The following is a 71,774-nucleotide window of genomic DNA, read 5'->3' on the forward strand; positions in this document are numbered from 1 at the left end:
CACATGGGGCTCTGTGCTGACAGCTCAGAGCCTGGAGCCTGCTTGGGATTCTGTGTCTCCCTCTCTCTACCCCTCCACCACTCATTCCTCTCTCTCTCAAAAATAAATAAAAATATTTTTTAAAAATCTCTATTAAAAAAACAACAGAAATTAATCTCTCACATTTCTGGAGCCTGGATAGTCCAGAATCAAGGTCTGTTGAGAACTTACTTCCTAGTTCATAGATGGCTGTCTTCTCACTGTGACTTCATGTGGAGAAAGGGTGAGGGAGCTCTGTGTGGCATCTTTTATAAGGACACTGATCCTATAGGAGTGCTCTGCTTTCATTTCCTAACTGCTTCCCAAAGGCCCTAACTCCAAATACCTTCTCATGGAGGATTAGGTTGCAATATATGAGTTTTGGGATGAGAAAAACACTCAATAAAATACAATAATTTTTTGCTTTCCTGGAGGTTTTTATTTGATAGTTTTTCTTGACAGTCTCACTAATTCATTCCCAAACGACTCAGTAAAGCTATTCATTTCTTCTTAGTGCCTTCAAACACCTTGGGCAATTACTTCCTCCCACTCCTTTGAGGCCTCCAGTTATCTTCTCCAGTCTAGACTGTTTGCTCTGTATACCTGCTGCATAGTTGTTCTGAGTTCTCTCCTCCTCATCTTTCTGAGATTTCTTTTCACATATTTTTGCATTCAGTCCCCAGTTGTCTAGATCCAGTGCTTCCTATTTTTGCTTTATTCTCTTGTTTTGGTGGAGCACGTCATTCAGGAGCCTCCGAAGAAAGGGTATGTAATGTGTAATGGGATGAATGGTGATGCTCAAATTATGTGTCCATATCCCAAGCCTCAAAATCTGTGATTATTTCCTTATCTGGAAAAAAGGATGTTTGCAGATGTAATTAAGTTACAGATCTCAAAATTAGAGCATTCTTGATTATCCACGTGGGTCCCAAATCCAATGACAAGTGTTCTAATAAGAGACAGGAGCCAGGGGTAGGGAAGGTGTCTGGGTGGCTCAGTCAGTTAAACATTAGATATCAGCTCAGGTCATGATGTCATGGTTCGTGAGTTCGAGCCCCATATTGGTCTCTGCACTAGTAGGGGCGCCTGGGTGGCTCAGTCAGTTAAGGTCTCTGCACTGACAGTGCGGAGCCTGCCTGGAATTCTGTCTCTCTCTCTCTCTCTGTCCCTCCCCAACTTGCTCCAGCCCATTTGCTCACTCTATGCTCTCTCGCACGTGGACATGCACTCTCTCTCAAAATAACTAAATAAACTTAAAAAAAATTAAAAAAGACAGAAGAGAAGACAGAAACAGAGAAGAAGACCATGTGAAAATGGGGAGATACTGGAATATTGTAGCCACCAGGTATGCTGATAGCTACCAGAAGCTGGAAGAGACAAGGAAGGTTCTCTCCCAGAGCCTCCAGAGGGAGTATGGCTGTGCGGATACCTTGATTTCATACTTCTGGCCTCTGGAACTGTAAGAGAATACATTTCTGTTGTTTTAAATCCCGAGGACTGTGATAATTTGTTATGGCAGCCCTAGGAAACAAACACAGGGTCCAGGGGTATAAATAGCATTTTTAAAATTCTTTCTTTCTTTCTTTCTTTCTTTCTTTCTTTCTTTCTTTCTTTCTTTCTTTCTTTCCATCCAAGTTAGCATATAGTGCAATAATGATTTCAGGAATAGATTCCAGTGATTCATTCCCTATGTATAATACCCAGTGCTCATCTCAACTGTCTTCCTTAATGCCCCTTACCCATTTAGCCCATCCCCCCACCTACAACCCTTCCAGGAATCCTGTTTGTTCTCTGTATTTAAGAGTCTTTTATGTTTTGTCCCCCTCCCTGTTTTTCTATTATTTTTGCTTCCCTTTCCTTATGTTCATCTGTTTTGTATCTTAAATTCCACATTTGAGTGAAGCCATATGATATTTGTCTTTCTCTGACTGACAAATTTTGCTTAGCATAATACTCTCCAGTTCCATCCACGTAGTTGTGAATGGCAAGATTTCATTCTTTTTGATTGCCGAGTGATACTCCATTGTGTGTGTGTGTGTGTGTGTGTATACACATACATACCACATCTTCTTTATCCATTCATGTGTCAAAGGACATGTGGGCTCTTTCCATACTTCAACTATTGTCGATAGTGCTGCTTATAACATTGGGGTGCATGTGCCCCTTCAAAACAGCACTCCTGTATCCCTTGGATAAATACCTAGTAGTGCAGTTACTGGGTTGTAGAGTAGTTCTATTTTTAATTTTTTGAGGAACCTCCATACTGTTTTCCAGAGTGGCTGCACCAGTTTGCACTCCCACCAGCAGTGCAATAAAGATCCTCTTTCTCTGCATCCTCCCCAACATCTGTTGTTGCCTGAGTTGTTAACTGAGGCATTCTGACTGGTGCAAGGTGGTATCTCATTGTGGTTTTAATTTGTATTTCCATGATGATGGGTGATGTTGAGCATTTTTTTCATGTGTCTGTTAGCCAGCATTTTTGAAAAATGTTTCTTATGCATGCATCCTTGATTTACAGTGGGATGGGTATAGAATTCTAGTTGCAAACTAATGACTTCATATTTCTTTCCTAATACATTTATAAGTTGGCATTCCTCTGTAAATAAGAGCTTCCTTATCCTATCTTTTGTGTATTTTTTTAAACTATCAATTTAGACAATTCAGTGTACTATAATCAGTTCCTATCATTTTTCCATCAGTTCCTGTCATTTGCTCAGATTATCCCAAAATTTAGCGAGGAGAGCCCCTTAAAATTGGCTTTTGTGTCTTTTTGATAAATTTTTTAACACAAAGCTCACCATGTATTTTCTCTGCCCCATTTCTGGAACCAGCCCTTTCTCCTAGCAGAATTGTTTCATTTACTGGAAAATAGTATTTAGAAACCAAGATTTGAATGCTGAGTATAATGCCATTCTTATTTCTTACCCTTCATGTATGACCTTTAAAAATTTCTGGACTCTTTTAGGAATTTCTCCCTGTTTCCATCCAGTGTTCTGAAATTTCATGGTAATGTGCCTTTGTGTGTTAGGCTTATTTTGTTGTTGTTGCTTTTTTGTTTTTTTCTATTTATTGTGACTTTTTCAGTGTAAAATCTCATGGCCATCGGTTCTAGAAAATTGTCTTTATTTCTTGATGATTTTCTTCCCTTTGTTTTACCTATTTATTCTTGCTAGAACGCCTATTATTTGAATGTTAGATTTTACAAATACTCTTTTCCTCTTCTGGCCACATATTCAAATACAAGCCATTATTATGTACTGATTATATGCAGCAGGGCTCAGAGAAATAACAGCTAAATGGTTAGAGAGACTTTAAGCCATGTAACAGAGGACTTGGAGCCAGCCTTTGTGTCACTGAAAAAATGGTGGTATGTGAAAAATATGGTGTAATGGAAAGGCAGAAACATATATTCTAGTCTCAGCTCTGCCACTTACTAGTTTAAGTACTGTGGTAGATTGTTTGCACAAGTGATTGCCAACATTTCCTTCTACCCCTCTCAACACCTGTCACTTCCTTTATGAAGAGGTAGAATCTATTTCCCCTCCCCTTGAATTTGGGTTAAATGACTTGCTTTTTGAACAGTGGGATACAGACAAACTGACAATGTTACCGTCTAGGCCTGGAAGCTTCCACTTTCATTCCTAAAAACTATCAACTACCTTGCTGCAGAGAGGCCCTTTTGGATCTTCCAGACTCATCTGGGTCTCCCTAGCCACTGCTAAATAGACCAGAGATGAGCTGACCCAGTGAATTCTGCCCTTTGCAGAATCATAAGCAAATGGTGGTGGTTGTTTTAAGCCTCTAAGATTTAGAGGTGGTTTATTTCCTAATATCAGTAACTGAAACAAATTAGTACCAGATATGGAGTGTTGCTGTAACAAAAACCTAAAATATGTGGCATTGACCCTACTGCCAGGCAGTAACCAGACAGTAGATGGTTAGTGGATGTTGAAAGAGTAGTGAGGAGGTCGGAGAAAAAGGCTATGTATTGGCAGAATGTTTAACGCTACCATTGCCTATGGTAACATCAATGATAGAAAATGTGCCCAATGAACTCTGAATCTAGCCAAGGAGGTTTCCAGGAAGAATCCTGAGAATGGTCATCTTTTTGCCTCTTAAGATTAAGTATAAGAGGGGGAAAAATCATTAAAGAAAGATGTTTGGTTTCCAAACAGAATTGTTAGCCAGTACAAGGTTTACAAAGTAAGAAATGGCCTCGGGATAAAGATCAAATCATGTGTGGCTACAAAACCTTCTTTTATTTTTAAGATTTCAGAGAGATTTAATGCGGTACTTTGAAGACTATCTCAGGTCTTTTAGGAATCTTAAGTGCTTTGGTCCAGCCTGACAAGCACCAAGTAGAGAGAGAGGTCTGTTTAAAAAAAACTTTTTTTTATGTTTATTTATTTTTGAGAGGACAGAGCGTGAGCAGAGGAGGGACAGAGAGAGGGGGAGACATAGAATCCAAAGCAGGCTCCAGGCTCTGAGCTGTCAGCACAGAACCCTATGTGGGGCTCGAACCCATGAACCGTGAGATCATGACCTGAGCGGAAGTCAGATGCTCAACTGACTGAACCACCCAGACACCCTGAGAGAGGTCTGTTTTTAGCAAGCATAATACATGTGAATTTTGGAGCGTGGAGTTAAACCTCATTACGATTTACAGAAGACCCATAATGTTTTTGAGAAAATTGTATTGGATATAAATTTTGGAGCCTGGAATGAACTTCACTAAGATTTATAGAAAATCCACCGAGTTTTAAAGATAATTTTTATTAATAAAAGAACTGTCAGCTTGGACACAAACAGGACAAAACGAAAAGTTTCTGGACCTTTGAGTTTCTACTGGCATGAAGCATATTGAGAGAGCTACTCAGCCACAAATATGGGCCATTCTTATTTATTTATTTATTTATTTGTTTGTTTATTTATTTATCTATCTATCTTTATTTTTGAGAGAGAGAGAGACAGAGTGTGAGTGGAGGAGGGGCAGAGAGAGAGGGAGACCCAGAATCCGAAGCAGGCTCCAGGCTCTGAGCTGTCAGCACAGAGCCCGATGCAGGGCTCGAACTCACGAACTGTGAGATCATGACCTGAACTGAAGTCGGATGCCCAACTGACTGCACCACCCAGGCACCCTAAATATGGGCCATTCTTAAGGAAAAGGAAAGACATCTCAGACAGTGTAGTCAAGAGGCTGAAAAGCAAAGCCCAACACTGAGAAGACAATGGATTGAAGCAAGGATCAGCAAACTACAGCCCATGAGGCCAATCCAGCCTGTTGCTGTTTTTGTATAGCCTGCAAGCTAAGAGCCCTGGCACCTTCAGCTTTTGCTTCTTGAAAAGCCAGCACCATTACTACCCTGGTGTAGAGATGAGGACCTGGAGGATGAGAGACCAAGAGACAGAGAGACCTAGCCTGCTCTCAGACGTTCTAGCAACCCCTGCTGAGTCACTAGACAAATGGGTAAAGCCACTTTTGATTTTCCAACCTTAGTTGAGCTGCCCCACCCAGCATCATGTGCAACAGAGTCAAGCTGTCCCTACTGAATCCTGTCCAAATTGCAAAATCATGAGTAAATAAGCGGTTATTTATGTTTTAACCACTAAGTTTTGGTGGTAATTTGATACCCTGCAATAAATAACTTGAGTGCATTATTTAATTTCTGGACTGGGTAGGAGATTTTATTTGGGTTTCAGGTTCTTCATCTATAAAAATTAAGGATTGGGCAAGTTGGTCTTGAGATCCCTCTCTGCTCTAACATTCTGTTACTGTGTGAATAATTCTCTTCTATTATTCTATCCTTTTAGTGAGTGCTTATCATTGCTAGGTAGGTATTATTAGCCGTGTTGAGGTACAGCAGACAAAGTGTGAGTAAAATAGAGGCTTTAGGGGTCAGTATGCACAACAGTAGACCTCATCTGAGATCCTTTGTAGTAAACATCCTCCCCAACTATGGGGGGAATAGAAAGGAAAAAGAGAATCTTTGCACTAAGAGATTAAAAAGTTCTTTTATACTGGCAGAATTGGTCCCACGCTTCTCAGAAATAGCAAACCATGGCTTCTAATAGCTTCAGCTTTATGATACTATCAGTGTAAATTTCTGTAGCTTGAAGCAAACTCTGGCTATTGCCCAGATCTTTATGAATTTGCTGAAGTCGTAACTAAGATAAGCAAAAAAAAAAAAAAAAAAAACAAAAACAAAAAAAAACAAAAAAAACCCACAAAAAACAAAAACAAAAAAACATTCTTTTGGATACTCGGTGGCTTTAATGTATTCCATGATTTGAATTTAATCTTATGCTGTGTAGAGGCCCCACCACACACAGGTAGGAACAAGAGGCTATGCACCATGCCCTGAAAGGAATAGAAAAGAGGTAGAATTCTGTCCACCTGTGTAGTCTGTTTCCCTTTCTGTTCCAAAATGTTCTGAGGAGTAGTCAGATAAACACAATTTCTGCCTGTAAGGCTTTCAGCCTAAATTTAAGAGCTGTATATAAATGTAAAGGGTTGGGGGGGGGGTGCCTGGCCGGCAGCCTGAGTTCTTGGTTGTGGGTTCGAGCCCCATGTTGGGTGTAGAGATGACTTAAAAATAAAATCATTTAAAAAAATGTAAATCAGAAATTGTACCAAAAGAATTGGTTTATTTTCTATTTGTCCTTCTGATAGGGCCTATTATGTATAATTACAAGGGAATGAACTGGGTAACAGTGAGCTCAGGGGTGAGTGTCCATAGACCCCCTTTGTGGCTAGCCTGCTAGGTTACCGTGAGCATGGCAACCTGTGTCTCTTTGCTTTCCTATCATTTTCTGATTCCTAACAGTGAAATGAGGCTCAACTGGAAAGTGAAAATAGACATTACAGTAGATGGAAGATTAAAACAGAAGCACGAGAAGCACGAGGAGTAGAGAAGAGTTTGGTAAGTGGTGAGAAAGGAAGTACTTCAAAGGTGCAGGGAGACGTCCTTGGGATTCTTAGTCAAACATTCCTGCTAGTTTGAAGTTTGAATGCAGTATTTGAGTAGTCACACACAAAATCACGTTTGCTTACATGTTTCCACTGTGGCTTGTGGAAAATAGCAGGGGAGAAAAAGCAAGAAACTGAGCAAAACCAAAAAGGCTGTGGAAGAGCGGCAGTTATGAAAGAGGGAAGGGAGGAACTTCTTTGTTGGAACTCGAAGCTCAAAGCCACCGGCCCCACCCAGTCCGTCCGGCCTGCCACGAGGACGCGCAGGGTGCGGAGCGGGGTCGTGCGAGGCGTGGAGAGAAGCTGAGCGGACCGCGCTCTGGAAAACGGGCTCCTCCCGGGCGCGAGCGGGGTGGGATCTTGGCTCCTGGCTTCGGCCTCCCACCCGCTCCTCCCACCCCAACCCTGGCTCCGGGCCCGACTTCCCGCTGCGAGGCCCCGGAGAGCCAGTCTTTGCAGGGCAGAACCCGGCGGATCGCCCGCCCCACTCTCCTCCCGGGAACTGCTGGTCAGAGGTTAAGCTAATATGTTTGCAGACGGTAACGGAGAGCTTGAGCTGGATGCCAACGGCCCCGTTGAGGGGAATCCCGATTTATGTTTCTTGGAACAATTCTTCCTTCCTTCCATTGCACTGATGCCTAAAAAAAAAAAAAAAGAAAAAGAAAGAAAGAAAAAGTGACTTAACCAAGCTCCAAGCCTACTAAAGACTTGCTAATTTATTAACTTAAGCCAGGGCTGGGACTCGACGTGGCGCTAAAAAAGTAAAAGGAGGGAAGAAGAAACGAGCTGATACGTGGGCCTCAAGGAAGCCTCATTGGTGTTTTAATGGAGGGCAGGGCCGTGGGCGCGGGGGCAGCTCCCGCGTGGCGCTGCTCCGGAACGTTCCTGGGCGAGGCCGCCCCAGTGGGCGGGCGGGGTCGGGGAGGGTGAGTCACCCGGACTCCGGGTGGGAGCGGGCCGGGGGAGGCGGGGCGGGGCGGGCCTCGCCTGCACCGCGAGGATGTGGCGGCTATAAAAGCCCCACCCAGGGCAGCCAGCTCTGCTGCACAACTGGGGACGCTCGCTGCTCTCGGCGCCCGGCCCAGGTAAGCGGGGCGCGCCCCGCCCGCCCGCTATGGCCCCGGGGCCGCCGCGCTAGCGGGGCGGGGAGGAGCGGAAAAGGAGGCAGACGGCCTGGCAAAGAGGCTTGGGCCACGGGAACGGCCTCGGGAGGCCGTCCAGGAGAGGGGGCTGGAGGGACGGTCCGCACGAGGTGGAGAGCGGCGCAGTAGCAAGGTGGTCTGGGCAGGGGTGAGGGGGACCAGTTGCGCCCCGGCGTTGGGGGTGCGGGGCAGAGGGAGGGGGTCGGGTATCCCCCCCGCAGTGCTCCCTGGAAGCTTGGAGAGGGGCGCCAGGGAGGGGAGCGGAGGGAGGCCCTACATTCCAGACGCGCCGGGCGCAGGCGGTGGGCAGGGTGTGGCTGCTCGGGTAGCCTCGGCTCCCAGGCGGGGCGGTCTGGGGGGCATTTCCCTCCACGTTTAATAAAAGCTTTACGGCCATCTAGAAAGTAACCCCCAGCAGTTTCAAGTTACTTTACTTGAAAAACAAAACAAAACCTCGCCTTTGTGGAACTTGTACCGACCCGAAGGAGGAAAGCAGCTGGCGGGGGGGGGCGGTTTGGGGTGTGGGAGTTTGTAGTAGCAACCTCTCTACCCGATAACACGAAACAAAGAAGGAAAAAAAAACTCAGCTTATTCTCCTTTGCCTAGATTATCTTGTAGGAGAGCAACTTTTGATTTCATTGTTATCTGGAGAGTATCTTGGTTGACCATTTTTTGCGTCAGGAAGTAAGTGTCCCCCAAGCTTGGGGGAAGGGAAGGAAGAGGGTTGTCCTTGACTGTTACTCCCGGTGATGCAGCAGTGAGTCAGGGACCAGGATACAGAAAAGGGCGTGGCCCCCTGGGCTGCTCCAGGCAGCTGGGAGGCCGGTCTCAGCCCCTGGAGCGGAGGGCTGGATTCCATCAACTGGCTGTTGAGAAGGTAGGGAGGAGGACATCAGTTTCCTTACCCATGAAAGTGGCTTCAGGATGCTCGCTCTTACCTACACAGGGTTATCATTGAAGATTAAAAAAAAAAAAAAAACACACATTCAAAAGTAAATATGTAAAGCATACTGAAAACACGAAGTGCCCCACAATTGCAGATTGTCACTTTTCGGTTAAGATTTGCCATTTTAATGCTGTGGGTATTCTGAATCTAAAAGAGCAGTGGCTTCATGGGTACAAATGGTCTTTACCTAAAGCCATAAGATCCTAGAGTCAAGGAGTCTGGGCCCCTGAGCTTAGACTGACTCTACTGATGGATTCTGTCCAAAAGTGGGTTCTGCTGTGCTGGTCTGGAACTTGGAGATTTAGAATGCAGAATGCACTTTCTCATTGAAACAATGTTAGAGAGGTGCTTAGGTTCCTCATTAACATGGATTGTATCTAAATTCTGTACTGATAGTACATGCTTAATTTGGTGGCGGGTGATGGTGAGGAGGAAAGGTGGGAGGATAAAGGAGGGTATGTGGGTAGGAAGAATAAATCACTGAAATGTCATTCTGGAACTTTCCTTAATTTTAAGGTTGGCCCTGATTAATTATTTTAATTGGAAAATTAGATCTTTGCCCCCTCTCACCCCCCAATTTGTTTTTTTTTCACCTACCTCCTGTGTCCTTAGTGCCCCCCTTCTCTGACATATTGCAGAAGCCATTAGGCTTATCCAGTCCTGTCTTCCCACATCAGTGTACTTACACCCAGCTAGAGACTACCAAATTGAACCAGTATTTATGAAGTTAAGAGTGGTTGGTGATCCTGAAATCCTCAGCAACCCAAAGGAGTTGTATTATTTAAAAACCAAGAAAAGCTTGTTAACCTAAACACATCTATGCTTTATAAAGTTAGAGGCTATGGAATTAAGGAACCGCATAATTACAACATTCAGGCGTTGTGAGGGAAGATCCCAGATGGGGCCAGGTTCAGAGAGGCAACCCTGGAGAGGAGTCCTCTGGCCTGTGACATTAACACATTTCAGTTTAGCACTTCTCTTTCTTCTGAGTCCATCTCTTATCTAGATGCTTCAGGGGTTTCTCCAAAAGTATCCATCACATCTGTAGTAAAAGGGTGTGACCATCAATGTGCATTTTTGTGATTTGGAGACTTCCTGGATTTTGTAATTTCCCACAGAGCCAAACAGCCTATCTGTGGCAAATGCCCAGGAAATACTGCTTGCTCACTGGCTTTGATTAGGTTCTTGGTCTTGGATTGCATCTCAGTATTTAACATTTTGTGTCTTTCAGCTATTAAAGGACTGTATTGATTGACATTATGCTGGCTCTCACGGCCATTAGTTTCCTGACTAATTTCTGATTTAAGTAGTTTTCTGGGCAAGGTAGGTAGCCTTCTATAATTGTTATTGATTTTGAGGGCTGTAGGCTCTTTCTGCACCGTCGGAACTGGAATCTTGCACTAACACACTCTTGCAGGCTGTGGGCCTGCAGAAGCATTTTTTGTTAATGGAGAGTGGGCGGGTCATAAAAAGGAGTCCCAGGGTCTCCTGGGCTGCTTTGAACATCCATTCATTCCACAGCATTTATTATGCATCTATTATGTTCTACTCACAGGTATAGGTACTGGGTATAAAAGACTGAACAAACCAGACAAAAACCAAACAAATAAAACCAAAACAAACTCTGCTCTTAAGACTCCAAGTCTGGCAGGAAGTGAAAGAAAACAGACAAAATAAGTGAATTATATAGATAGTAGTTGGATTTTGAACTTTACATTTTCCCAAATGAATATTTAGTTTCCAAACTTGGTGAAAGCTCATTTCCCCTTTAATCCAGCTGTTCCACAAACCTGAGCATCATATTTAGCTTGCCTGTGGCAGTGACCTTTAAAGTTATAGTGACTTAACCTGCCTTCTGGATTTGATTGTTAGAATTAAATAGAAATGGAATCCTCCTCTTTTTTCTTTTTTTGCACAAAGGACTCCACCTCCCTCATTTTCCCTGGTGCCACACCCAGTTCTAGTTAGAGGCTACATCAGGAAATTCCAGTTCTTTAAAAAAGTTCTTTCCACCCGTTCACTGGTATACTTTTCCTTCTGTTGCCAGAGACAGTCTCCATCTCTTTTGTTGGGAAGCAGGTCATCAGTAGGGGTCAGGAGATGCCCAGGCTTGTTTTGAGTGACTCCACTGAGATTACCTCTGAATCTCCCTTCTGGGGTACACCCTGAAACTTTAAGTCCTCTGCTCTCAGTCTTATGAGAGAGAAGTCAGTAGCATCCAAGTAGTCTGAGTTCTAATCCCAGTTTTGGTGTGGGAAGTTCGACTCAAGGGAGTGGCTGTGATCTAGAGTCCTTGCTCTTTGTCTCCTGGCCACACCCAGTGTGCACACTCTTAACCCAGAGGGAATGGGAGTCCAGAGGCCACTTGCAGGTCCTCGTTTCCACCTCCTTCCTTACATTCCATGCTGTAGGAGATGCAGGTTACATTTCCACATTGTCTAGGGGACAGAGCTAGAGCCCAAGTGACCCTAACAGCACAGAGGTAGGGTGCTGCGGGTTGGAAGGGGCTGTATGTCAAGACAAGAAGGAGGCTGCCCCTGAAGTGATCTGCCAGGCTTTGAGAAGATTTGCACAGAAGCTGGCCGCTTAAGCATCCAGCTCAGAATATATGGAACTGGAACTGCATTTGGGATGTTTAGTCTGAAGGAGAGAAAGAAGACTGAGCAAGAGTGCATTGAAATAGGAGACATAAGTTGGAAAGACCCAGTGTGTGTAAACCATCCGTAAGTGCGATTGAACGCCAACTGTTAGCTAGGCACTGCGCTCAGACCTGTGAGGAAACAGAAGTGAATGTGACAAACCCTATGAGCAGATACAATGGAAGACCACCTTCATATACAGGAGACAGGAGCACAGGGCAGGGAGAGGTGCAGGAGAAAAGTACATGATTTTTTGTATCCTGAAATCTCATGAGGATGTCAGCTGATCAAGATTGGGTGTTCCCAGAGGAGGGAACTTGAAGAACTTGGGCATAGACGTAGTAGAACTGTGCTCAGTGTATTTGGGGAAGGATTACCAGTCCAGTGTGACTGCAGTGCTAGGGGTGTGTGCGTGTGTGTGTGTGTATGTGTATACACACACATATGTATTTGTATGCGTGCATTCGTGTGGGGCTGTGTAGGAGATATTTATGGAAAGGTAGGTAGAGTTCAGAGTCAAGATCTTGAATGCTGAGTTTAGACTCTTTCCTGTAGGCATCAGGACCCCATTAGAAATATAATAAGTGGGTCATAAAACATTGAAATTGAACTGTAGATGTGCAGGCCTTGATTTCCCAACCCTGAAAGTGTTTCATGCCAGCTGACTTCATTCTTCCTGCCAGTTTCTTTCCACCCACTCCAAACCCACGTCAGGGGACTGACAGAGAATCTCTGAGAACAGGAGGCTGCCACGTAGGTCTGTAGGTAGCAAACAGACACATCCTGATACAGGTCTGGCAGCAAACGAGCAAGCCAGAGCAAGTGCTGTTGTGTCCGCCCTGCTCAGTTAGATCAAGGCCACTGGGCAGAATTCCAGGATTTCTGCGGAATGACTTGGCCCTGTGACTCAGGCATTGATCAAGACCGTAAAACCAAGGAGAAAAGTATGTGTTTTCAGGAATGTTCTCTTCAGTAGAGATGCTTTGGGGTGGTGGGGTGAAGAGTGGACGGAGTACAATATGAATTCCACGCCCAGCCCCACTCATGCATTCCTCCTCCCCACTTTTGGTTTAAAATCCCAGTCTGATCCTGTGGACCTGGAACTCTGCACAGGAAAGGTTTTGGTCGGGAAACGCAACTCTCCACACTCCCAACCCCACACATTTTCGCTTTAAAAATCCTCATTTGTATCATCCAGTTCCTGATTGATTCATCATGGTTGCTAGGGCTGTGTTTTGTGGCAACACATCAACATGCCACGTAAAAACTGTAAAGTGGGTGTGTCCACGAAACTGCTGGTTTATACTCAGATTTCAGATTTGTGCAGACCAGCCCTGTTGCAACATGGTTTTGTTTGTTTGTTTGTGTGAATTAGTATTTGGGTTTTCTGGAGCTGGTTCCTAATTCCTTGTAGTAGGACTTGTTTTTGATTTGTAGTGTTGACTCTTGGGTTTGCTTTGTCTGTTTCAACTTTTTTTTGTTTGTTTTTTGCAAATTTTGTTTTAATTTTCTTTTTATGGGAATAGTTAAACCTGTTTCACTTGTACCATTTTTATTACTGCATGTTTGAAGTGAAACAGTAAAATATTTTTAAAAATGTAGGGTTTTTTTAAAAAAACAAATCCTTAAGTATCTTTTTTTAATAATCTTTTTTACTTGTTTTGAGAGAGAGAGAACATGAGCAGCAGAAGGGGGGCAGTGAGAGATGGGGACAGAGTATCTGAAGTGGGCTTAGCCAGAGAACCCAGTGTAGGGCTCCAACTCAAGAACTGTGAGATCACGACCTGAGCCGAAGTTGGAGGAAGTTGGAGGCTTAACCGACTGAGTCACCCAGGCGCCCCCTTAAGTATCTTTAAGACAGTCCTTATGTTAAATGTAAAAGATTGTTTTTCGACAGCTGCACAGATTTCATTTTTTTTTTAAATTTTTTTAACGTTTATTTATTTTTGAGACAGAGAGAGACAGAGCATGAACAGGGGAGGAGCAGAGAGAGAGAGAGACACAGAATCTGGAACAGGCTCCAGGCTCTGAGCCGTCAGCACAGAGCCTGACGCGGGGCTCGAACTCCCGGACCGTGAGATCATGACCTGAGCTGAAGTCGGACGCTTAACCGACCAAGCCACCCAGGCGCCCCTGCACAGATTTCATTAATGTCTGGCTTTGTACTCTAAGAGCTTTTCCAGTCAGGCAGTTAACTGTCTTCTTTCATTAATATTTTCAAGGCCAGAGGAAAAAACTGTTCCCTTTATGGCTGGGGCAGGGAGGGGCACGGTGAGTCTGTGTTCTCACCCCGGTGGTGAATTATTTCAGACTTGTTTGAAGTAGGTGTGGCTCTTTCAGTAAGTCACTCTGTACCTCTCCAGTTATTTTCTTAAACGAAGAAACTTTACCTGATAAAGAGCCATTTTAATGATCTTGTCTCGTCAGCCAGCCCTTCCCTGGGAATGGAAGGTACTGGTGCGTGCAGATCCTAACTCACCAACAGATGGTATTTGCTGACTTTTTTTTCCCTTCTGTTTTACAAGTTGAAACCAGTTGGAGATCTGGGTGAGGTCAAAGTGCTGGAAAGAGTGATGCAGACTGCCATTTTCATGTTCTGTAAGAAGTCTGCCAGGCAAGGAGTGGTTGTTCTGCTTTTAAAACACTTCAGAATTTTTACACCGTGATGTGGAATAGGTGAGAGTGGATTTGTCTCATGGCTTGTAGACTTCATTTTATTCTCAAAGCACTAGGTAAACTAAGGCAGAGCTTAAGTAAGAAAATTCAGCCTCCAGGGGCACCTGGGTGGCTCATTTGGTTAAGCTTAGTCTGACTCTTGATTTTGGCTCAGGTCATGATCTCACGGTTGTGAGACTGAGCCCCACGTCAGGGCTTAAGAGTCTGTCTGTCTGTGTGTCTCTCTCCTCTCCCTCCCCTTCTGCATCCCCCCTGCACCACCCCCTCCCCCCCAAAAAATTCAGCCTCCACAGCAAATGTTGTGGTGAACAGATACTACAAGCATTGGTGAACAAATCACTTTGGCTTTCTGGCTCTCCAGTATTTCCACAGCCAATCTTAATTTTGCACCATTCAGAATCCAATATTTTAGGCCCCGCACAGGATACCACATTAGACATGTTTTAAACCTGTCCTCTTGGTTCTCCCACCACCCAGGGATAGACCGTCTCTTCCATTTCTTCTCCCTAGCCTTTCCCCCATGTTTCTCTGGTTGGAACCTTCCCGAGTGAATGCTGTTCTCCATCTAGTCAGTACCTCACCAGAAAACTCTTACCTGATCTCACCCTTATTACTTTTATCTTTCTCTCTGCCTGAGTCTTAGTCTTTGGAATGAAGAACTGTTGTGAAGTTGCAAAGGTGAAGGCCCAAGAGTCAGAGGACCCAGATTCTGGCCCTGCCTCCATTCTCATTAGCTGAGTAACTTGGGCTTATGTCTCAGGTGTCTCACTGGGGCAGGAAGGGAAGAGAGCTGGAAAGCCCTGCGGGGGTGGAGTCTGCATTTCACAGTTTTGTGTGTGTCTGTCATAGCCCTCAGTGAGTGCAGACCAAGTGTGTGCTTGCCAGGGGTTTATTGATTATTTGCACGTTACCCGTGTTTGTAACCTACAGTAGCACTACCAAGACTTTCTCTGCTTTCAAGAGTAGCACTACACTGGCACATTCTCATCAATCAAACGTACTATGCTAACTGATGTTTTAACAAGCATCATAAGTGGCAAAGCCGACTGTTTCTTCTAGTGACTAGTCAGTTGTTCACAAAATGGCTTTGCGTTGCCAGGGGATCGGATGAAGAAACAAGGGCCATGTTTTATTTGTAAGGTGAAAATGTATTTGTTATTAAGCTTGTATGAAATAGGAAATATTTATTGGATAGAAAAGAACTTGCATTGAGTTATAGCAAATGTCATGGATATTGTTTTGTGGTTATTGTGATCATTTTGCTTTTTCTGCAGAATGGCTATAAATAATACAAATATAAATGTTAATTATGCCAAATACCAACTCATTTCTAAAAGTTTATTTAGCATCTAGAGTGTGCAAGGCACTCTTAAATTTGCGGGGGATCAAGACTCGATGAGGAAGATGAGGTAAAACATACTCCCTGCCACTCTGAATGGTACTTAGGCATTTGCCATTTGAATACTTGGTACATGCAGGAACTCAGTCAGTACGTTTTGCTCAGCAAAGAAGTCTGGTGGCATCAGAAAGTGCTTTTGGCATTGAAAGGTGGGAGAGAGCATGTGGGAAGGCAGCTACAGCCACCCCATTAGCAGATGCCAGAGTAGTGGTAACTTCAGGAATGGGTATTGTCTCCATAACTAGAAAAAGAGGTAAAGGTAAGGGTATGGGGGAGGAAGCAGGCATCAGGGTGCTGTGGATGAAAGGAGTACAGTGTTTGGGGAGAAGCAAGTAACTATTGGGCTCAAGTCCACTTTTCCTGGGGAGTACATAGAGGGCACTGAAATGGAGTTTCTGTGCCAGTCTTTGAGGGCTGCACCAAGCTGGAATAAGAGAATACCATTGAAGGATGGGTTTTTAACTATGTCAACAGGACGAAATAGAAGAATTTTATTTTTTAAAAAATGTTTATTTTTCAGAGGCGGGGAGAGGCAGAGAGAGGGGGACAGAGGATCTGGAGTGGGCTCTGTGATGACAGCAGCTAGCCCGATGGGCTCAAACTCACAAACCAGACTCAAACTCAGGAACCTTGAGATCATGACTTGTGCCAGAGTTGCACCCTTAACTGACTGAGCCACTCATGTCCCCAAGAATTTAATTGATAGTAGCGTGTAGGATTGATTTGATGAAAGAACAGCACAACTGTGGACGATAAAATGGAGATGAAGCTTTGTGGCGCTTAAAAAAAATCCTATATTCTGGCTCTCCTCAATGTGTTGTGGCTGTGGGAGAAGAATTAACAGGAATGGAGAGTGTATATCAGATTGCCTTTGACTTATACGGTAACGAGGGTCCCACGTGGGACAAGCTTAGGCAGCTGTTTGCAAAGTCAGTGCTCATGGCTGGAAAGGCAACTTAGAGGAAGAACTATGCAATAAAAACTTACTGTGCCTCTGTGGTTGAGATTCTCTAAACATCAGAACCAATGTGAGGTAACTGATTTAAGAAAGAAGTGGACTTTAATCCATACTTCTCTGTGAGGAGAAACAATTCTGTCTGCAAGTCTGACTTAGCGGTCCTCTGTTCAGGGTTTTGCTTTTCTTTCGGTGTTTTTATTTCTTAGCTGTTTACGGTTGGGACTAGAATTCTTCCAGGTGAGTGACAACAGTTCATCCCTTACTGCAGACCTATTGCAGTTCTGACTAAGCCTCAGGGGTGGTAGTCAAGGTCAGGATTGGGTGGTTAGTGTCCTAGGGAATTCTGCTTAGGTGATTCTCAGGCTGATGGATACTGGTGATACCCTCTGGAATGTTTCTTGCCACAAGTAGAAGTAGGAGATTTCCTGCTCTATCAAGGCAGACTCAAACTTGTTTGTCTTGACAAGAAATCTCAAACTTGGTTTTCCAGTAACCTGGCTACTGCAGACGTTTTTGGACTAGGATTGGACCATGGCACCATGGGATCCTTTAGACCAGTGCTGCCCAACAGAAATAGAATGTGAGCTGCACATGCAACTGTAAACTTTCTAGTAGCCACGTTTAAAAAAAAAAGGAAAAGAAACAGGTGAAATTAAATTTAGATCATGTATTTGGTGGAACCCAATGTACCTAACATATCATAAATACGATATATAATTAATATAAAAAAACAAAGATATTTTCTATTCTTTTTCTCATAGTAAGTCTTCAAAATCCAGGGTGTAGTTTACACTTAGAGCACATCTCACCTTGGACTGGACAGTTTTCAAATGCTTGAAAGCCGGGTGTGGCTGGCAGCCACTGTTTTGGACAGTTCCGTTAGAGATGCATGACCACCCATCCCAGCATGGCATATTTGTTACAACTGATGAACCTACCTTGACATATCACTGTCATTCCAAGCCCATAGTTCACGTTAGAGTTCACTCTTGGTACTATACATTCTATGGGTTTTGACAAATGTATAGTGGCTACCATTACAGTATCATACACAGTAGTTTCGTGGCCCTAACAATCCTCTGTTCATCCCTCCCTCTTTTCTAATTCCTGGCAACCACTGATCCTTTTACTGTCTCCTTTGTCTTGCCTTATCCAGACTGCCATTTTGGAATCATACCATGTCATTGGAATCCTACCATGTGCGTAGTAGGTAGCCCTTCAGACTGGCTTCTTTCACGTAGTAATATGCATTTAAGATTCCTCCATGTGTGTTCATGGCTTCATAGGTCATTTCTTTTCAGTTCTAAATAATATTCCATTGTCTGGGTACCACAGTTTATTTATAGAGCAAGACTTTTTACAGTCAGGATTCTATCCCAGTGGTGGGACATATTTGCGGGTGGGGTGTCTGAGGGCTGAGGGAGTGGGGGTACTTGGAATAGCGGTGGTTTTCTTGAAGACAGAGGGGTGGGCTAGGAGAGAGCTCAGGATGAAAATCTTGCAAAAATATATCTATAAGCACAAATAATGGTGAATCCTCTTTTATTACATTTCTTACACCTCCACCCAACACAGAGCCTGGCACCTGCTTTTCGTCCAAAGTGTTGAGAAGAGTTAACAAATGTGTGTGCCAAACACTGCCTCCAAGCCAGTTTTATGAAGATACTTAGACCGTGCTAACTGTTGGAAGAGAATGGAAAGTAGGATTTGCATAGGCATAATTTCCTTGATCAAAGAATATTAAGCACAGAGAGATCAAAGAGAACGTTGCTGTAATTCAATTGTCGATCCCACTGTTTCAGGATACAGCTCTGCTCTGTTTTCTTTATTTTGGGATGATGGTGCTAAATGACCTCTCTTGTCTCAGTTGAGATAAATTTCCTGCTACTTGGGCACTTTTCATTGGCAGAGGTTGGTGTATCAATTCCGAGAACTGTGTGATTGCAAAGCTGGAAAGCCAATTCATCAGGCTATAGTGTCACAGCCCGATTAAGTGTATTAACTGGAAGATGACTTCATTTGAGCCATTTTGAATCTTAAATACAAGGATCAGTCTGTTATGGAATGAGTTAATGTTAGAAAATCTGTCCATTGTCTTTTTCATAAACAGTTTAATATCTTCTAAACATCAGTGAGCTAAGAAAATAATTATGGATAGTAATAAGTATGGACAGAATGGGCCAGTGTGCAAATGCTATTGATTTCAGGCCACACTCATGGTTTTCAGGTCCTTTTCAATAGGTTAAATTACTGGTGAGAAATACAGAAGCAGTGGCTGGTTTGACAAGCTTATCACTTTTTATGAGAAGTGGAAGACTCAGTTTTATCCTGTTTGAACAGGTTGCATTAGCCTTGGGGAGCATTATGTTTTTATATTCACAAATCAGTCTCCCCAGGTTCTGTTTACACAGAACAGGAGAAAGACTGGCTACTTCTGTAGTCCATCCCAAATCTAAGGCATACCATCTCCCAGCTTTAATTTGCCCAGTCATAAGATAGGAATTGAATCTATTTGCAAAAATTACTCTAATATCCTCAGATGAAATGGTCCAAGAAATAGAGATTAGTATAATGAATCACTGCGCTTCAGGGGAAAGGAAAGCCTCTCCATAAATATTTTCTTGTTGTACTTTTTTTCCCCAGCTTCTTTCAAAATGTCTACTGTTCACGAAATTCTCTGCAAGCTCAGCTTGGAGGGTGATGTAAGTATATCATTTTCACTTTGTGTAATTTTTGCAAATTGGACATCTCTCTGGATAACTGTGCTACTCTCCTTCCTTGTGCATCTAGGGAAAATGAGGACAAAATACAGACAGTCATTCCCCGTCTTTGTTCCCCTTTCCTTCCCTGTTACTTTTGCTGTTCCTAGTAGTTCAATTTGATAGAAATGTTATGGCACTAGAAACTTTTTGGGCATCACATTAAAATTGAACATACACTAGTGACATTGGAGTGGCTGGAGTTTTACCTTGCTATATACTTAGCATGGCAATGGTAGTAATTGTTATGATGATACATGTCTTTTAATGTCATGCCCTGGCATTTTATTAATGACTGTCATAAGCTACAGCCATCTTGAAAATGATCCTTGTGTGTTTTGGACTTCTTACGGTGTACAGGAAGTTGTTCTAGACAAGGACTTAGACGTTTGTTATTTTTTTAAAAAATTTTTTAATGTTTATTTATTTATTTATTTATTTATTTTTTCAACGTTTTTTATTTATTTTTGGGACAGAGAGAGACAGAGCATGAACGGGGGAGGGGCAGAGAGAGAGGGAGACACAGAATCGGAAACAGGCTCCAGGCTCCGAGCCATCAGCCCAGAGCCTGACGCGGGGCTCGAACTCACGGACCGCGAGATCGTGACCTGGCTGAAGTCAGACGCTTAACTGACTGCGCCACCCAGGCGCCCCAATGTTTATTTATTTTTGAGAGAGAGAGACAGAGTGAGAGCAGGGGAGGGGCAGAGACTGAGACACAGAATCCAAAGCAGGTTCCATGCTCTGAGCCGTCAGCACAGAGCCCAGCCTGGGGCTCAAACCCACGAATCGTGAGATCATGACCTGAGCCAAAACCAAGAGTTGGACGCTTAACTGACTGAGCACCCATGTGCCCCAATAGTGTATATTTTTAACCTTTCCTCTTGGAACTTGTGCACACTGTTGTTGGCAACACTTACAAGCTGCATGTTGAGCTCCAGACAAGTCCAAGAGCTAACTAATTTATTCCTTAATGGATCTGATCATTAGATTATTTTTAGTATCAGATTTCAGAAGTTGGCTTCTCATGTAGCCTTTAGTATGATGCATTTCTCTGTGTGGAGAGATGGGCCTCCAATAGAAAATGTCATACATATCCCCCATATTTTAATGTTTTTTACTTTAGAGAGAGACAGAGCGCAAGCAGGGGAGGGGCAGAGAGAGAGGGAGACACAGAATCCATAGCAGGCTCCAGGCTCTGAGCTGTCAGCACAGAGCCTGATGCAGGCCTCGAACCTGCAAATTGCGAGATCATGACCTGAGCCGAAGTCGGCTGCTCAACTAACTGAGCCACCCAGGGGCCAATTTCCCCCATATTTTGAAGGAAGAAAAAAAATCACTTTTCCTCAATAATTTGATTTTCAAACAAGTGGATTTTACAGGTAATAGGTTCAATTATCCATTTAGTTTTGTTTCCAGAAAATTTATAAATTATTTATAACTTTTCCCTACTCACTGTTGTTTTTGGAATAAGACAACATAGGACCTGAGAAATAAAGCCTTATATGATATGGCTCAATGACCAGACTGCTTGCCTTTGGAAATAATTGATGTAAATAATTGATTGTTTATTGTTAATAATGTTTTAATAATCTAATAATAATAATAACCTAATAATCTAAGATGTTCTTCTTAGATTTCCAAACACATTTTATAGCCACCATAATAAATGTATTACTTCAGAATAGCATTTGTCCTTACCTTTTCCTGAATGTATGTTTCATTTCCATTGATATAATCTTACGGGAGTGTTGAGGAAAATTAGATGGAAAATACTTTAAGAATCCATTGTGTTTCAGAGTTTTAAATATTAAATGGATTCAGTATTTGGCCAAGATGATCACAAGTACATTTTGAAATACTCTGTCCAGTCTTGAACTTAGATTTCTGGTTTGCCTTGGGAGACATTTGAGAGGATGGCATCATAGTTACTTACCTGTAAAACCTCACTGCTAATAAAACCAAGTGACATGGGTGCTGGGATGCCTCATAATGTGTTGCCCGTGGGTGGAAAGGTAAGTCAGGGCACTTCGGTCTGGGACTCTTCCCAGAAACCGAAGCAAGGCAAAGTCATCACATCACGATGGCTATTATGTACTTGGGGTAAGTGGTGGCGATGGACTAGTCTTGATGTTGAAGGTGGATGGTTCCACTGACAGCATAAACCAGTGTCCGTCTTCTTTTGCTTGTCCTTTGCTTTGGGACCAGGTAGCAGGGAGGAAAGCTCCAAGAGCTCTCAAGGAAGGAGAGAAGTTAACGCTTTGGAAGGAAGTGATGTAGATGCACTCTACTGTCCTTCCCTCAGTCTGGGGTGGTGGGGTGGGGTGGGTGGGAGTGGGGCCATCAGATCATTGGAAAAGGGAGAGGGTATTGTTTAAAAGGCGATAAGAAAATAAGAAGAGTGGTAGGCATAGGGTTCAAGGCATAGTGTTAAAGATAGCAGAGGAGAGGGAACGGAGAGAGAGAGGAGCAGGAACTTGGTGAGCAGAAAGAGGTTGTGGGCCGTGAGGCCTGACCACCTTAGTGCTATGGCTTCCCTCGCTTATCTGATAGTCTAAAATAAACAGGCCAGCATTTTACATTTACATTTTAAAGAATTGTGAGCCCAGTGTTACAGGCCCAGTGGAAATTCATATGCCTGTAGCAAAAACTTGGCTAAACACACTTGTCATTCAGGCATTACCACATTTTCAGCTTGTTTCACATTGTTGCTGGCCTAGTTTAATGCTTTCCAAAGCCTTACCAGATAAACGCCCAGTAACATGGGAATAGGCCTAAGCTGAGAGCCAGGAGGCCCAATTTTGGGTTGTGTGCTTTTGAGTGTGCACCAGAAATAGGGTAAGTGGAAATAGACGGTGTATTCTAAAGTAGCTGAGCCTTTCAAGACAAATTCTCATTAGAAATGATGAAGTTTCTTATCCTCTGTGTGATGGGCACATTGATACTTCCCTAGTTACCTAGTTTACGAATGATTTGAATTGTTTAAAGAAACAATGGAAAAAAGTCCATTTTAGGGCTGTTTCAGCTGGAGGGTTTGAAATGTTTATGACTTGAGTGTGTTTGTCTTTCAACCTCAGCACTCCACTCCCCCAAGCGCATACGGGTCGGTCAAAGCATACACCAATTTTGATGCTGAGCGTGATGCTCTGAACATTGAAACGGCCATCAAGACCAAAGGTAGGTGACTTTTGTCTTCCTCTTGTCAGGCTCTGATTGAGGCATTTTTGTTGTCTCTTCATTCTCCCTCAAATCTCCATATACTGCCCATTTGAAATTGTCATCGAGCCTTGATGGAGTGGATCTATGCCTTCCCCACTCCACCCCACCCCTCCTTCCCTCCCTCCCTCTTCCTTCCCCACTTTGAAGAGAAGACTTGAAACATGAGAAAGTATTTTAAGCAAGTAGCCCAGTAACATGCGAATAGGTGTAAGCTGAGAGCCATGAGGCCTGATCCCCTGCATGTGTGTTTTGGGCTCAACTCTTCACTTGGAGGCCTCAGCGCCTCTTTTATAAGGAAGAGGTTGGTCATGGTGATCCGAAAGAGCCTTTTTTTGTCCTGGATCCCCTTGAATTTTGTTACATTTGTTGGAAAAATGCTGGGAAATTTTTACTGCTTTGCTTTTAGATTGATCTAATGAACAAAAAATTCAGACCTTTTTTTTAACCCTATTAGTTACGCCCCTTCTTCTGCCTGGAGCTTGAATTAGAAAAGCTGTCAGAATGAGTGTTTCCTCAAGTTCTAGGATGAGTAAGAGAGGGCTGGGGGCATATGAGCTTCCCTTAGAAATACAGCAGATGAGGGGCGCCTGGGTGGCGCAGTCGGTTAAGCGTCCGACTTCAGCCAGGTCACTATCTCGCGGTCCGTGAGTTCGAGCCCCGCGTCAGGCTCTGGGCTGATGGCTCAGAGCCCAGAGCCCGCTTCCGATCCTGTGTCTCCCTCTCTCTCTGCCCCTCCCCCGTTCATGCTCTGTCTCTCTCTGTCCCAAAAATAAATAAAAAACGTTGAAAAAAAAAATTTAGAAATACAGCAGATGAAGCATTTAATTGGGCGGAGCTGAGCAAGAACTTGTTCAGGTCATCATCGTGCTGTTTTCTCTTCAGACTCTGGCTTATGTTAATGAAGCACGTGTCTTTGGGGCCCCCCCACCCCCCAAATCCCTGGAACATTGTGATTAGTGTGGTGATGCTTGTGATTCACTGCATTCTTCCCCCTTTTGGACAAAGCACTTCCTTTCCCTGAGGGGCTAGACTGAAATGTGGATGTGACCCAGCAACCAGAGCAGTTGCTGGTTCCTACCTGTGCTGATGAGTGGTTTTCTCTTCACAGTAGAGTGTTTTAACTTAGGGACACTCTTGTACAAGTTGCATTCAGGTCACTGACAGACTGGGAACTTCAAACAGGATTACCTAGGAACCTAAAACGAGGATGATCATATGACCTGGCTTATTTATGTCTACGTTATTTACTGATTGTGCCCCTTGTCACTCTCAGAATTGTTCTGTGGGATAAATTACATGGTCATCTTTCCTAAAACCTCAGAGAAACTGGTGACTTTGTTTCTAGAGACAGGATGGAGAGGAGAAAAATCTTTTACATCCTGTGGCTCTAACAGGACACAAGGATTTGCACCTTACGTTGTGTGAGGACACTGGGAACCTCCCAGAATGGCTGCCTGGACAACTGAAGGGAGAGTAAAGAAGCATCCAAATTAGACCTTTAATATGAGTCTTCTTTTCTTGATGCTTTTATTTATTTTTTTTTTTTTTCAACGTTTTTTATTTATTTTTGGGACAGAGAGAGACAGAGCATGAACGGGGGAGGGGCAGAGAGAGAGGGAGACACAGAATCGGAAACAGGCTCCAGGCTCCGAGCCATCAGCCCAGAGCCTGACGCGGGGCTCGAACTCATGGACCGCGAGATCGTGACCTGGCTGAAGTCGGACGCTTAACCGACTGCGCCACCCAGGCGCCCCTCTTGATGCTTTTAAATGACCATACTTGTCAAAGGCTGGATTGGGAAGTCAGGAAATCACTAATCAGAAAATGAGACTAAAATTTTCAGGCCTTGGGGCTCCCGGGGGACTCAGTCGGTTAAGTGTATGACTCTTGATTTCAGCTGAGGTCATGATCCCATGGTTTGCGAGATCCGAGCCCGTCGTCTGGCTCCCCACTGAGCACAGAGCCTGCTTGGGATTCTGTCTCTCTGCCCCTCCCCTGCGCATGTGCATGGGCATGCATGCACTCCAGTGGTCTCTCTCAAGATGAATAAATAAACAGTTAAAAAAAACTTGCAGGGCTAATCTCACCACAGACCTTTCTCTTCGCTGGAGCTGAAGTGTGTAATGGGTGAGTGCATGTTCCATTGTGGCTCACTTACCACCTTGGCTCTGCCACTAATTTACTAGCTCTCTGACTCCGGAAAAACACTTGACTTCCTTAAGCTTCAGTTTCCTCCTATAAAGTAGAGCTAATCAAAGTTACACTTCACACAGTTTTGGTGTTTTTTTCTTCTCCCCCAGTTGTTGTGAGGTATGAGTGGGGCCTGCCATAGAGACAGTGCTCAAAATGTGCAAAACATGTTACCTTAACACACAGGATCCGCTGTCCTAACACTCACCTTATCTCCCTATTTGGGTGTGGCTACATTCCTGGGGGTTCTTGACAGGCCACTGTAGAAACACACTGCACTCACCTAACAGTTAACTCATCTGACAAAGATGGTGCCTTTTACAAGCTTGAGACAAAGGCTGCTTTCATCCCTGCATGAGAAAGCTTCTAAGCACACTGGAATGTAAAGATTGTGCAAATGAACTCTGGTAACAGCTGAAACTCCCAGGGTAATAAAAATACCTTCAGGCCCTTTCTGCATTAGTAGGAAAATACTGTAGTTTCTAAACAGAAACGTCTGGAGGGCTAAGAATTGGATTCCTGCATTCCAGTTTGGTCAAGAGCAGCTGGCATCACTAATATGGTTGCCACCATTTATTGAGCGCTCATTATGGGAAGGCATTGCACCAGGCACTTTAGGAATGTTCTTCTTAGGTGAACTTCAAATTGATCCTGACATAGTGTTGTATCCTCTCGGATTTATGGGTGACACAATTTAGGGTTAACATGTTTCAGGTCTCTTGGCCTTGGTTCAGACTGGGGTTTGAACAGCTTTGTTCAGCCCCAGGCCTGTGTTCTTAAACACCCTGATCTCGTGCCACCCACCTGCAAGGATTGGACTTTTTTTCTTTGCCATAAGTTATTTTCAGACATGAAGAACATTTTGTAGATGGGATTCTATCGATATCGGATACCTGTCATATTTGTGGTCCAGGTTCAGATCCCCTGTCTTCTTCTCTTCCGGACTTAATGCCTAGTGATTCCACTTAGGACCACTTAATTGTTTACTTTTGGTACCTAGTAATTTTACCGAGTAACTGAATTTTCTTGTGTTAGTTCTCTTGGCCCCTTAAAATAATTTGTGGATTGTCAGTATGTTTGGGAACCTTAAATCCAGGAAACTATTGAGAAGAAAGGAAGTGATATTCATGTAGAGCTCAGTGTACCAAAGATGTTAATATCAGCATTAGTTATGGTGGTGAAAACCCCGGGTCTCTTCTAGTTGGAGAATGACTTAGTAAGTTGTGGTGACTCCTTCTGTGTTACATAGAATATCTGTAGAATGTCACAGAAATGTGAAAAATGAGATTTATGAGCAATTTTTACAGAGATACAGTTCACATACATACAATTCACCTATATTAAATGTGCAATTCAGTTTCTTAGTGTATTCACCGAGTTTTGCAACCATCACCAACATTTTAGAATGCTCATTTTAATTTTTTTTAAATGTTTACTTATTTTTGAGAGAGCGTGCGCCCGTGAGCGGGGGAGGGGCAAAGAAAGAGGGAGACACAGAATTCGAAGCGGCTCCAAGCTCCGAGCTGTCAGCACAGAACCTGACGCGGGGCTCAAACTCACCAACCGTGAGATCATGATCTGAGCCGAAGTCAAACGCTCAGCGAACTGAGCCACCCAGGAGCCCCTGGAATGCCCATTTTAACATACATTCACCTTAAAGGTGTCAGTTGTATAATTGATTCTTTTCCTCTATTGCACTTTCAGCACATTCCGTATTCTCCAAATTTGCTATGGTGGCACACATCATCTTCATAAATGGAAGGCAATACATTTAATTACAAACAAATGAAGTCACTAGTCGGGAAAGTAACATCCCTTTGTTCCTTTCTCCTTCCTCTTGATATTTGTAGATAACTAACACTACTTTTAAAAAGTGAGCTAATTAATAGTTGCGCTTCCCATTTAAAATACCTTCTACCTTAAGTGTAATTAAGAAGCTCGTGCCACACCTTAACCCCACTCCCACCTCAAACCCTTTATCGGGAGGTCACCATGCTCCATAATTGCTGTTTCTTTGACATCAATGGAAACAAAGGGTAAACCTCAAATGCTGACCTAAACAAAGGGCAAAGGACCATGACGAGATGACTCTCTGGGCCTCCCCTCCTAGATCAGGTCACCTCAGTGTATGTGCACACACGTGCAAGTGTGTGCCACGTACCGAGCTCACTGGGCGTGTTCTGCTCCATCTGACTGACCATAGACTTCCCTTTAGTGCAGGTACTCTCAGGAAGGAGAGCTGGGAGCAAGTCACCTGTGGGGAGGCTTCTGCAGCTGCTGTTGAACAAAGGATGGCAGAGGTGCCTGGGTGGCTCAGTTGGTTAAGCTTCCCACTTTAGCTCAGGTCGTGATCTTGCGGTTCACGGATTCAAGCCCTGCATCACTCTCTCTGCTGTCAGTGTGGAGCTGGCTTCAGATCCTGTTTCCCTCTCTCTGTCCCTTTCCTTCTTGTGCGCTCTCTCTCTCTCTCTCTCAAAAATAAACATTAAAAAAAAAAAGATGGTAAACGGGAACAGGCCTGAAGTTGGAGGAATTTGAGGGAGGGGCAGGACTGGGTGAGAACAGTGGGCTGCTACTACTGTCTGGACTAGTCGTGAGGACCAGAAGCAGTTACTAGCCTTCCTTCCCCTCAGTCATATCCTCTCACCTGGCCTGTTAGGGCATCTGTCCTCTTAATGGGTCACCTTGCCTCATCCATTGCAGATTCTCTTTCTAGCTGCTTCTCCAGGCTGTTCAGAGCCTTTACTCTGATGGGAGTGTGCAGTCCCCATCTAGTGGGAGTGTTAGCCCACTTCTATCCCCAAGCAGCTCCCACTCACCTCGCAGCATGAGCCCGTACACCGCTTCTTCTCCAAGTTTTCTCTGAGGAGGAGGCAGAATCAATTGTTCCTTGGTCTTTGTCTTAGATACTTCATGTAAGTCATTTACAGCTCTTGTCATACTGTGTTGTAGCTATTTATGTATGGATTTGTCTCTCCGACCAGAATGTGAGTTCCTTGAAGGCAAGGACTTTATTTCATTAAACTTATTTAATCTGATTTAACATGGCCCCTGAGACTGTGTGAGAAGGTAAATATTTAACCTATATTTAAAGTGTAGTCAAATGTGCACAGATCCCAGACCACACACAGGTGAGTGCAGAGCAGGGAGCGAGATGAGGCAGCAGAGGACAATTCCAGAATCTGGACAGTATCCAGGAAGGATAACAGTTCCCTAGTGAGCTTTGATCTGTTTTCACAAAATGAATTTAGCTCACGCTCGTGAGTCTGCCTTGTTTTTAGTTTGAAGGGATCTTAGTATCTCTTGAGTATGTCACCTAAACCAAATGCATGATTGTTTTGTGTATACTCTGGCTTGAGGTAGACTATGCAATTACTTACCTTAATTTATGTCTAGTTAGAAACCGAATAAGGCTGTGCAAAAGTAGTAATATTGGTTAATTAACAAGAGGTTTCTGAGACTTAAATCTGTAGGAGTCTCTTGGTCTAGATTGGCCCTGGGTTAAATATATACTATAGAGTGTACAACACAGCTGTGAATGGTTTACCATATGGGTCCAAATAACTAGAAAGGAAAGTCAGCTAAATTAGAAAAGGACGAATCCAGACTCCATAAAATAGATTGTAATTAGAAGCAGCACAACCCCAGAGTTAGTGTAAGTGCCAAGAGACGGCTACAGCTTCGGTCTCTCTCTCTCTCTAGAAGGGGAGGGAAATGAGTTGCCCTGTTATTATTGCCAGTTTTGATTTTAGCAGTATTTGTGTTCTCCGGAAGGGATGCAAAAGCGGGTGATTTTTCCCCCTTCTCCTAAGCACAAGTATAGAGAAGCATAACTGCAGCAAGTTTTTGCACTTAGTTTTCTCTTATATTTTTGAAAAGGAACCATGTTTTCCAGCATGGCCCAAAGTCCTAACATTCCATGCCAGTGGAAAGCAGGCCGGGACGTGTATTTTTGGTTCACCTGCACACCTGGAGGGATATTCGTCCAGCTGAGACAGCAGTTAGGAATATAGTCTCTCGAAGATGCCAGGAGGCAGACTGGCTGTGAAAGGTGGCTTCTCTCTTAAGAGGGGAGTGGGAGGTGAGGGCCCAAACCTAAAGAACCCTTAAGCCTGAGGGAGTGTACTCGCGAGGAACCCTTAAGCCTGAGGAGTGTACTCGTGAGGAAGGTCTTTGTGACCCATGCAGCCCAGGGCCTCCCCACCCTCCTGTGAGGAAACAGGAGGAAGGGAACCTTCCCTTCACTGAGGACTTTTCCCTTTGTGATCAAGTTTACTTTCGGCTGAGTTCTCATCTTACAGCAGCACTGGGAACAAAGAGGCGCCAGTGCTGAGTCATGGCCACCTTTACTCTGAGCACAGATTTTGTGATTTTCTTCAAAATGATCTTTGTCTACATGGGTGTATAGATGCCAAATCTGAGCCAAGAAGTCTGCAAAACATGGGTGCAGGAGTCCCTGGTGCCTGTCTAACCGTAGGCATTAGCTTTGATTGCCTGCCTCTCAGCTCTTTTCTTTTTTTGTAAAAATTTACTTTTTTCCCCTGAGGAAATCCAAATATCAGTTCTACCTAGGGACAATGGAAGGAACCAGATTTTTTTTTGGTGTTAGCAATGCTAAGACAGTAAATAGTGACTTCTTCACTATCAGTTGAGTTAAGGGTGGGTATGCTGGTTCCTCGTGCATCTGTTCAGATTTTAAAATTTTCTCTCCTGAGGCTAATAGAATAGCAGGATACAAGATGGTGCTCACACTTGACAGGTCGTCCTTCATTTACATTTTGATTTGGCTTGAATTTGGAATGGTGGCCTACTTTGTGTTTTCCTGCTGGTCCTGTAGAGTATTTCAGAAATGTAACTATGCATGGAAGGCAGACGGGGTTCTAGATTGTTGAAGTGTATGCACACTGGGATTACCAAATGATGGCACGGACATACTTTCTAAGGGACTCCTCAGAGGTGAGACCAGAGCAGAATGGAAATAGAAGAAAATTGATTTTGGGGCCAAACCTTCTTCTTAGGTGCTTAGCTAAACCACACTTTGCTTGAGTCAGAACCATTCCCTGTCGGTGCCAGTGTTGGGAGAGGCGCCGGGGTTCCCCATCCACCTTCCACCTTGTACTTGTTTTCTTTCTCCTCTCTCAGGCAGCTGCCACAGGTTATCATGAAAACTAATCTAATGAGTGCTAACGGCAAAAGTGTTCCCTGTCCTCTTTTTGCCCTTATTGTCATTGACTCAAAACCGAATGCAGACAAGAGCCAGGCCTGTGACAGAAGCTGAGTGGAGAAGGTAGTAGATATGTTCCCAGTCTTTAACTCAGCCTGTCCTTTCTTTTTGCATCCCAGTAAATGTTCTCATCATCTGTTTTACAGAGTAAGAAACCGAGGCCAGGGAGATAACTAACATGCTCCAGATAGTACAGTTCTGAGCCCCACATAATTTCCAAAGCATATGTCACTGCCACTGATCTAGATGTCTCCCTTTTTTGTCTTTGTTGTCCACTTGAATGTCCAGTTCCTGGCGGGACCCTCTGGATACCGAGTGCTCACGTTTGCTGAGTGATCCCACGGGGTGCCTCCGAGAGCAGGAATTCTGGGCCAGGCAACACTGTGGCTGATGGTGGGAAGGATACTTTTGGGCAACTGTGTGTGTGTGTGTGTGTGTGTGTGTGTGTGTGTGTGTGTGTACGTACATGTGTGTGTGCTTCTCTGTCCCTGAAGTCACTTTCAGGAGACAGATGACTTGGCATATTAGCCCTGTTGGGAAGGGGCTGCCCTTCTCTCCCCAAGTTAGTAATGGCTATCTGGAAGAGAGAGTCTTTAGCTCTTTCTTTTAAGAAAACCTCAGTTGGGATATCTCTTCAGTGGCCATGCACTGTTAGTGAGTGGCAAATCATTGTCTACAGATTATTAAATGTGTGTACATTTGTATGTACTAAATAGTAAGTCCAGTGCTATAGACATATAGACACAATACTGTCCCATATCCTTTTTAGGAGCTAGATGGAGGAGTGTGATATGAAGAAGTATTGAAGTGTAATTTCAAAAAGGTACCAACATGACTCATATAGCTTTGGGATGAACACGTGCCAAATATTTATTTAACTCAAAGGAGATAAGACTAGTTCAAAGAGACATTTGAAAGACTGGGTAAACGTTTATAGGCATTGAGAAAAGAGTGTAGGGATAAGGATTGCTGGGCTGGATACAAGACCTTTAATGTCCTACAGGGCACTGAAGCCCTAACCTTTGGACCATATTCTCCCAAGTTAACGTGTAACCCCATGGAGCCTGTGCCCTACAGTAGTAACTAGCAGGTTGAGTGTGAGCATGCCATGGAGAAGCACCTTGGAAGGTCCTGTTAGCCACACTGGGAGGACGTGCTCTCTTCCTCTGATCTTACTAAATTTTGGATAATTTTCTATACCAGGAGGCAGGATAGCCCGAGGCAGTGAGCCTGGGTCTTTAATCCTGGTTTGAATTCCAACTCTGCAGGTGACTTGCTTGTGTGACCTTGGGCATGTCCTTGCCTTGTATGAGCATTTTTTTCCACATCAGTAAGATGTGCAGTAACATCCACCTCTTAGGGATGTGGTGAAAAGTACATGGTAGAATTGTGCGAAGTACTTAGGAACATGCTTGGCACATGGTAGGTATTCAGTGAGTGGCTGATATTATTATAATAAAAAAAAATATGTCCACACCCATGGATCTGTAGCCCTCTCCTTTCTCTGTGGCCTGCCGCTGACCTTCATGTTGCAAAAGTGATTTCTTCTGAGGTTTGATACCCATATCTCCAGTAATCTAAGCTGAGGCATGGTTTTTCCCACATCTAGATAAGGAGGGGATCTGGGCAGTTTAATTTTCTAACCAATCAGCCATGCCCTGAGGGACTCCTGAGCCTTCATCAAACAAAATGAAATCCATTTTCTTTGTGCAGTCATTGTGTCTTGGCAGATGTGAGTCAGCATCCTGTTCAGAATGGCCTCTTGGTTCCTTGCCATGGACAATAAAGACGCATTTTCCATGGAATGCCAGATGTGGAGCTGACTTGGGGTTTCTACCCGCAGAGAGGAGGGAACTCCAGGAGGCTGATTTTATGGTTTTGGAGTTGGCCATTATTTTAGACAGCAAGTGTTCTTTATGTCCAAAAAAAATATGGCAGATGGTTCCAGTTTGAACTCTGCCATCAGCGGCGCCTCCCTGTGGCATCATGTGGTGCTGCAGTTTGTGCAGCGAGCTTCAGGTGTTCTTTCTTACCTGGCTTATTTGGACAAAGGTAAGCGTTTCTTTCCCTGAAATTGTCGTTGACCCTATACCTCACAGAAGCAGTTGGTGGAAGTGACTTACAAGTCTTCTTCGTAAGCAACATGCTGACTGCTTCATGTTGACTGGCATTTCGAACAGTGACTGACCTTTCGGATGCCCAGCTAAGGAGCAGTGGAAACATGTTTGTAGTTAGTTAGCTGATGAGATTAGCCGACCATTTTCATGAACGGCATCGGTGCTTATGAAATTTACTGTAGTGTTTCCCATCAGGAGCCAAATAAATTTGTGTCTTAGTTCCTTAGCCAATCTTGAAACTTTCAACTTCTATTAGTTTTGAAAAGAAATTTTAAAAAATCAGCCTGGAACACAGAATGTACTGTGTTCTCAGCCACATTCTGTAGGCTCCCCCGCCCACATCACTGTTTCCCATTGTGAGCCTTTGGCTTCCATTACTTTGGCCTTCCACATGAAACACAAGAGGAATGGGACGGAAAAGAAACATTATTCAAGTTTGTTGTTGTTGTTTTTTCTTTATGCTATTGCCCTGCCCACACAGTTTCTATTAGAACCTGGGTCCTTCTGCCCAGCAAACACTTCCTTACATACTGGAACCTAAGAGGTCTGAAGGTGCAAATCTAGGGGGGCAGAGCCTCATCTTCCAAGCATTTGCACTTACGTTAAGTATATTAAATTCAAAGCTTTCCTAGTGTACTGGCACTTGCTATGCACTGTTGACGATGATTGTCCTGACATAGGTAGCTGAGTGCTCAGTCCTCATCCTTCAGCCGTGTCCTGGGCAGAAATGGTGAGTAACCGGATGACCCTTGCAGCTTCAACCTACACTGAATTATTTTCCACAGGAATAAACTGCCTCACCAATTATGAGAGCAAGTTGAAAGGAAGCAGCAGCGTTCTGAAGATAAGATGGTTAAATCCCACTGACAGAAATGTGTATTCTGGTGTTAGGACACTGGATATGCCTTAAGTGGCTTTGACTAGGCAATTGATCCTGGACTCCATGATTTATTTTTCCTCTTTCCAGTTCAATTTGAACCTTGCAGACAAAGGTATGGGAGAAATGGCTTATGTGGGTGAGGTTCTAGGAAGGGAGAGGGGGCTTTCACTTGCAGAAATAGCTTCTATTTCTTTGTAGTTGCTTCCATTAGTGTTTGTGTAATGGATCAGATTGTTCACTTGTAAGGGGTCCCAGCATGTTGGATGCTCAGCAGGCTGTTTGCTTGATAAATCATTTCAGTAAAATACATTTAGATTCTTTCAGACTATCATAGCTGCTGCCACCTACATGAGATCCAGGTCAACCACTCAGGCTCTTTACGGGGATTTCCAATAATTGGATTGAGTTCGGATTCTGTTGGCTGGGTGCTTAGCTATTGTGAACAGAAAGGCAAAAGGTTGTTTCATTGACTAAGAGCGTGGGACTGCACTGCAGTTTGTGCAGTGAACTCGTCAGGTGTTATTTCTTACCTGGGTTATTTGGACAAAGGTAAGCATTTCTTTCCCTGAAATTGTCGTGGATCCTGTACCTCACAAAAGCAGTCGGTACAGTGACTTAAGAGTCTTCTTCGTAAGCAGATTACTAAAGATCTTTCCATTCCTCACACTTACCCGTCTCTTGGTGCTTCTCAAAAAATCACCAGGGAGCTGGTGGAAATGCTGCTTCCTTGGTCTAAAGTCCTAGAGAGTCTTAATCAGTAGATCTCAGGTGTGGCCCAAGGGGCTCTGTTTTAATAAGTCCTTCGTGTGATTCTAATTCACGTGGGCTTAGGACCACAAACATAAACTTGGCATTTGTTTCCAAGGGAGAAGAATTTTTTTCTTTAATTTTTTTTTAATGTTTATTTATTTTTGAGAGAGACAGAGACAGAATGTGAGTGGCTTAGGGGCAGAGAGAGAGGGAGACACAGAATCCAAAGCAGGCTCCAGGCTCTGAGCTGTCAGCACAGAGCCCGACTCGATGCTCGAACTCACGAGCTGTGAGATCATGACCTGAGCCGAAGTCGGACGCTCAACCGACTGAGCCACCCAGGCGCCCCAAGGGAGAAGAATTTTTATGGGTCAGTGTTGTTGCATGCATTCAGGTCAGCAGCCCTAAAATTGTTTTCAGGAAATACTAGAATTGAGGTTTGAGGGTATGATTGATTTTGTTGTTTTCTAGCATTTTCAGATTTGGGTAAGAAAGTTGAATGTAAAGCAAAAACACATTTGTAAACAATGGTTTTCCTAACATGAAGTTAGAGCCATAGAATATTTAAGGAGAGTGAGAGAGAGAACACAGGTGTGGGTAGGCTCGCAAGATTGTATCTGTTAGTATTTCCTGGAAGCAGAACTGGGGTCATTTTTCAAGTGCCTTTCTTGTGCAGATGTAGAAACTGAGACCCAAAGAAGGCATATGTTTACGCCTGTAATAGTTGGAATGTCTTTGAGCTTCAGCTTCTTCATCTACAGACTAGAAAGAGGAATACCGATCCTCACTGGGTAGTTGTGAAGAATGATAGTTTGTGTTAGGATATTTTGGAAACCTACGAGAATTATATAGATGAAGTTTGTAATTATTATGCATATTGTGTTTCATTCTAATTAAGGTATTTAGAACCATGCTAGGGATCTTTTGATGGGAGGTCACTAGTCGATTCTAGATCAATGACTGCATGTCACTACTCTGTATGTAAAAGAACCCTTTTTATGATATTACAGTGAACTTTGAAGGTACATGTAATCAAAAGAAAGAAAACTTTACAGTAGCCGTAATCCTACCACCTACAGGAGCACTATTAAAACTTTGGTATAAAGGTTTCTAGATCTTTTCTTGTAGGTACACATGCATTTTACAAAAATTGGGTTACACTGTATATATTGCTTTGCCATCTGTGTTTTCTCTCTCTCTCTCTCTCTCTCTCTCTCTTTTTTTTTTTACTTAACAGTTTATTATGGACATTTTCCACATCAATTAATATTTTATGACATCATTTTGAAGGATGGTAGTATCCCATTGTATGGACAGAAGAACACTTATGTAATAGATCTCTTATTGGACATAGGGCTTTTTTTTTTCCCCCTTAATTTTTGATACTCTCTCTAATGCTGAAATAAGCGTCTTTAAAACTGCATCTCATATATAGCAGTTGCGTTAATCTGTTGACATTGGTACTTTCAAAATCGGAACTAAAGTTATAGATGCTGCACTTAAGATAAGTGACCAACATACTGGTATGAACTCACTCTGAAATGAGTATATAAATACAAAAATAAATGTTACTTATTTTTATACCCAGAAAATCTAACCTAATGCATTTTGATCTAATATGCTTGAGAGTTGAGGACTCCTCTATCAGTTGGCTTATTGCCTCTGCCTCAAAGCATTATAGTTCTAACATTTCTGTTGTTTTGGGGCTCCTCTGATTTCCTTTAGGCAAAGCTGTTTGCGGTTTGCATGTGACCTTTTGGGCTTTGCTGTTCTCTCCCTCACCCAAGAATTACCTATCCAGTTATGGCAAAAAGACTCTTGGTTTTACTGAACAAAGTTCAGAATCAGTCAGGAGGGAGGCCTTTCACTTTCTGAATTCTTAAAATCGTGCTTTCTTAAGTTAAATGGCATTTTAGGAGTATTTCTGTTATAAAATTGGAAACTTTCAGATACAAGAAGGCATTCTTATCTTTGTAAATACACATGTTCCAATTAAAATAGGTACTAAAATATTTTGGTGGCACTTCATAACTCCCAATTTAGATTTAATTTAGATTAAACCACTTACTCTTTTTAATAAAGTTATAAAATTGATTATTAAAATTGCTATTGAAGATTAAAAGCAGTGGAACATTCATTTTCCTTAAAAAACAATTTAGTCTTCAATAAGTATGATTGCATTAATCAATTATGCTATTAAAATACAACTGCCATATTAAATCTGACTCATTTGTCATGACAGTTTCTATAATTATAGAAATTATACCTAGCTGCTTATATAGCTGTAATCCTGCAATAAATATAAATAATTGTCTCAATTAATTCAGTTCACAGTTACTGTCTATTAAATCCCCAGTTAAATGGCAATTTGGGGACCTTCATTTAAAATCCTCCTAAATCTTTGTTGTTCCATTTGACTGCCAAAGCCCCATAAACACACCTCCCACGGTTGATTCCAGAAACCAATTTATGAATAAAGTAGTTTATTTTTAAATGCAGATATTCAAAAGGTCCATTTAGACTTGAGGTTTGAGGCTGTCAGGATAAAAATTTGGTAAACACCTTGGGTGGAGGATACTGACAAAAAGAACAAACCTTGATGTCTTGGCATTATAGTTTGGAAAACAGTATTTGGAAAACAGTTTGAAAAAACTGCTTGAAACCTTCAATATAAGCCCAGAAGACTAGAGCACATGGGTTATTAACTACTCACAACTTGTATCTCCGTAGGTGTGGATGAGGTCACCATCGTCAACATTTTGACCAACCGCAGCAATGAACAGAGACAGGATATTGCCTTCGCCTACCAGAGAAGGACCAAAAAGGTACAAGCAATTTCAGGGATGGAGGGTATTCCTTGTTCCATTTCATTTCCTCAGCCATTGCTTTTTCTTTTAATGGATTCTGGCTAATCCCAGCAAGAGCCAGGTTTTCCTTGGATATCCGAGGTTTTCCTCTTACATCCTTGTAAGAGTCATCACTCACACACTTCATGGCCCCCTGGAGTGCTTGGAGCTCAACCATAAAGACTATATGCCCTCCTCCAACCAGAGAGTATGGAGGGAGCACTGCTGGGAACGGAAAGTTAGGAGGGACTAGGGATTATCAACAACATGTCTCATTTCTAGAATGTTTGCTTTGTGCCAGGCATGTAGTTCTTTATATGTAGCAACTCATTTCATCTTTATGACTTCTGCTAGCTCTTGATAAGATGTTTCTAATCTGAGGACCCTAGACTTCCCTTAGGATTGATCCTGGTAGGTTCTCCTCATTCTTAAAAAATATATATATACTTGAATTCTTGGGCTTAGTTAGTAGTTCATTTGGTCTACTAGGCTATCTTCAACATGCCATGTTCCCACTATTTAAAGAGCCTTTGTGAGCTTTTTCCTTGCTTGTGCTCTAGTGGTTAAGGAACAACCCAGCATTTGTTCATCCTTTATTTTGTTGCAGTGTTAGGAAATTTTATTTTTAAGGACGGGATGTTTTATTTTTAACTTCTTGCTATTAAAAGCTTTTGATTTATTCTTGGACAGTGCAGTAAGCGTGGCTTCCTGCAGTTCCTGTTTGACTTAACGGCTTTCACTCGTAGCCACAGTGGAGGTGAGCTGGAAGGCTTCTGGAAAAGACATTTCTTTTCTTGGGGTTGACATGACCACCAGGGTTCTGAGAGTTGCAGGTCAAGGCCTTCTATAGCTCCAACCCCCACCTACTCAAACAATTGGAAGAATCTGGCTTCTGTTATCTCATGTGCATTAAAATGCTTTTTTCCAACTAGACTTGCAGTCTTTTGTAGTGAGCCATGAGGGGAGTGCTTTATTTCTCCAATTTTCTACAAGGATCTGGGAGCTGGTAGGACTGAGTTCCAGGTGGAGCAGAAGTCTCACCTGTTTGGACACTATGCCTGTAATTGCTTCCTCATCTGTCACTTACAGAGTGGGGTGTTAGAACACACTTGGATGTGTACACATAAGTGTATATGGAAACAGAGATGCCTGGGTCTTGATTTCAAGTAGATAGATGAACAAAGCCCTCATATACTATGTTGGAAGGAACATGTTACCAGAATTATGGTAGGGTTCATTGATCACACAGGCTTTGTGTGTGGTGGGGACAGTTCACTATCCTACTGATTCGTGATGTCTCTCAGTCTTGGGCTAAGGAAAATTGTCATTGTGTGCAGAAAGATACATAAATTACTTGAGATAATTTCCGAAGGAGATTTTGGAAGTAGAACCTTAGTGTTTTGAATGAGTTGTCTGCATAGTCAAGGAGAAAGCTCTGTATTGTAGAGTATGTTAGTGATATGGGCTGAGGCTGCCTAGGTCATGAGCTTTGAAGACCATGGGCAGGGGCGCCTGGGTGGCTCAGTCGGTTAAGCGTCCGACTTCAGCTCAGGTCACGATCTCGCGGTCCGCGAGTTCGAGCCCCGCGTCGGGCTCTGGGCTGGTGGCTCGGAGCCTGGAGCCTGCTTCCAATTCTGTGTCTCCCTCTCTCTCTGCCCCTCCCCCGTTCATGCTGTGTCTCTCTCTGTCTCAAAAATAAATAAACGTTAAAAAAAAAAATAAATTAAAAAAAAAAAAAAAAAAGGAAGACCATGGGCAGAGCTAATAGAAGTGGAGAGGAGCTGGGGGAGAACCTCGGTCTTCTGTTTTGTTTTTTCATGTTCAAGCAGATGCCAGATTTCTCCATATAAGGAATGGTAATGTTTTATTTATCAAACTTTTCTGGGGTATCTGTTACATACAAAGCTCTGTGCTAGACCTTGTGAGAAGCAGGAAGTTGAATGCCAATAGGAGTTTATAATAGAAGTGGAAGAAGTCAGTAGCTACCCAAATGCTATTTGAGTTTGAACAGACAATGGGTCGAGGAGTGTCAAGGGTAGGCTAAGTTTGGAATTCCCTAACCTCAAATTTCCAAATTGGAAAATTGGTGCTATAATTGGCAGGTGTTGCTTTTCAAGTCCCTTTCTAGGTGCTGTGTGTTACTAGAACACCAGGAATCAGAGGAGAGTAGGTTTGGAAGGGGTGGGCCAGGTGATTGCTGAGATCCATCTCAGCTCTCACCACCTATGAATGGTTTGCAAAGATTCTGCCAGAAGCAGACTGTACATCATCTCCTGGCACCATTATAGTTGCTGTGAGGTGCTGCTGGCAAGCAGGGGAGAAAGAAAGAAGGGAGAGAACAGGGAAAAAGTGAAAAGAAAGGAAAATAATTACAGTGGGAGAGTTCAGGCATCACTCAATGCTCATGATGTGTAGGAAGTTTAATCGTCAAGGAAGCAGCTATAAAAGACACGTTGAATTGGTGTATTTGTCTGCATACATTGGTGCTGACTCAGACCTCTGACTTAAAATCTACATTAATTATGACAGTGAAAACCTTAAGATATAATACAGAGCGGGAAAGTCAAGGGGGTGAGAAAGGGGGACTTCAGTCTCCCATCGGCTCTGTCAACTCGGCCCCAGTTTGGTATGGACAAACAGATGTTTTGTCAGTCCTGGATGAAGTGTTTTGCATAGGAAAACTTCATGATCCAACTTCCACCCATGGTGGGGCCTCTGGTTCCTCGGAGACTTTTAGCAGCCACCTCTAGTGCAGCTGCATAAACATCTTTTACAGGGGGCTCCCTAGTCTAACCACCTCCTTCTTAGCAGAGGCCTTGAGCTTGGAAAGTGCCCTGTATTCTATGAGTGGTTATCACTTGCGAGGGTGTTATAAAGTGTCCTCACACCCCTAGCTTTCTGAGAAATTGCATACTGCCCTGGTTTCCTTTTAATGACTGGGAGAAGATGGCTCAGCTTGGATGTGAAGGGATTTTGTCAGAGCAGTCTGATCTTTTTGTTTCTGACATCTGGGTCCACTGAGGGGAATGCAGTTGAGGGACAGTTTGGTCTGAGATCCCAGAGTGGCTAAGGAATCACAACCTGCCTTACAAAACACATCCCACTTACTTTTGTTTCATTCACCAGTTTTAAAGGGAACATTGGTTACCAACCTGTTTTTTTCCACGTTCTTGCCCGTTTTTCTGAAGGAACTTACATCAGCACTGAAGTCAGCCTTGTCCGGCCACCTGGAGACCGTGATTTTGGGCCTCTTGAAAACACCTGCTCAGTATGATGCTTCTGAGCTGAAAGCCTCCATGAAGGTAAACATGTGTGAGATGTAATCTCTGTCAAATCTGCCATTAATATTTGTAAATTACAGCTTTCTAAGTATAATTAGGTGATTTTCAGTTTTGTTGAATTCTCATTTGGAACCATTTTTTTTTAATGAACTGGAGCTATAAGTCTCAGGATTTGTACCAAAAATATTTCAATTACTTTTTTTAAGACTGTAAAGAAATTTCATGATGCTGAGAAGTCAGTTACCAGCTGCTACTGCTCGGCACCTGGGCAATTGGAATTACCATTTGGAAAAAGTACTTCCTTGATTGCACTTCCTTCTTAAAAAAAGATTTGTTGTGATATTGAGGCAAAAGTAAAACTCATAGCTTTTGTTAAGTGAAGCTTGCAAATTATGCCTATGCGGTCTTGAGTGTTTCTTCTTCTGACCTTCTCCTGTCAGTCCCACTGTTTGATTCAAATTCAGGAAAAAATCAGAACATCATAGTGTATATAAAGGGTGGTTTCAGATTGTGAATGGTACCTGTGTTTTGTTCAAAGTATTGTAGCACAGATTATCTCTTGTTTGCTTTTTGCTTTTGCAAAGTTAATTTAGAATTTTCAGTTACATTAGATAGTAAAAATTCCAGGTTAGAAACTCCCTGAATTTTGTGCATACCTAAAACATCCAGTATTATATAAATGTGATAGATGCATAAACATAAAGGCATTTTACAGCAAAATATAACCCGTTTTATATGTAGTGTGTGCCTGTAACACTTTGAATAATCTGATACTGCCCTCTGCTGATAAAACTGGGTAAAGCCTCCAGAGTACAGGGGAATGCTATAGCTCTCATTTTTTATTCTAAGTCCGAGTGCGCTTTCTATGATGCCTGTTCCTGAATTATGAAGGACCAAGCTGTAAGCCTGTCACCAGAGCTGATGTCACGGTTCATGTCATCTCTCTCCCCAGAGAGCACCTCGAGAGTGAGGCGGCTTCTCACACCGGGCACTTCCATTGCCCAGGACTTGATAGCTCAGGGCTGCTGAAAGATTTGTTAGGAAATCTCTTTCTTCCTTCAGTTCCCCAGCCTAGTCCAACCTGTACTCAGTTTATTTGAGCTGACTTGCTCTGAGTTTCCTAAGTAGGCTATATTGCAGAGAAGGTAGAATTACAAATGATAAAATGTCAACAACATTTAATGACCCTGCTTGATAAAAAGAGCACTCCTGAAAACCAAATCGTGGGTTTATTGGAGTCATGGAAGTCAGCCTGTCCTAGGTTTCTTCTGACCATCATCACTTCAGATCAGTTTATCTTATTTTCGTCAAAAATCTATTTAGTTGTAATTCGTACAATCTTACTAGTATCGATGACTAGGTATTAGTGACTTGAAACAGACCTGTTCGAGCTGTCAGTCACCATTGTAATCTCTGTAATTGGGCCCAATGAAAGGTGCTTTGACGACTAAATCTTTGACCTGGTGCCAGCTCTTCCATTAGCTATTACAGTTGAGTACCCTTCTGAAATCCATAAAGCTCGAAGTGACATTAACTGAACTATGCTTAAAAAAAATCTGTTTTGACTTCTGGCAATACCAGTGGCAATATTAGCCATATGTTACGGTAGAAGTTGCCCTTGTGATAGGAATTGTAGACAATCTGTGGAAAGCTTGGGCCAAGCTTTGGAAATTGCCAAGGTCACCTTTGAATAGAGATAAAAACACTGTTAGAATTCTCAGATATTAACACTGGCGTATCAGCGATGGAAGAAAACATCTTATGTTGATATACCTGTCTTATATTTCAACAGTGTCAGGATATGGCATTTCTTCCAATACATGAATTATTTCTAGTCTATATTTTTATCATCTCGAGATTGAAAGCCTACCCCCTAAAATATTTGAAGACACTCAGTTGTCATCCTATAACATTTGTGTAGAATGTTGCGTGGACCTTTTGCTAAGATGGAAAGAAAGTTTGGCTTTGCTAGAACCTCTACACGTCATGATTAAAAACTCAGAAGAAGAGGCATTTGCTTGTAGATTAGATTATGAATAAAATTCAAAATTAACCATTAACCTGAGGTTTAGCTTATATTATATGAACCACTTTTCAGGGGCATATAAACTCTAATAAGTTTAATTAATAGCTGACACACTTTTCATGTGGATAAGTAAGTTTCGTATTGTATTAACACCTTATAATTGATTTACATTTTAAACAGTTGTAATTCTACTTAGTTCAAAGTGATATTTCCATATTCGGAAAGACAAGTATTAGAGAATCCTGATTATTAAATCTTGACTTTGATCATGAAGCCAGCTTTGAAATACATGTTTCATTGAGTCCTTTCAAGCTATCTGGCACGTTCAAAAGTGTATATATTAAATTTGAATACATCACCCATCAAATTCTTATTCCTTAATAAAGTGTTGGTGTCTAGGTTTATTTGGCACTTCATTATTTCCTTTTGCTTCCCTAAAATGCCTGAAGAGTGCATAGTAATCAAGCGAAAGTGGAAGTACAAGAATGAAATTTTTAACATTAACCCAATTTTACATTTCAAAGAGGTGAAGCTAAAAATTTTATCTTATCTGTACCTTTCCCTGGTAAAAAGACTTACTCCCTTCCAGTGGTGCTGGCTGCAGAGGACAACAAACTCTCTCTCTCTTCCTTTATTTTAAATTACTGAGCAGAATTGTTTAATAAAGAAAAATTTCCCATCTATTAAAATAATTTGAAAAATAAAGAAAAATAGGAAGAAGAAAAAGTTACTCATTTTGTAAACCCATCACCAAAAGGCAACCCCTTTTAACATTTTGGTGTATCCCATTACTGTCTCTTCCCATTTGATATACATACATATATATGTATTTTTAACATTCGCACATAGAAAATAGACATAGGAAATAACATTATGTTGTGCTGAGGAATATAGTACAGATCCCCTAGGTAGGAATGTAGAAAGGAGCATGCTAACTGACCCAATCCATGTTTGCGATTTACCTGATTGAGATCAGAGAAGTAGGCTAATGGCCTGGAGAACTTCCCCTGCTGATGTCTGTGCTGCCTGGTTCACAGGGGCTGGGGACTGATGAGGACTCCCTGATTGAGATCATCTGCTCAAGGACCAACCAAGAGCTTCAGGAAATTAACAGAGTCTACAAGGAAAGTGAGTAGCTCCCGCTCTGTGATGCAGCTTGTCAGACCAATTTCTGTAACCCCGTCATGGCTACCTGGGCTAGTGCTGGGGATAGGATGCCCAGATTACGTATGCAGAAATGCCATCTGGACCGTCCAGGGGTTTGCCCTTGTCCAGGTCCCTCTTTTCTACCTTCTTGTGGCCTGGGTTTTGGTTATTACATTCTGCTAGAACTTCTATAAAAGGATAGGCAGGAGGGAAAGGCGAGAAAACAATTTTTTTTCCTTAAGGGTCTGGTGAGGGAAGTAGAAAGCAGTGTACGTGGATTTAATGTATTGGGTGCTTTCCAGTCTCTGCTTAAGAAGTTCCCAACTCTGGATTGTGGATAATTATTGCAAGAGGCATGTGGATCTGTGTGCACCAAGCACTACAGGAGGCTGTGGCTAGAATAAATGATGCAGCTTACATGTGTATCTGTTACTAGGTTTCAATGTAGAAGCTATTTGAATAATAAAATACAGATTCATTTAAGTGTAATATTTAATTCCTACAAGTTTTTGCCATTGTGCAGTTTCTCATTCAGTGGATAACAAAGCACAGGTGTGTGTGTGTGTGTGTGTGTGTGTGTGTGTGTGTAGCCCTCCAATTTTTTTCCTTTTCAAAGTGATTATTCCTAGTCAAGGAGTTTGGGAACCAGTATTTTAGCTACAAAAGAGGTCACTGATCAAAGGTGAGCTTGAGAATGCCTGATTGGATCCAGCCCTGCCTATCTCCTGTCACTGATAATAACATTTAGCTCTGATTTTGTGAGTCTAAAAATCATCTTAGACCATCTGCCCTCATTTGGGTGGATACATCCATGCTGCCACAACTGTTTCTGCTTCCCAGAGGCTTAGTGGGGCAGGGGGCAGTTGGGGTGGGTGGCTGGCTGGCTGCACAGGCAGGAAGCATAAAACCAGACGTGTTGTTTTCAAAGTGTACAAGACTGATCTGGAGAAAGACATCATTTCTGACACATCCGGTGACTTCCGCAAGCTGATGGTTGCCCTTGCAAAGGTTGGTTTCCGGTTTATTTCTTTGTCCTTGTTTCCTCCCAAGGCAAGTCACATACCGCATTTTATACCTGGGAGCGAATTAAGTCAATCCTCTGTGCCTGCATCAGAAATGCCAGCTTCATTTCTGACAGTGGGTTTGCACTGTCACTGCAGAGATGTCATTTTTGTATAATAGGATTTCTTATCCTGAGAAACTGCATGGTCAAGTGGACTTTGGGGCCAGAGGAGGAATAGGCAGCTCTCAAGTCCTGGCCTGGATTATGTGGCAGCCTTCGCCACATGACTTGGGGAAGGTCACTTTGCCTCTATCTATAGCCACATAGGACCCAATGGGAAGTGACCCTCTTGTTTTTTCTTTTGTTCTCTCTGCTCTCACGTCTTACGAGAGGATTTGCCCAGGTAGTCCTTTGCCTGGAGAGGGGGTCTTTGTTTGTTAATGTTAACGCAGACATGTGGATGAAAGGCATTTCCCTCTGAGTCCTGACCAGTGTGCAATTTAAAGCCTCTGTGCCGGGGGAGGGAAGAGAAATGATTTTCTCCAGGAGCCTTAATGACAGATGATTGTTTGGCATGCTGCATCCTGCCCACTCACATCTCCATTATTGTAACAACTCCATACAGCCCTCCCTGGCGACTCCTCACCCTGTGTACCACCAACCACCCATCTGTTGAAGGCTGCCTTCACTATTTCACTCCCTTGATCACAGGCATTTCTGCTACATCAAATCCAGATTCTCTGCTGCCTTTAAAAGTTCCCTGTATCCAGGGGCACCTGGGTGGCTCAGTCGGTTAAGCGTTAGACCTCAGCTCAGGTCGTGATCTCACGGTTTGTGAGTTTGAGCCCCGCATCGGCTTCCCTGCTGTCAGCACAGAGCCCGCTTCCGATCCTCTGTCTCCACTGTCTCTCTGCCCCATCCCTGCTTGCACTCACTCTCTTTCAAATATAAACATTAAAAACAGTAAATAAAAAGGTCCCTATATCCTGCCCTTCCCTAATTTAATCCTCCTAGGATTCCCCCCTGCCTCCCTTCCCCTGTAGCTACGTGGCACCTCACTGACCTGTGGCCGCGCTCAGCCTCTTCCTGTGCTGTTCCTCCCACGGGGAGTGCCTTTCTCCCCATCCCCTTTACTAGCCTCATTTGACACATCCTTCAGTGTTCACCCCAGCCCTACCCCATTGTCCACAGACTTTGCTGACTATGCTGTCAGACTTCTCCCTTCTTTTGCATTTCATGTCTTCTTAAGCCATGGATTACTGTGTTGTTTTATCTTTGTTCCACGCTATTTTTCCATCAGGATTGTAAGCTCACTGAGGGAGGGAACTAAATATCGGTAGCTTTTTTTTTTTTTTTTGGAGGTAGAGGGAATTCTGTAAAGTGCCTATCCCAGGAGGGGGGGGGGGTTGATGATGGTGAGGCCCACCCCTCCCCCCACTTCACTACCTCAGTTGTACCAATCCTTAGTCTTGTCTAGACTTCAAAATGAAGAAAAAAAATTTTTTTAATATTTGTTTGTTTGTCTATTTTTGAGAAAGAGAGAGCACAAGCGGGTGAGGGGCAGAGAGAGAGAGGGAGACACAGAATCCAGAGCAGGCTCCAGGCTCTGAGCTGTCAGCACAGATCCTGATGTGGGTCTTGAACCCATGAACTGTGAGATCATGACCTGAGCCACCCAGGCATCCCAAGTGAAGAAAAACTTTTAAGTGTGTGTTTGCTCAGTAAATTAAATAACGGCTTACAAGAGTTGGGGAGAAGATACCATTTTCAACTTTAAAATATACAAAGGAACGTATTTGATGTTCTTAATTTTGTTTTCTTCCGTAGGGTAGAAGAGCAGAGGATGGCTCCGTCATTGATTATGAACTGATTGACCAGGATGCTCGGGTAAGCGAGCTTCTCGGTTTGAGTTTCTGTTTTCCAGCAAATCTCTAGGTAGTCTACTTAGTAATTATCGATCCTGTGTAACAGTTTACCTTCAAACCTAGTGGTAGCCCTAAGTTACATCTCTCAGTTTCTTTGGGACAGGAATTGGGGAGGGGCTCAGCTGGGTGGTTCTGGCTCAGGACTTCTCATGAGGGTGGGGCCAAAATGTGGGCCAGGGCTGCATCATCTGAGGGCCTGACAGCATCAGGAGGATCTCCTTTCAAGGTCACCCGTCTATAGGACTGTTGAAAGGAGGCCTTACTATTTCTCCACATGGGCCTCTCTAAGGGCTTGCTCGAGTATCCTCACAACCTGGCAGCTGGTTTTCCCCAAAGTGAGTGATCCAAGAGAGAAAGCAAGGAGGAAGCCAAATGCTTATTATCACCTAATGTCAGGAGTCACACAGTGTCACTTCTGTCATACCCTTCGTTAGAAGTGGGTCACTATGTGTAGCCTATAGTTAGTGCAAAGGGAAGTAGGCACCACTTTTGGAAGGGAGGAAAGTCAAATTTGTGGGCTTCATTTTCACTCTCTGGGAACAGTAGTTATCATAAGATATTCCCTCTTGATGCTGGTATGAATTGTAGGATCAATACCTGAGTCACATATGCTTGTTCAGGCTTTGCTTGTATGAAAGTACCAGATTCTGCAGAGTGTGCTAAGGCTGTGTGCACTGGTGTGCACTTGCTACATAAACAACATAGCAGAGTGGAAGAAAATGGTGGAGGCACAGCCAGGGATAGGAAGGCTTATTGTCCTTTGTGGTGAGGGAGAAGGGGAGGGTGGCAGAGACCCTTCTTGTCTGGTTGAATAGCACTTTCGATGGTTCCAGTCGCGAATCACCGAGAACTGTTTGTTAAGCTGGTTCAGATCACTGTGAACTGCATGCCTTTTCCAGAGGGTCAACAGCTAATCTCAAAGCATTTTATAAGAGCTGCAGAGAAAATTAATTCATTTTAGTTTTAAAATTCCGTGTGTTTCTCACAGCACTTTTAGCAGGAGGTAGAGAAGGTTTTTACATGAAGTGACAGAGGTTAGGTTTTACAACCCCCAGATGGTGGGTGGTCACTTAATGAGTATCTTAACCTTGAATGAATCTTTCTTCTTCCCTCCTTGCCATTCTTAGCATGATTTGTAGCCCCTAGATTTTCCAGAAACTAAAAATGAGACTTTCTGAGTCTCTAAGAAGCATGGGTATAGGTACCTGATCTGTAACTGTCTTCAGCAGACAACCATTAGCTTATTTGCCATCCAAAGTACCAAAGGAATGAGGGCTGGGTGTACTAATGAACATTTGCTTGTCCTTCTGTGTAGGAATAGAAGCTCTTGGTTCTCCCTTTGGCATTCAAGGAAATCGATGTGTACGGCACCCACCTCACAAATAATCTAGTCTCATACTTTGTGCCTAGTGAAGACTTGATTAAGACTTTTTACCCTTTAAAAAGAAAAACTTTTGACTTAAATACTACATTGCTGCCTGTGTCTTCAGTGCAACTGTCCTTTCTCATTTGGCATTTTCAGTGTATAGGTTTTTGGGGTTTTTTTGCATGACAGTTTTTATGACCTTACTCTGGACCACATAGTCAACTTTCCTGGTTGGTTGTGCTTGTAGGACCTCTATGATGCTGGAGTGAAGAGGAAAGGAACAGACGTGCCCAAGTGGATCAGCATCATGACCGAGCGGAGTGTGTGTCACCTCCAGAAAGGTGGGTGCTGTGCTGAGGAGGTCCTAGAGCCTCGGGATGGTCCTCTCGGCCAGGCCTGCTGGTTATGTGTTGGGGTGTGGGTCTGCCAGAACAAAGTTCACTCTCTACTTTGTACCCCATAATCTCACTCATTTTTCCATCACCAAGTCCATTGGCCCTTCCCTTCCATTTTGGATCCTTCTTTCTCCTATTTTCCATGTTTGGTGCTGTATCTTGCTGCCCCTTCTTCTCTAGGATCATTTTATCATGCTGTATTTGTTGAAGTAAATGGACTTTCCTGGGCACTATGTACTGTTACTCATTGCTTCCAAATAGAAGGCTCCACTCAGAGCTGAAGATGGTCAAAAAATGTGGTCTGGCCGTGCCATTCAGGACAGTGCCATTCAGTACAGCTGTCCCAGGTCAACCGGTGCAGGGTCAGCTCTGGTCCATCACGGCAACCCCTAACCCTCTAAGATGCTGTGATCATCCTCATTTGTTTGTTTATTTTTATCATGGTGCGTAACCATGGGAGTGATCATTGACAGCTTTGATCAGCCGCTCTGTTCTAGTAATAATTTTTTGTTTTTCCTTAGTGTTTGACAGGTACAAGAGCTACAGCCCTTATGACATGCTGGAGAGCATCAAGAAGGAGGTCAAAGGAGACCTGGAAAATGCTTTCCTGAACCTGGGTGAGCATGTGGCTCTCCCCTCCCATCTATAGTGGACATCAGCTTTCAGTAAACTGCCATAGCAGAAGTAACAAGTGGCCATCCTGTTAATTCAAGTGTGTTTGGGAGGTGTGACTCCTTTAGATGACTTGGGTAGTTGTATAATCTTCACTGAGGAAATTTAAGGTATGAAACTGAGGGACGCTTATGTTGGTAGAGCGAGGAGTTGCCCAGGAAGAATAAAATAACAACAAAAGGGGCCCTGTTGGGGAAACTCACATATCCTGTAGCCCTCAAGATCCCCTGGTTTAAAATCACCGTGGAGCCGAGTTTCAGAGGAGCCCAGGTTTTCCCTTAGTGTTTCCCATTTTGCAGCCTGTTCCTGTTACATTAGGTCATCTTATTTGTGGCCCGGGGTCAGGGCCTCACTCCTCCCTGGTGAGGAGAGGAGTAGCTGACCCCTTTTCTTCACTCCACAGTCCAGTGCATTCAGAACAAGCCGCTGTATTTTGCTGACCGACTGTACGACTCCATGAAGGTAAGGGCAGCCAGCTGAGGGGTCCATGTTTCCACAGTGGGCTTTTCTTCTTTTGTGCCCCGAACTATAAGTCTCCTTGACTAGTGGCTGGTGAAAGGGACACTGCCGTCTGGGTGCAGGAATGTACTAGTCAGCTGTGGTTGTATCGGACAGGTGAGAAAACCACAAGTCAGTCTTCTCTGTCTCTCTCTCCTACCTTCTTGAACGTGTGTTTGTGCGCAGGTAGAAAATAAAGTACCAGATGGTAATCGTGTCTGACTCCTGCTCAGACTTCTCAGTGATGGTCTTCCATTACCCCAGAGCAAAGACGGGCAAGGAAGGGAGAGATTATTAAGCAACCCACTGTGCGGGAGACATTGTGCTACTTACTTGATCTTAAATCATTACCAAAAAGTCCATTTGGCCTGTGACATATTCTTTACAGATCAGGAGACTGAAGCTCAGAAAGCTTTAACTAGCCTGAAATAACGTAGCTAGATTTGAACTTAGGTCTGTCCGACTCTAAAGGCGGCCCCACGACTGTCTCTTCCCACAATCCCATCCCATTTTCTGCGCCTCAGATGTCCCTTGTGCTTTCCACCTTCCTGGCCCTCCCACTCCTTCCTGCATCATCCCTTGCCCACACCACCTCTCCCATCTCTCCTAGGGTTTTGGTCAAATAGGACATGTTCCTCAGTGCCTCTGGTCTGAGACTCTGAAAGTAAATTCTGTGGTCTTTATTGTTTACACCATTCACATTGGCACAGAGCCACAGTGAAAGTGTGGTGGCCTGTGTTCTCTAAGCCCCGAGAGCCAGGAGCTGTTTGTTACATATTAAACTCTCACACTTACTAAACTGAACCATGCAGTAGTTAATGCTCCGTACACGTTTGTTGAATGCACAAAGTGGGGGTTTGTGCTGATGTCATCCTGGAGTGTTTGAAATTCCAAGATGCTCATTTTTCTTAAAGGAGCAGTTTCATCGTTACCTTTGCAGTTTCTTAAAGGGCAGCCTCAAGAACCCAGATGAGTTCCATGTGCAAGAAAACTTACTGGATTAATGTTGTCAGTGAATTGTAACTTGGAACATGTGCTTGACTTTCAGGGCAAGGGGACTCGCGACAAAGTCCTGATTAGAATCATGGTCTCTCGCAGTGAAGTGGACATGTTGAAAATTAGGTCTGAATTCAAGAGGAAGTACGGCAAGTCCCTGTACTACTGCATCCAGGTAAGCCCCGTGGTGACGTGTTGGCCCTTCCTGGCCGTCTAGAAGGCCCTGGAGCCCCAGGCTGGTGTCCTGTCAGAATTATGACAGAATGGTGGTTTTCTAATTCACTGGGGAAGAGGTGCTAGTCCTCAGGTATCAGCGGTTTATTTAGAAAGTGCCATTAACGATTTGTCCTAGGATCTTATAGAGACAGGCAAATATTTTACACTTCCCACATCTGCTGTTCTACAGTGATAATTGGTGTTCATGCCAATGATCCTGCAAGACTTGCTGACATCCTCCTGAAGAGCCCGAGGTCAATTAAATGTTGCATTTTATGCAGTTGACCCTTAAACAGCACAGGTTTGAACTGCACTGGTTGAAAATCAATAGATGTTTTTCAATAAATACAGTGCAGTACTGTAAATGTATTTTCCTTCTGATTTTCTTAATATTTCCATTTCTAAAGCTTACTTTATTGTAAGAATACGGTATATCATACATATGACATACAAAATGTGCGTTAATGTTTATGTTGCAGGTATGGTTTCTGGTCAACAGTAGGCTATTATTAGTAGTTAAGTTTTGGGGGGAGTCAAAAGTTATATGCGGATTTTTGTCAGCACGGGGCAGGGGCGAGAGTTGGTGCCCCTAACTTTGGCCTTGTTAAAGGGTCAACTGTTTCCATTTTTTGAAAATCCTCTGTGATAGGCCTGGCAACATTTAGTTACACAGAACTTCCATCTCCCATCAATTCAGTCTCTCTATTTTGGAGAGACGGAGCATTTGCATGCAAGGAGTGGCTGCACACACATCGGCCCCCTGGCGTGTCCTTCAGACAGGCATTGCAGCCCCCCTTTCCAGAAGACCCTGCAAATTTCAAAGGCATGTCCGTGGTTACAAAGGATGAATTTTGAGGTGGGTTTGGTACACCCAGGTTTGTTAGGGCACGTGTTTAAAGTTTAGGGACCAATGAGCCCACTAGTAATCATTTCCTCACTTCACTAGCTTATTCCCACGTGACCTTAAGAATCCTGGAAACAGCACGGTGAGGAGGAAAGTACCTCTCTTCTCTGGAGGCACGCAGGCCAGAGAGAAAAGTGGTGGTGCATACAGGACCTCACTGCAGTAAGAGCAGGCTGGGTTCTGTGGGTCTGGTTCCTTGCTGTGTTAATCCCTACTACCTCACATTCTCTCTGCCCTCGCAGTAGTCATGTCACTTGACGCCCCCCCCCCACCTAGTTTCAGACCCCCTGAGGGTCTACTGATGATGGTTTGGGTCTTTGTGCCTGGACAGGTCCCTCAGAGTCTTGTCTTTGTTGCTGCTCAGGGAGGCTCTCTATGCGTTGAGCCTGCTTGTATGTTGTTGCAGACCTTGGGTCTTTTTGCTGATACTGAATTTCTTTTTTCTCCTCGGCCATTTATAGCAAGACACGAAGGGCGACTACCAGAAAGCGCTGCTGTACCTGTGCGGTGGGGATGACTGAGCCCATGACAGCATGAGCGCCAGGAGCAGTGTTCCTTTGTTTTCAGCTAACAGTTCTAGAAAATAGCTTGTGACTAACAAACAGCCCCCTTATGCTCATCCCTGCGAGGATGACGTTAGCATTGCCCCCTCCCCATCTTTATTTCAGTTGCCTAAGCATTGCCTGCCTCTCATGTCTAGTCTCTTTAGCCAAAGAAATGAACATTCCAAGGAGTTGGAAGTGAAGCCTATGATGTGAAACACTTTGCCTCTTGTGTACTGTGTCATAAACAGATGAATAAACTGAATTTTTACTTTATAAACAAGTACTCTGTGGACCTTGCTTTCAACTTAATTGTTTAGCAATCAAACACGTGTAAAAACAAATAAAATAAGAAATAAAAATCAGACATGCATCAGGGCTGTATCGCTCAGCTGGTAAAGCTGTCCGCTAGAGGAATAAAGCTCTGGGACTCAGCTGTTTGATATGGTGGCCAGTATCCAGATGTGGCGATTTACATTTAAACTTATGTAAATGAAACACAATTAAAAATTCACTTCCTCAGTCACACTATCCACATTTCAAATGCTCGGTATCCACATGTGGTTAGCAGCCCATGTATTGGACAGCACAGGCAGAGAACATTTCCATTATAAGGGAAAATTCTACTGGGCAGCTCTTCTTCATGCCCCGGGGATAATAGTACCTACGGGGAAAAACTTCCATCTGCTCATCTTCCTGCAGGTAAATTACATGAAAACAAATGATCAGTGATGGCCTCAAACTGGGAAGACGAGTGGGGTGGCATGGTGGGCTCTATTTAGCAAATATTGCAAATATATCTAAAGCCATTCGGACGTACAGAAATTAATAACGTTCTGTCTCAACCTCAAGGACTCACCTGTCAGTGAGTCAGGCTACAATATTCTTGGAAGGAGGTGTAACAAAAGTGGACTGAGAGCACAGAGAAGAAAGTGATTGCTTTGGGGAGGATTGGGAAAGATGACCCAGAGGAGAAGGAAGCATTTGAGCTCTGCCTGAAAATCCAAGGTGAAGGTTTAACACAGGGAGAAAGCTCTCCACCGGATTCTTTTGGTTCTGCTATTGGCGAATAGGTGATTCGCACTAAAGGTACTATAGGCACAAAGACTTAGGGCAGAAAGAATTCTGTCTCCCCTACCTCCCGGCAGCCAGGGGTCATTCCTGGCACCACCTGGTTTCAGGTCTGCCCCCCTTTCATGGAAGGACTGCAGTAAACATGATGTGTGTCATTGTGTCTCATAATGTCAAGATGCTGTCCATGGGCTGCTAGCCCAGGACACTGTGGACGGCTTGCTCACCCAGGAACTTCCCCTAAGCTGGGAATAGGGCTGGAGGCAGAGGGACTTGATGGCTGTCCCCAAACCCTTACGCTGTATTTATTCCTCCTCCTTAGAGGATTCTGTGTCACCTGCTAATTCCTGAACCTGGCCGACATAGGACACAGTAGTCTGTGGGGACCGCAGGTAATGGCAATAAACAGGTAAAATGGCAAGTCGGACAGAATGTGGGGAGTGGGGGTGCTGGAGAAATGAAGAAGGTCTGCCCCACTTTGAGCACTTCAAATTCCATTCAAATGACACTGTGTTGACCCAACAAAATATATCTGTGGCCTGAATGATTTGCCGTTTTGACCTTTGGCAAACTTGGGGTAGAAACTCAGGGTGGAGCATGGCTCTTGTGTGGCCCTTGATGTACCTGTAAGCCCACGACGCTATTTCTGAAAAAGGATGTGAGGCAAAAGTAGTGCCTTCTCAAATGTATCCATCTATGCATATTAGAATTGATGTTCAAATCCTAAAATCTACGTTTCCGTGTGCTTGGGGCAGAGTTCAAGGAACTGCGTAAGAAGCAGGATGTTTACATTTAACCCTAAATTATGGTATTGAACTCAAAATTGATAGGGCTGGGCAGAAGCTGTCAGGAGCAATGTTTCATATTGAGAAGTATCTGGGCTTTGTTTCTTTCCATCATAAAGTGTGTTTCAGGCTGCAAGGGGGAAAGTGGTGGGAGAAGGTAAGGCTGTGCAGCCGGATTGTGGGAAGGCTTCTGCCCCCACCAGGCACCCTGGCCACTGGTCTGGCTGGTCGGATCCTCTAGCAGGCGTGAGGGAAAATTCAAAAGGCAGACTGGCACCGGAAAGGCTCTGGGAGAATTGTTCCAAACACCGCCCGCTAATATCTAATATCTAATATCTAATATCATCCAAAACTGACAGGGCACTTGGACTTTGGTCTCATACTCCTCCGGATTCCAGTCTGTCCTCGGTCAAGCTGTCCAAAGCATTTCTTGAAATAAAGAACCATCTGGAGATTTGAATAGTCTCCCAAACAATTTTACTTTGTAAAGAGAAGGAAGAGAGCACCAGGCAGGCTTTAACATTTTGTCAGTTGATAATAAGAACTTTGGTTTTATTCTTTGAGGAGTTAAAGGCAATGCATGTAGTATAGCCATGGAAACTTACTGAACTATGTGAACAAGAGGATGACTTTTTCCCCCTCTGACCTGTGTTGTGGAACTAGGCAAGGCTGTCACACCGCACAACTCCAGATGGCACCCTTCACGCCGTATACTATATGAATGGTATCTCCTTTTGAATTATGCAGTACACAACCTGAGTGGCCATACAGGACAGCCCTATATGGTGACCCTAGGCATGTGTAAGATGGCCCATTAGGTCTTTTGTCACAGAGTTGGCTTCCAGATTAAAGACAAATTTTATTTGGGAACAACTGGCTAAACCTCTGAAGGCCTCGATTTTGCCATACAGATTTTTCCAAACGGATCTTTGGATCCGTTTTATTGGGCTATACACGAACGGCTCTGCATATGAATCTTCCCAGCATGCGAAGTTCCTGTAGTGTAAATTATTAGTAAAGATGGCTAAAACAGGGAAAACCTGACTCACAGAGTGGCTACATTTAGCAAGAAAAATGATTTGAGGACAGAACTCCTTTAAATCAATTTTTAGTCTTTAAATGACTCCAATCTCCAGGCGTCTCCCCGTGTTTTGACAAACGGCTTTGGCTTCTTATCCACATCAGTTTATTTGACCTCCTTTTTCCATCAACTACCAAAATGAAAACTCTGCTTCGAGAGAGAGAGAGGGTGCAATTTTAAACATCCCTTAGCAATGAGGCAGAACATGCTATAGCCATCAAGTTCTAGTTGTTCATTCTATTTATTGAGAAAAGCCTGTAGCCTGATTTCTTTTATGCGAGTACATTTGAGCAAGCAAAGTTTATAGAGATGACTTATCTCATTACATTAGAAGAGTGATTTGCTATCTCAGCATCTATAAGCAATTTTAACAGACATTTCTGGATGAAGAAAAGCTTTTGTAAATATATGCGAAAGACACGATTTCATCAAGCATTAAATTGGAGGTGCCCCGGAAAAATATTACATTTGTGCATTCAATTAGCTTGATTGTGGCTGAATTTTGTCCACTGAAGGCAGCATTTCTGCAGAAAAACAGAAGCAATCCCTACGTCAGCAGGTTTCCTAAAACAGAAAAGCACACTTTTCCCCCTTTGCAAGTCTTCTTTTGCATTTGTGCTGTTCCCAGCTATGCGTCCCTAATCAGGCTGCTTAGTCTTGTTCTCCACAGTAGAGTGCACGGGAAGAGTAAACCAGAAGCCACTTTATTTAGGTGAAATCCAAAACCAACAATTCCAACCTTAAATAGCGTGTACCCAGTCTAAATGCTCAGCAAGCTCTGGGCAAAAAGGGGGCTGGTCCAGATGGAGTTAAGTTCTCCAAACTTCCCTTCCTCGCTTTCTGCAGGGCCTCTCTCTCCTTTAGGGGCTGTTTAAACTTTAAACAGATGCTGTTTAAACTTTAGTATGGCTGTTAGCTCATGTCCCTTTCTTGGATGTGTGTTTATAGGGTCAGCCTTATCTTGGAATGAAAGCTTTTGTTTCCCTATCACAGGAAGGAGAGGAGTTACTAAGGAAATGGACAATGTTTGGGTACAAGAGGCCTTTCTTGGACCCCTAAAATCACAGTGAAGCAATGAGCTAAGTATTTGGGATATTCACCAGCCCTCCCCGCCTCCCCAATTGGTAGTAGTTGAACTACTGTAGTTGAACAACCAGCTTTCCGTTAAGAAGAAACAAACCAGAAAAGACATAGTATGTCCCCTACCTGGCTGTGGGGTGGCTGTTATTTTTAAACAAGTGGTGATGACAAATGGAACTTTCCTAGCTTTAATCCATTATAGCCTAAGACTATCATACTTGCAAGTACATTTCTAAATATTAATTTAGGGATTAGGAAGGGTTTGAATCAGGAATTGAGAAATCTTTTCTTTCTTTCTTTCTTTCTTTCTCTCTCCTTCCTCTTTCTTTTTCTCTTTCTTTCTCTTTCTTTCTTTCTTTCTTTCTTTCCTGTTTATTTTTTTATTTTGAGAGAGGGGGAGAGAGAATCCCAAGCAGGCTCTGTGCAATCATCACAGAGCCCCATGCGGAGCTCAATCTCATGAACTGCAAGATCATGACCTAAGCCTAAATTAAGAGTCGGACGCTTGACCGACTTAGCCCCCCAGGCACCCTGAGAAATATTTCTGACAAGTTTTAGGTTTTTATGTCGGAGAGTTTGCCAGTTTTCAAATTTTACCATGGATTCTTGAGTTTTTGGAGAACCAACTTGGTCTTAATGGACCACATTTGTTCTAATAGATATGAACTCCTTTATGACTTAGAAAGATTTTTAAAGTCTGGAGTTGAGCAGGTAATATGGGGCTTCAGTCACTGACTTATTCATTGGCTTACTAATTTAATCAACAGATCGACCTACTATGTGCTGATGATTGACCTAAGCCCTGGAGATTTAAGGAACAAGGCATCACTGACCATGTAGAATGAAAGGGCTGTGACTGAGGAAGGCACAGGTGAGGTACTTGGGGGTCCATAGTAGCTAATCCTCACCCAGGATGAAACATCTGAAGGTTTCTGGGACAGGCAATCCTCAAAGCAGGATTTATTTGCAGTAAAGGGGGTTGCAGTGTTTTTTACTGATGTACAAGAGGAATACACAGTAATTGTAGAAAGCTGGAAAATACAGAACAGTGTAAAGAAGAAAATCTGAATCACCTGCAACTTCAACCACAACCAATCATTGTTAACATTTTGGCAGGATGACCTATTTGAGAATTAGGTCTTATTTCCTTGGCAGTAAGCACATCAGGAAAGAAAGAGACAATTTTTCCTCCTCCTCAAAAGGGAGAGCTGGCTTTAGGCAGTGAAAGTCTGGCTTTCTTTGCTGCAAGAGTTAAGTGGCTTTTGCTTTTTCAAAGTCGAGTTCAAGAAGATAGAGGCCTGGATTGTTCTGGGTGGTGGTTCTGGATGAAAGGAAGAAGGAAGTAGCCTATCCCTTGGCCAGCTGGCTTTCCAGAGACTAAGCAGGACAGTGTTCAGGTGATAGGGATGGAGCCTGGCCCCCACATAGTGCCTGAGTGTCCTGAGCTCTTATGGAGGATCAAAAACTGCCCATAACAGAATTGGCTATCTCTGGAAAGGTCTTAGTGGCTGGGCATGGTGAATGAGGAATGAAGCCCTGCCCAATGTTGAAATCTTTTTTTCCAATCCTTACCTGATGCTATACCACTATCTTCTCAATCACCAGAATAGTCAGGGGTCCCTCCCTCCCTCTTTTCCCTTCCTTCCTTCCTTCCTTCCTTCCTTCCTCCCTTCCGCCCTTCCTCCCTCCCTTCCTCCCTTCCTCCCTTCCTCCCTTCCTCCCTCCCTTCCTCCCTTCCTCCCTCCCTTCCTCCCTCCCTTCCTTCCTTCCTCCCTTCCTTCCTCCCTCCCTTCCTCCCTCCCTTCCTCCCTCCCTTCCTCCCTTCCTCCCTCCCTTCCTCCCTTCCTTCCTCCCTTCCTCCCTCCCTTCCTCCCTCCCTTTCTTCCTCCTTTCCTCCCTTCCTTCCTTCCTCCCTTCCTCCCTCCCTCCCTTCCTCCTTCCCTTCCTTCCTTCCTTCCTTTTATTTTATGACCTACAATATCTATCCCAGGTAAATCATACTAAGTATTCCTGACACTTCATAGCGCTAAATTTAGATATAACTTTGTACTTTGAAAACCCTAAGTTAGCTAAATTTTGTAAATCAGTAAGGAAGACAGGATCCTACTAGAGTCATAAAACATGAGAGGAAAACAAAGGATGTGCTCTGGATCTCATATTCCAGGTTGCTAGAAAAACAGGGAAACAACAGAAAGTGATTTCAGAGCATCAATTTAAAAAAAGAAAGATGTAGAATCAAAAATTTTCAGCTTGTCAGTGGGATTATGGCCAATTCTTTTATGTTTATTTTTTTTTACAGTTTATTTATTTATTTTGAGAAAGAGAGAGAAAGAATGGGAGAGAGCCTCAAGCAGGCTCTGCACTGACAGTGGGGCTCTAGCCCATGAACCATGCGCTTATGACCTGAGCTGAAATCAAGATTCGGATTCAACTGACTGAACCACTCAGGTGCACTTGCCAGTTTTTAATTATGAGGTTTCCATGTAGTTACTATTTGACCTCTAATATTGACAAATACAGAGTAAGATAAGAAATGTTGGGGCATCTGTGACGCTCAATCATTTAAGCGTCCGCCTTCAGCTCAGGTCATGATCTCACGGTTCGTGAGTTTGAGCCCCATGACTGGCTCTGTGCTGACAGCTCAGAACCTTGGGCCTGCTTTGGATTCTGTGCCTCCCTCTCTCTCTGCCCCTTCCCTGCTTGTGCTCTCTCTCTCTCTCAAAAAATAAATAATAAAAAACAAACAAAAAAAGAAATGTCGGTCTTGTTCCCATCCTCTGTAGCTTTTGTTTATCCCCTTAGCCAAGGTCTACAAATCCCCACATGGAAATTAAGGCCTGGCTTGACCCTCGTTTCAGACCTATGCTGGCCTGAGCATGGAATATTGAATCATCTGTGTCTCCTGCTGCTCCTGGGAATTTGGTGGCCTCCGTACTTTTCTGGAGAGGAGTGAGCTGTTCCTGGGACTCACATTCTGTCCCCAGCACTGTGCCTGGCTCTGATAACCCTGGCCCTGTAGAGGCTGAGATTGTTGTAACTTGTCTTCTGCCCTGGTAACTGACCTCATCTCCCAGCTACCCTAAACCCTGGGCTTGATCTTTTTCTCAGTACCCTGGAACCATTTCTTCCAATCTCAGTTCTACTTAGCTCAGTTCCTCCTCAATGAATGTCCACATAACAGGGGCAGCCATTCTTGAAGAATGAGCTCTGCCCAGCAATTGGAACATCCCCTCACTTTTCTGAGCCTTACTGGCTCTTTCCATTGTCATGGGTAACTGTTTGCCTGTACTTCAAACATTTTTCATGTTTGCTTTGCCTTACTCTAAATAACCAGCCAGGCACTGATAATTCAGAGATGATAACACAATTTGTTTGGCACAAAAAACATGCTACATAAGTTCAGAGATCAGATAATAACTTCTTTCTTTTCTCATCCTCCACCTACTGCTCTGCCAGAAACTCCTCCCTTAACATTAGTCTTTGCATCTAGACATTGTCTCCATGCAAACATGCTATTTGGGAGGGGTGGTTCTAATTAATCCTTTAGCATACTTGATTTATAGCCACTTATCATTTCCTCAAAAGAAAATGTGGCTCTTAAAGCATGGCATGTGGGATAGAAGTTTTTTTTTTTTTTTCCCTTTTACTATTTTTGTTTTGTATTATGAACAACAACAACCAGTAATATACTGCTTTTCTTCACATTCGTATGGGTTTTTAAGAAATTATTGCTTTTTCCCCCTGGAGAACTAACAGACAAAAAAGCAGTACCACATTGTGAAATCTGTAAATCCCAGAAATCAACAGCTTGAAGACAATCCCCAGGATCAGGGAAGAATACAAGTGTCACAAGAGATGAGACAAGCACATATAGGGATAGTAAGCTGAGGGAGTCACTGTTTCAATGCCACTGACCCAGACAATAGGAACCCTTTTTCTCCTGGCACCCACTGCCACCACCTTAAAGGGGTCATTTGGGGTCTATGGTCTGAAGAACTCTTTTCAACTGACACAAGAGTTGCTTTGTGGAGAGGTGCAACGAGAAAGCACGAATAATAAAGTCAGAACTCAGGGAAGAACACATAGTGAAAAGAAAACCCAGAAATGTCAACATCTTTGCTACTTCAACCAACTGCTTCCATTGTACCCAAAAGGGAGTCTGGAAAACATTTCAGGGTTCAAATCAGCATATGTATCATGTCCCTACAAACCCTACAGGGTTACTTTGCTGACTAGATGGTGATCAGCTTATGTCCTGAAGCAACAGAGACAGGTACCAAGACTGCCAAAGTTAAGGGGAAAAAAAGGTGGAAGTTGTGCTTTCTTCAAAATGAATTGGCTTTGAAACTGCCTTTTCTCCTGGTCTAGCGACTTCTTTCTCCCACACTGCTGCAGGTTTTATTGCCTTACACTTGAAATGAAAAACCGAATTTTGAGGTGCAAGGACTGCGCAATCCTGAGAAGACAGGGGGTCTGCAAGTACAGTAGTCAGACAGGCTGCGCTCTCAAGGCTTGGCCTTCCTTGTATCCCAAGAACCTATCCCTGAGGTCAGTTTGAAGTTCTCTGCAAGCCTGGTGACCACTCACTATCCCACTGGGGCAGTGTGAGAGAGTGAGGTCTTCAGTACTCCGCAGATAGGAAATGTCCATGAGTTTATTTTTTTTTTAATTTAAAAAAAATGTTTATTTATTTTGAGAGAGAGAAAGAGCATGAGCAGGGGAGGGGCTGAGACAGAGAATCTTAATCAGGTTCCACACCCAGCATGAAGCTGGATGTGGGGTTCAATCCCAGGACCTTGGGATCATGACCTGGGCTGAAATCAAGAGTCCACAGCTTAACCGGCTGAGCCACCCAGGCGCCCTGAAATGTCCCTGAGTTTAAAAAACAAAATCATGATTGTTCTTGGGGCTGCGCTGTTTCCCCCATTCCAGTTTTAGCAGGATGTGGCTGTGGTCATGGGGTTCCTGGAGAGCTCTGAGACCATCAAGTTGGTGGACACCAGCACCCGCATTTAAGTGGGGAATGTGCAGTAGGAACGTTGCACATCAGGGCTCAGTGTCTGCAAGAAGCCTGTAAATTAAGAGCTGGCTGCTTCCTCTCGGCTGCCGTGGAGTGGGCATGGAAGGTAGGATCTCAAATTCATACTGCAGGAGCTGCTAGAGCTGGAAGCCAAAGTTGGGCTAGATGACAGTCATCTGATTGACCTAAATGAAGGCCTCCTTGAGGCGGAACTGCTTTGTCTTCATAAGGTATGAATGGGAGATCCCAGCCTCACAGTGGACCAGGACGTTGCTTCCCAATTCACTGACGTGGTCAATGAAATCTAGCACTTCCTGAAAGTGGGAGCTAACGTCAGTGGCTGTCTTCCACGGGGATCCATTTATTGTGCCGGTAGGTCCTTCGGGCCTCAGAGGTTCACCGTGAGACATTCAGCAGGGTAGTGACATGCAGGTGGGCGAGCAACTCGTGCTTGGATGCACGGTGGGCACTTCCAAGCAAGAGGACAGTAAGCTTTTCAGCTGGCCCCCCTGGTCACCAGCCCGCCGTGGCTGATGTCCAGCACTTGTTGTGCACATTGGCTGCAGAGCGCTCTCCCGGTTTCCATCTTCTTTCTTGAAATGGGTTTACACCCACGTAACAGACCATTCCAAATAGGAAGTCTCGCACGCCCCACTGGGGAAGCACACCCATTGGTCTGCGGGCTACGGGGCTGAGCCAGGCGCATGCGCAGCTATTCCCGCGCAGCGTCAGGCCGCCACGCAGTCACTATTCTCCCGGCGCCCCACGGGGGAGCACGTACTGCGCAGACTCCGCGCCGTGGCCGGCCGCCAACGCGCCCAGAGGAGGTGGGCTGAGAATGAGTGGCGCGTCGCTGAGGGGGCTTAGGCCGGCTGGGCAGCCGTCGAGTACCACGAGGCGCGCGGGGACCCGTGGCTATGGTGCCCACTGGGAGGCTCGGGAGTGTGAGGCCGCGGGGCCGCAGCCGCCCGCCGAGCCTCTCCCGCCCTGCGTGCCGCCGCCCGTCGTCGTGCTGCAAGCCGGGCCAAGCGTCTTGAAAGAGGTGTGAGCCTAACAAAACGTGCAGCGCTCAACTGCGGACTAAATCAAAGTAAGACATGTAACCGGAAGTTCCATTAGTAGACTTCTGGTGTGTTTTAGAATGGAACTCTGACTTAGATATCATTGTTTTGAGGGCTCCTCCTCAGAGATGATTTAAATACCCTCTGCCCCCCCCCCCCTCCCCCCCCCCCCCCCCCCCCGCGGCAGAGAATGCAGATGTAAGAGTGCCCAGGGTTTGGGCTGTGTCTGGATCCAGCTCTGCTGCTGCAAGTCCCTGGTGAGACGGCCATGGGGGCAGTTAGGATGATTGGCTCGTCCCCAGCATGGGTCTCTTTCCCTTGAACCCTAGCGTAAGCCTGCCAGTTCACGTAAGCTGAATTCTTTCCGGGGAGTTTCCCCACTGTGCCTGATGGGTCTGCCCTCCCTGGGAATAATACTGTTGACCTCGCAGGGTTGTTGTGACGATTAAAAGAGATAATTTGGGTAATGTTTCTAGCATAGTGTTTGGTATAGCCGAAGTATTTAGTCAAATAAATAAGTTTCATATGTTACCAGGTAGATAATATATAAATAAGTAATACTGTATAATATTAAAGAGTTGCCCCTCATAGACACAGGAGAGACTTTCCACTGTATGATATTTGCACAGGGCAGTGGACTTTAGTTTCAGGGGTCCTATGTGGCTTGTCCTTCTATGGCCTGTTTCCATTTGGGAATTTAGCTTCCATGGTTCTCTTGGCTCTTTCTCTTTCTCTCTCTTTTTTTCTTTCTTTCTTTCTTTCTTTCTTTCTTTCTTTCTTTCTTTCTCCCTTTCTCCCTTTCTTTCTCTTTCTTTCTTTCTTTCTTTCTTTCTTTCTTTCTTTCCTTCCTTCCTTCCTTCCTTCTTTCCTTCTTTCCTTCTTTCCTTCTTTCTTCCAGAAAGAGAGAGAGTGGGAGAGAAGGGCGGGGGGCGGAGAGAGAGAGAGAGAGAGAGAAAGAGAAAGAAAGAGAGAATATATCTTATGCAGGCTTGATGTTCAGCGTGGAGCTGGACACAGGGCTCAATCCAGCAACCCTGGGATCATGACCAGAGCCAAAATCAAGAGTCTGACACTCAACTGACTGAGCCACCCAGGTGCCCTTGCCTTTTTTTTTTTTTTTTTTTGTCGTATAGTTAGCTTAGGATGTGCCTTCTACCTCATTCCTTCCTATCTGTCAACAAATCACAAGACCTGACAGTACAAGTCCATCAGGGAAGTGTACAGTGTTTGGATTGTAGTATGGCATGTCCTTGAATTTATTTTATAGTTAACATCATTCATCTTCTTGGCAGCGAGACAGATACCCCCACTTTTTGTCCTTTAAGTTTCCATCAACTTTGGACCATATCAAGTTGGTGAATATGTATATGATGATGGGTAGGAAATAGTGTTTAGTTATGGCCAGTGTCTCCTGTTCCTGACAATCATGTAATCTGATGACCTAGCACAAATCATTTTATTTTCTTTCTTTTTAATTTTAGTCCCAGTATAGTTAATATACAGTATTATGTTAGTATCAGGTGTACAATATAGTGATTGAGCAATTCTCTACATTACTCAGTGCTCATCAAGATAAATGTACTCTTAATCCCTTCACCTATTTCACCCATTCCCCATCCTCCTCCCCTCTGGCAACTATCGGCTTGTTCTGTAAAGTGAAAAGTCTGTTTTTTGTTTGTCTCTTTTTTTCTTTGTTTATTTCTTAAATTCTGCATATGGGTGAAATCATATGGTATTTGTCTTTCTCCGACTTATTTCATTTAGCACTGTACCCTCTAGATCCATCTGTGTTGTTGCAAATGGCAAGATTGCATTCTTTTTTATGGCTGAGTATATATATATATATATATATATATATATATATATATATATATACACATTATATCTTCTTTGTCCATTCACCTATGAATGGACAGTTAGGTTGCTTCCATATCTTGGTTGTTATAAATAATGCTGGAGTAGACATAGGGGTACATATATCTTTTCAAATTAGTGTTTTGTATTCTTTGGGTAAATAGTAGCGGAGTTACTGGAACATATATTCTATTTTTAATATTTTGAGGAACTTCAATACTGTCTTCCACAGTGGCTGCACCAGTTTGTATTCCCACCAGCAGTGTATCGGGGCTCCGCTTTCTCCGCATCCTTGGCAACATTTGTTGTTTCTTGTCTTTTTCATTTTGGCCATTCTGACAGGTATGAGGTGATATCTCATTGTGGTTTGAATTTGCATTTCCCTGATGATGTGTGATGTTGAACGTTTTTTTCATGTGTCTGTTGGCTATCTGTATGTCTTTAGAAAAATGTCTGTTCATGTCTTCTGCCTGTTTTCTATTTTGATTGTGTGTGTGTGTGTGTGTGTGTGTGTTGAGTTGTATCATTTTTTAAAATATATTTTGAATACTAACCCTTTGTTGGATATGTCATTTGAAAATATCTTCTCTCAATTAGTAGACTTTTAGTTTGTTGATTGTTCCTTTGCTATGCAGAAACTTTTTACTTTGATGTAGTCCCAGTAGTATATTTTGCTTTTGTTTCCCTTGTCTCAAGAGACATAACTAGAAAAATGTTGCTAAAGTCAGTGTCAGAGAAAGTGCTGCCTGTGCTCTCTTCTAGAATTTTTGTCATTTCAGGTCTCACATTTAGGTCTTTAATCCATTTTAAGGTGTGTGTGTGTGTGTGTGTGTGTGTGTGTGTGTGTGTGTTGTAAGAAAGTGGTCCACTTTCATTTTTTTCATGTTGCTGTCCAGTTTTCCTAACACCATTTGTTGAAGAGACTGTCTTTTTCCCATTGCATATTCTTGTCTCCTTTGTTAAAGATCAGACCAGTTCCTTTAGGGAGAAGAGTTAAGGGCTTACTTTCTGAAACCATGTGACAATGACTGCAATTAAATTACGGTAGTAAAAGCTGTAGGAAATATCAAGCTGCCTAGATTTGGGGGAGTTTTGGTCCCACAAGATCAGAAAGCATGGAAAAGGCCACGAAGCCCTCAGAGACATGTTTTCTATTCTGTATGAACATGTTAAACCAGCATGGTGAGTCTTAATTTTAGGAGGTGACTTTCAGACTTGTTCTTGTGGTCAAGTCCCTCTGAGTCACTTCTGGGGACATCACAGAATAATGATCCATCTTCCATGTGTTATATAAACCAGGAGCAATTTTCTTGATTGAAAATTCTATAATCATATGTGTACAGGTTCCATGCCTCAAAACTTTACACATAAAATATTTCTAGGAAATGTCATCTACAGTGATGGTCCTTCTTGTATCTTTCCTCACCTCCTTTCCTGGATGGAGACTGGCTCTTGCTGAGGCTAGGTTGTAGAAGTAAGCCTTTGGAGGACTTCCCTATTAGCTCAATAACATTTAAGAAGGTTTGCTAGTGGAAGTTAACCATTTCTGAGTATAGAGTTTGATTGTGTTTTAGTCCTCTCCATTTTCTCCTCCATTCTTTGGACTTGAACATGGAGCAGAGATAGAACAGAAGATACTTGCTCCATGTATATCAAAGGAGAGGCATGGACAGGTTTGGGGAGAGGAAGGGGAGTGATGGAGCGAAAGAAAAGGCAGAACAAAAGAAGACACAAGGGCAAGGTGAAGAGAAGGGAGAGAGGACACCTTTTTCAGACTGTCCTCACAGAGCTAGGGACTAAAAACTCATTTGTATGGGCTGAGCCCAGGAGGCAGATTGAGGAAATTAGAGAAGAAACCCCCAAATCTGTCTCACCAGAAAGGCTTTCTATTAGTTAGAATATATCGGTTGAATCTAGGGTAAATAGCTGTTTGAATATTTTTCTGGAATTGATGTTGGTACTTGATAGAGTAAGATTAAGAATTTTTTTTTCTCTCGGGGTGCCTGGGTAGCTCAGTCGGTTAAGCATCGGACTTTGCTCAGGTCATGATCTCATGGCTTGTGGGTTCGGGCCCTGCGTGGTGCTGTGTGCTGACAGCTCAGAGCCTGGAGCCTGCTTTGGATTCTGTGTGGCTCTGCCCCTCCCCTGCTTGTGCACGCGCATGCTCTCTCTCTCTCTCTCTCTCAAAAATAAATAAACTTAGAAAAAACTGAAAAATGAAAAAAAAGAATTTATCATTCTCACATCCACAATAAAGGACTTGATATAAAGATTTTGCATAGGGGCACCTGGGTGGCTCAGTCGGTTGGGCATCCGCCTTCGGCTCAGGTCATGATCTCACAGTCTGTGAGTTCAACCCCCACGTCAGGCTCTTTGCTGACAGCTCAGAGCCTGGAGCCTGCTTCAGATTCTGTCTCTGTCTCTCTCCTCCCCTCCCTCACCCTCACTGTGTCTCTCTCTCAAAAAAAAAAAAAGCCCACAAAAAACATAAAAGTTCTCATCACAAGGAAAAGTACTTTAAAAAAAAAAAAAAGATTTTGCATGTTCTGAGTTTTTCTATGTAAACCAGGACATTTGTTTTGTCAATCAGTCCACACTAGGTAGCTAGTAATAGCAATATTTTTTGAAGTTACTCTGTGGCAGGCACTGTGTTAAGTGCTTGATACAGATTATGACATCTAATTTTTGCGTTATGCCTAAGAAGTAGGTTATCATGATTCCATTCGACTGAAAGAGCTGAGGTTCAGACAGGTTAAGCAGCTTTCTCAAAGGCATACAGCTAGGAGAGGCAGAGCTCAAATATCTTATTCCAATACCTTTGTTGGTAATCGCTCACTCTACTGCCTCTGCATCAGAATTTTAATAAAAATGGAAGAAAAGTCTTGCCATTAATTGTGTGTGTGTGTGTGTGTGTGTGTGTGTGTGTTTATGTGTTAATTGAGAAAAGACTCAACCTTTGAAAACTTAAACGTTTAATTTTAGAATAGTTTTAGTTTTACAAAATTATTGTGAAAATAGTACAGAGGGTACCTGTATTCTCTATACCCAGTTTCTCATTTTATTAACATCTTACCTTAGTATGATATATTTGTTACAATGAGTAAACCAACATTGATACATTATTAGCTAAAGTCCATGGTTTATTCAGATTTCCTCAGGTTTTATTTATGTCCTTTTTCTGTTCCAGGTTCCCGTCCAGGATATCACACTACATTTAGTAGTCCTGTGGCAGTTCCTCAGACTTTCTTTGTTTTTGGTTACCTTGACAGTTTTGAGGATTATCTTGTCACATATTTTGTAGACTGTCCCTCAGTTGGAATTTGTCTGATGTTTTCCTCATGATTAGGGTAATATGTTTTTTGACGGAAGATCATAGAGGTAAAATGCCATTTTCATCATTTTATATCAAGGGTCATCCTATCAACATGACCTGTCACTGTTGATGTTAATGTTGATCACCTAGCTGAGATAGAGTTTGTCAGGTTTCTCCCCTGTCAAGTTACTCTTTCCTTCTCTTTCCATGCTGTTCTCTGTGAAAGAAGGTCACTATGTGCAGCCCACACTTAAGGAGTTGGAAGTTATGCACCACCTCCTTGAGGATAGAGTATCTATGCAATTAACTTGGAATTTATCATGGTGGATTTGTGTCTTTTCCTTATTTATTCCTATTATTTATTTGGTCATTAATGTTAGTATGGGATCATGGATATTTATTTCATACTTTGGATTATAATCCAGTATAACTTTATTGCTCAAATTGTTTTAGCTTTGGCTACTGGGAGCTCTTTCAGATGGCTCCTGTGTCCCTGTGATACATCAAGTTAAATTTTTTTTTTTTTTTCTCTCTGGCACTGCAAGATGCTCCAGGCTCATCTTGTATATTTCCTGCCCCAGTCCTTGAATCTGCCATTTTTCCAAGCAGCCCTGGTTCCCTTCATTGGAGAATTAGCATTAGAAACCAAAATATGGGCGCTAAGTGTGCTCATTGTTGTTGGGATATTGCTTCTAGGTTCTCTCAGCTGTAAAAGGGCAAGAAAATATATGCGTTATACATATCTTTAAATTTTTCTATATGTAACCATCTGTATCTACATTAAACTAAACATGAGTTCATTCATACTAGTATCTCCAACTCTAATTTGTCACTACACGGATCACTCTAGCCTTCTCCCCTCATTTATCTGTAAATTCTCACAGATTTCTCCAACAGTGAGAAATGAGGTTCCTGACATTTATCATCCATTTACTTAATTGTTTAATTCTAGTATACATGTATAGCAGTATCAGAATTTTTAACCCAAATCCCCAAGGAAAACAGCTTTATCAGCTGGAGCACAGTGCCACGTACAGTTCCTTTTTACTTTGGTGTTGCAGATTCTGCTCATTTCTAAAGTTGCTTCAGTCAGTACCATTTTCCCCACTTCGTTCAGTGAGGTGTGAACAAATGTTCACACATTTGTAATATAGTTGGTTCCTTGTCACAATTTGTATTCCATTCTGGGATCTTCTGTCCTCCTAAGTAATTTTTTTTTTCTAATTTGCATCTGGTTTACAGTAACACAGAGAATAGTTTCAGCACCCCCCCAGAATCCATTGCAATTCATGTACCCAACTTCACCCTCCAGACTCCTGGCAACCACTGATCTGTTTCCTATCTATACAGTTTTGTCTTTCCAGAATGTCATATAATTGGAATCATGCAGCAGGTAGGTTTTTCAGACTGGCTTCTTTTGTTGAGCCATGTCTTTGTGTCTTGATAGCTTGATTCTTTTTATCACTGGCTAGTATTCCATTGTCTGGATGAACCACAGTTGTTTATCCATTTACCTGTTAAAGGACATGTTGGTTGCTTCCAATCTGCAGATTTCTGTCGGATATAAGTTTCAAGTCATTTGGATAAATACCTAGGAGTGCAATTGCTGAGTCATATGTTAAGACTGTGTTTAATTTTGTAGGAAACTGCCAAACTGTCTTTCAAAATGGCTTGAACCATTTTGCATTCCCGTCAGCAATGAATGTGTGTTTCTGTTGCTCTGTATCTTCACCTGCATTTGGTGTTGTCAGTTTTTTGGATGTAGTCATTCTAATTAGTTGTATAGTAGTATCTTGTTTTCACTTGCGATTCCCTAAGGACAAATGATGTTGAGCACATTTTCATATGCTTATTTGCCATTTGTAGATCTTCTTTAGTGATGTGTCTGTTCAGATCTTTTGCCTCCTTTTTATTCTGCCTTTTATTTTTTTTAATATTGACTTTTAAGGTTCTTTTGTACTTTGGATATGAAGCATTTATCAGACATGTATTGTGCAAATATTTTCTTTCAGTTTATCTTCTCATTTTCTTTCCAGTCTTCCAGGCTTGTCTTTTCATTTTCTTAGCAGTGTCTTTAACAGAGCAGAAGTTTTAATTTTAATAAAGTCCAGCTTATGAGTTTTTTCTCTCATAATCTGTGCTATTGACATTGTATTTACAAACTCATTAACCAAACCCAAAGTCATGTAGATTTTCTCTTATGTTTTCTTCAAGAAGTTTTTATATTTTTCCATTTCATATTTATGCCTGTGATCGATTCTGAGTTAATTTTTGTGCAAGGTGTAATGTCTGTGTTCAGGTTCATCTTTTTTAATATATGGACATTCAGTTGTTCCAGCACCATTTGTTGGAAAGCCATTTATTTATTTTATTAGAAAAATATTTCTGTCCAGTTTGTGGAACTAGAGTTCTTTGAAAGCAAGCTTTGAGAACTCTGGCCCAGTCACTGAAGTCTTCTTGTAACCTCCATATGCTATTTTCTTTTCACCCATCTTCCTGGCAAATCAAATGCTAGCTGCTGCCTACTGAAGATAACTACAAAAACTTTCTTATTTCAATACACTGGAGAGAAACTGGTGTGTGTGTGTGTGTGTGTGTGTGTGTGTGTGTGTGTGAGTGAGAGAGAGAGAGAGAGAGAGAGACAGTAAAGTCCCTTTGGGAGGGGAGGTTTGTAGAGGAAGGGGCAGTGGTTGGAGACTCTACTTTATCCTTGAAGATAGAAAACTCTTAAGGTGGATAGAATTTAATTAACATACTTTTGAGACAAACATTATCTCTTAGGAAAAATAAATAATTTTGCAGTATGTACATACACCTGTGTGTGCGCAAGTGCACGCAAACACACCCCCACCCCCACACACACCCACACCTACACACACCCACACACAGCCTTTCTCCCAAAGCTTGGTTAACTTTAAGAGCACCATCAATACCCTTTTCCAGGTCTTGGAGAGAGTCAGACAGAAGCTCTCCATTGTCACATGCCTCAACCTCAGGGAAGTGGGGAGCAGATTTTCATTAACTGTGATGTATGTTACAACATAAAGCGCATGAAATTAGCTACATACTTCACAGTCCTGTTTATCTGAGTGTGTGAAAATCAGACATACTTTTATTTTATTTTATTTTATTTTATTTTATTTTATTTTATTTTATTTTATTTTATTTTATTTTTTTGCTTACAATGAATTAAAAATAAAGAAGAGTGCCATCTTGTGGGCATCTCTGTTACTACCACAATCACATCAGATCCTGGTGGAAGTCCATCAACCCTAGAGCACCATTTGGCCTAGGAACACATCTGTATGTAATGTATCAGCTGAAGGCAACGGATTAAAGACATCTCTTCAGTTCTTTTACCTATATTCAATCATTCTATGGACTTTTATTTTCATAAATGACTAAAAGGTACTTCCTAATAACCTATGAAACCAGTCATGGAGGGGCATTTAAAATAAAAAATGGCATATTATCAGTTCCTTTACATACTCAAATTCCATTTTGTATAAGAAGTTTTGCTGACAAGTTTCATAGTACATGAACCTACATGGAATGGGAATTTCAGAAATTTCCAGGGAGAACGTTTTGTATTTATCATTATATTGAGTTTGTTGTGGTTTTCAATCCATGCCAGTCTTGTCTTAAAGAGTATGGTTGTTACTTATTTATCAGTATGAGCAAAGAACCAGGACAGACCACTCAGTAACAGGACAGAAGTTTTAGTAGCAATTCAGGAACCACTGAGTCAGATGGTGGACTACAGGCCAGGATAGGGAATTGGATCCTGGAAAGGTCTTTGACAGGATGGAGCCAAGGATGACAAGTCATGCTACTTGTTGCTGAGACACTCCCTTCTAATTCCAGGCTTACTGGTTTTTTTGTTTTGTTTTGTTTTTTTACTATGAGAGCTTGGGAAAATCCCTACACCTCTTTTTTTTTTTTTTTCATTCTGTGAAATGACACCTTTGAAATACATATTCTCCAGGGTCTCTTCAAGGCCTGAAATTTGATTTATCAAAGAGAAGGACTCATGTCTCATTCATAACCAGGTTTCCTGGTTAAGGGTGGGATTTATCACAGAGATATTTATTTTTAGTGAAGCTTCTAGATAGAGCATTCTGAAGCCATGGAAATGGTTTATATTTTACATAGTAACAAATTACGGAAATACTTGAATGTAATTACTCCTTCAGTATTGGTATCCTCACTTTGAGTTCCTGTAGTCCTATAGGATGAGGTATCAGAGAAAAGCCACACTCACTTCCATTCAGGGACTGAGTCAGGTGGGCCCTCACTGCACTGAAGATATATTTTCCTTGCAGATGTGTGCACTTGACATCACAGCATTTTAAGACATCTTAGGCAGTGATGGGTGACATTATCCACCCAGCCACTATATCAACCTCATGCTGTCAGTATCTGACAGTGGTATTGATTCCAGGGAAAGAAACCATCCCTTACATGGCCAGCTAAAGGACATTCAGGATGGGTGTCATTTCATGAGGAAGACTTTCTATGTTCCCAAATGAGTAAGGAATGTTGCTTTCCATATGTGTTTAACGCCGTGTATTTTAAGAGTTCTTATAATCTAAGAACTCTAAAACATTCCTCTTTGATGAAGTGAATGCACTTTAAGTTTTTTTTGGGGGGGGGCGAGAAGGGTCCAAGATCCAACAAGATACTAGAAGGTTCAACCCCACATTGCATCTTATCTTTGTCAAAATTATGTTGCTGTGGATTGGTAAATGTGCCCTTTAAAAAAATGTGGAACAGAAATCATGCTGATGGCATTTTACCACAAGAGAGCGC

The 71,774-nt window shown here is 43.0% G+C and overlaps 1 protein-coding gene and 1 pseudogene across 1 annotated transcript; one reads left to right on the forward strand and one right to left on the reverse strand.

Moving 5' to 3' along the window:
* The first annotated feature begins 7,969 nt into the window (after window positions 1–7,969).
* Window positions 7,970–51,980, forward strand: ANXA2 (annexin A2). Its single transcript, XM_042988735.1, has 13 exons — window positions 7,970–8,070; window positions 19,389–19,447; window positions 22,582–22,681; window positions 36,615–36,709; window positions 39,919–40,032; window positions 43,075–43,165; window positions 44,112–44,191; window positions 46,014–46,073; window positions 47,725–47,818; window positions 48,394–48,489; window positions 48,948–49,006; window positions 50,091–50,213; window positions 51,620–51,980. The coding sequence occupies exons 2-13, from the start codon at window positions 19,400–19,402 to the stop codon at window positions 51,677–51,679; spliced, it is 1,020 nt and encodes a 339-aa protein (XP_042844669.1). The 5' UTR covers window positions 7,970–8,070; window positions 19,389–19,399; the 3' UTR covers window positions 51,680–51,980.
* Window positions 51,981–60,651: 8,671 nt separating this feature from the next.
* Window positions 60,652–61,443, reverse strand: LOC102957400 (annotated as a pseudogene).
* Between the last annotated feature and the right edge of the window lie 10,331 nt (window positions 61,444–71,774).

This window comes from Panthera tigris, chromosome B3 (assembly GCF_018350195.1).
Source record: "Panthera tigris isolate Pti1 chromosome B3, P.tigris_Pti1_mat1.1, whole genome shotgun sequence".
Classification (NCBI taxonomy): domain Eukaryota; kingdom Metazoa; phylum Chordata; class Mammalia; order Carnivora; family Felidae; genus Panthera; species Panthera tigris.

Excerpts from the sequence above, each read along its gene's own strand:
- ANXA2 (XM_042988735.1), top strand. The coding sequence starts at position 19,400 with ATGTCTACTGTTCACGAAATTCTCTGCAAGCTCAGCTTGGAGGGTGAT. Across the intron at positions 43,166-44,111 it reads TAACAGAGTCTACAAGGAAA|TGTACAAGACTGATCTGGAG; the intron begins GTGAGTAGCTCC and ends TTGTTTTCAAAG. Across the intron at positions 49,007-50,090 it reads GACTGTACGACTCCATGAAG|GGCAAGGGGACTCGCGACAA; the intron begins GTAAGGGCAGCC and ends CTTGACTTTCAG.